Raw genomic sequence first — 72,089 nt, 5'->3', positions numbered from 1 at the left:
AAAGAGTCAAATCACAGTAGTTCTTAAATCACTGCACTGGTTCCTGTTTATCAATGTGAAGATTTTTTTAAATTGTGCTGTTTATCTCGTAAGCACTAAATGATATTGAACTGAAATACAGTGGCGGTTCTAAAGAGCCACATGTTGGTCTACGAAGTTATTAAGGTGAGGCAGCAATTCATCCTCAGCTCTGCAACCAACCTGAAATGTGCAGAAACAGTTGCATTTAAACCAGGACAGAGAACATTTCTTTACCAAAGCTTTTGAACGATTTGAGTAATGAACTGTTTGAAACATTTGTTTCTTTTGTGTTTATAATATCTGCATAGTAACATAATTTTTATGCTATAGTTTTATGCTTATTCCTTTTTATTTTCTGTCTTTTCACTGATATCCTACAAAACACTTAGCTTGTATAATAATGGTGTTAAAAATACATATAATACCATGTACTTGCTCCTTGGGCTAATTCCCCATGAACAGGTTTTGGCAATTTAAATCAGGAAGCCAAATGAACATTTAGCTTCATTGGCAAACATTAAAAAAAAAATCAGTGAAAACAAACCTGACTCTTAACCAACTGGCAAAGCTTGGCAAAAAGAAAAGAGAAACCACATCTCAGTGCTGAGATGTGGAGATGAGCAACAGCAACACCACTGTCAGGGATCAAGAGGCCATGCCCTCAAGGTGCATGGAGGGAAAAAAGACAACGGGGAACAAGCATACAGACATCCAAGGGGAAAAACAAGAGGAAAGACAAATCCCACAACCAGCAGGAGCTGTGACACATTTTTGTTTGAAGGACAAACAGCTTGACCACAGAGTATGTCAGCATTGTCAACCATACAAACACAAGGCTTTTGAAGTGTGAAAAAGCCACAGGCTCCATAAAAAAAACCTATATTTACATAGAACTTTTGCTTCATTTGCTCAACTATCTACAAATTTGAACCTGCCAGGTGTTCACTTTTTTAGATGCAAGTTAGGGACTTTATTTGTAATTTTTTCTCTGGTTTTCTGATAATCCCTGTCTCCACTATTTGACTAATTTGACAGACTACTAAAAATTAGTCACATTGCAAGGGGTTCAATATCAAAAACATACATCATTTGAATGTCTAATTTGACTCCCGGATCTAATAATCTTCACGCTAATTGGTCGGACAACCTTAAAATAGACACTGATGATGAAATGTGGCAAACTATTCTAAAACACATTCATGCTTCCTCAATTTGTGCCTGACAGAGTTACTCAGTGTAAAGTAGTCCTTTGACTGCACTGGTCCAAAAGTAAACTGACTTCATTTGAGCTGTGTGAAGTGTGGTTTGGACCTTTCCCTTCTTATTCCACTTTAGGGACTCAGGTTTTGACTCACTGTCTGTAATCACCCCGACCGCAGCGCAGTTTTCTCCACTCACTGCTTTATTTGTGGTCCTCCCCAAAACCCAACTGCTGACACCCCATCTTGCTGACTTTGTGGCTTTCCTCACCCTGATAGCCAGACATATAATACTGATGCATTTTAAGAGTCTTCTCCCACCCACACATTCTCAGTGGACAAAAGAATTTCTTTTGTTTCAGGAAATTAGAAAAAATCAAGTATTCTCTCAAAGGCTCTGAAACCACATTTTTAAGAACCTGGTCACTGCTTTTGTACTAAACTATGTATTGATACTCAACGTGACCCAATGAGGGGTGTATTTACTAGGACGTTAAAATAATTTAATTTCACTTCATTTTTTGCACAAACAATAAAGGTAAACAGCATATATCTCAGTAAAAACTCATAGTTAATATGATTAGAAAGTGTAATTAGACTCTTTTTGCAAGAAATATCTCCTAGTTATGTATATATGTGAGCAAATATCAACCAGTAAAGCCCAATAACATCAATTTGCAGAGATACACATTGAGATGGAATGTGAAAAATTAGAGAGAAATAATTCATGTTTGATATATCCATCAGCAAGACTTGGTCAAAAAAGGGGAAAAACATCCTGTCCATGAATCTATCATGGATAGATTCATGGACAGGATTTTTTTTCCCATCTTGTTTCTCCTGCTGGTTTTCTCATTGCTCTACTTCTTCGTGGACATTTCACTGACAGCTTAAGTTATCACAGGGCCATAGATCAAACAAGGAAACTCCTTTTCAATAAAGCCAAATCAGTTTTCACTTGGTGATAAATTTGCAGAAGTGGAGCTTATTGAAAGGCATTGCTGCACACAGCAATTTTTCTATGGTTAATGTTAAATCAAATAGGCCACAAAAATAAGCAAATCAGACAGAAAAATGCAAAATCTTATCACTAGTTGTAGATTAAGTTTTGAGAACTTAATGTAGTCAGGCTAAAAGATCCATATGTAAAGATGAAATATTACAAAACCATTCCTTTTGATTTAAATTATTATACAGGACCGAATCTTGTTTTACTAAAAGCACAATAAAGTTATTCAAATTAATCTCATGGAAGATATTACAGCAGAGCCACAAGAATTTTACATTTCTGTTTGATGCATGTAGAAATAAAAATAGATATACATTTTTCTGACAACACCAAGAAATCTTTCTTAAGGAAAATATAGATCCAAAAAGATGCTAACCTAAAATTAGAATGTCATAATAAATGCTTATAGTATTTATTACTCTAAGCCACATATGTCAGAGTCCAGGCCCGCGGGCCACATCCGGCCCGCGAGAAGATTTTCTACGGCCCCTGGGATGATCTTGATTTATTATTAGAACCGGCCCGCAGCAAGCCGGCACCCCGTCTGAAAAAATGCGAGATGCACCCCCCCCCCCGTTCGATCCTCACAACGCAGGAAATTTACGAAGGCTTGGGCCGGTCCGCTGCACTAGACCAAATGCGTCATTTAAAAAAATCTCAATGAACATTCGATCAGTCCGGCCCTCGGCTTGTAGCTAAATTTTTTATTTGGCCCTCCGTCCATTTGACTTTGACACCCCTGCTCTAAGCATTAAAAACAGAGTACTCATGAATCATCTCATAATCTGACAATCGGGAGGAAAACAGATTTAATAAAAGAAAGAAAGAAATGATGCACATCATATTCCACTCATCCAATATTTTCTTCTGTTTCTCATTTCCACTTCAATAACAAATTCTCTGATGACAAACATATATTTAGATAGACTCACTTTCCCTACTCTCCCCTTTTATCATTTTATTTCTTTTGATTCCTTGCTGTCTCAGGCTTTCCGATCTGATAGATATAGCAGAGTTTCTGTTTATTACAGCTGTCAGTCATCACTGTAATTAAGAGCAGCAATGAGGAATTGCCTGCATAGGCAATGATTCACAAGCATACACGTGCGTGCATAATCAGTCATGTGTAATTATAGTGCGGCAAGGAAAATATCTTGCAGTCAGTAACGTGTCTGCATAGTGAGAGTCACAGTATGACAGAATAATGACTGTCATTAGTGTATAAAGACACAGGCTTGTAGTTCTAACAAATTTCGGCTCCTCTACCCATCATTAGCTCACTTGTGCAGGTGTGTATGTAAATGTGTGTGTGTGTCCTTGCATGTGCCCTGTGTTCAGCTGTCTATGAAGTTTTGATGTGAGAGTCTGCAAATAACAGGAACATTTTTCTTCCAACATTTTCAACTAATTTATCTCGAAAACGTAAAGATTTGACTGCTTTAAGGATCTAACATGCTTTAAAGAGTTGCAGTTAATAATCATATGAAAGTATGAGAAAGTACGGCCACATGTTTAAGTTGCTTCTAACCGCATGGTAAAATCCTGTCTTGCTCGCAGATTTTTCACTTTCTTAGTTATTGTTATTGTATTTTAATGCTGTTTGCAATTCCCATTGTAAGTCATTTCCTACAATATCCTCAATTGCAGCGGCCATCGCTGAGAAGCCTGTCTTAGGAGTTATATACTCCGGAGGTCAAATTTATGGGACAATTTGAACAAGTGAAACTAATATTGAAATAATTTGCTAGAAATAATTCATATAATCATCAATTTACCACTAATAAATTAATAATTATTTAATTCAAAATCCCTTTCAACTCTTAAATAAATCTTTTTGGGCAGAAATGTCTGATATACGAGTTAAAATGAGTTGAAACATTTTTCCTGTAAATTTGAAATAATCCAAATAACCAAACCTTCATCTTTGTGGGCATTTGTGCAGGTGCTCCGTACATTTGTTGGTGCGAGTTTTCCTATGCTGGACATGAAGGGTAATTGTGGCTTTGGTTGTCTGTTGAAGGCAGGTTGTGAGCCATCTGGTGACAGCAGGTAAGAGATGGATGGAGAGGCTTTGGGGAAAGCTGAGTGGTGGAAATGGGGAGGGATTCATCCCTCCATCAATCACGCGTGAATGAACAACAGGCATGGAGCAATAATAGGGACTGGGGGATGGAGTGAGGAATGAGAAGGGAAAGAGGAATATATCACAGACGTTTGAGTATGTTTATAGCCATTTGTTTCATGTGAATGTGCAAGAGTGATGAGACAAACAATTAGTACTGTTTAGGTAGAAACGAAAAGTCAGTTAACTGCTCAAATAAAAGGATAGTTTTAAATTGCATCATGTTTTAAAGGAAACCACATTTGTGGCTCCCTGGCAAAAATGTTGAGTAATTATTAAATATAAATTATATATAGTCTTACCAAATGTTGCAAGGTTGTGCCCATTGACACTGTTTGCAGCATTAACATCCCTGAAAAAAACAGAAGATTTCTCAGATTTTTCTGTGGGCTGAAAGATTTAGGTTTTTTCCATCTGCTGCTATTCTATGGTATCAAGGGATGATGAATTATAGAATATTATAGTGACACTACACACTGAAAAAATGTCCAGTGGGTTGTAATATTACTAAATAAGAGTACAAAAGGCTACTTATTGAGGCTTCAATGACTGTTGCTGAATTGAAAGATTGTTTTTACCAACAACTCAGTTAAGGATAGTATAATCAGAGAAGATTATTTAAATGACAATGTCTTACACAGATTTACAAAGCTCCTGTTTTTATGTCAGAATACTGACTGCAAAAAAAACCAAAACACAACTTTTAAAATATTTGTTTTTATTTAATATTGCAAACCATGTCAAAGATTATGCCATAAAATAATAAACTGAACATTTTCTAGAAAAGAACTAAGTTGTTAACTTAACCAGCTGATCTATTAATGCTATTAGTTAGTTATAACTTCACCAATCAAATCCTATCCACCTTGTCTGTGATGGATTATTTTGTTTTATTTATAAAATGTGTCACTGGATGTTGCAGAGGGACTGGGTGGATAGATTCAGAAAAAAGTGTGTTTTAAACACTTTTCTGCTCTTGCATGCAAACGGAAGCACCATTAATCCATCACATTTATGGTGAGGCTCAAAGGGCGCAGCTCTGTTTCCTTTTGTTCATCTGGTTACATAAACTGTCTCTCCCAAAGTTACAGTTTTTGTCCTCTTCTCATTACTGAATCCATTCTCACCAAATTTAGTTCCTCTTATTAACAATGAGACAGTTTACTACATTTATTATGAAAAAGTGCTAATCCTATTAGCAAAATTTAATACTGGTGAGGCAAGTTTCAACTCCCGCAGAACCTCCACTCCATCTGTCTTCAACAGCACAGAACAACGATTAGATTAAAAGACTTAATAATTCCAAAAACTTCAACACTGGAAGACAGTGGGTAAAAAGAAGAAACACCTTTCGTGGAATAAGGCAGGCAGTTATTGGGTTGAGGACTACTTTAAGTCTATGTCAACGATGCTATCGCTAACAATGAACTAACCCATGTTATTTATGAGCTTGGATCTCCTGGTTAATAATTTATTTAGCTTCTGTAAACCCAAATTCATGCTGGAGTTGTACGTTAATATTGAGTCGTTGTAAGATGCTGGATTCAGGTCCAATGTAGGTCAACTATTCGCACCAATCTACAGAAACCACCGTGACTAAATGGCTGCGAAGGTTATATTTAATTTATTTAGCTTTTTTTTAGCATGAAAGTCTCACTGAATAGACATGATATTTTCTGTCCGTGACTCATCACTGAGCTAGCGGCTAATAACATTAGCGGTCAGAGGACAACCATGCTAGGGTTGTCCTCCAGACATATGTCATGTAAGATACCTTCATATGTATCTTACCTTACATATGAATGCTTGTCTTTCTAAGTAACTGTCCAATAAAACATGTGAAAATACAATTTATACGATGCAATCGTTACCAGTTAGAACGTGGTGTTAGTTTCCGCGACTCCTGTTTTTAGCTGTAGATTGTCAATCCACTTTGCTCCATTTTTTTCGTAAGTTTTTTAAAATTAACTCCCTTGTGACCAACTACCTTCAAAACACAAAAGTAACGTTTGTCTTTCTCTCTATTAGAATGGTTGGAACAACCGTACAGGACACAGACTTTAGGCATTTTGAAGCTGGATCAACAGAAACAAATGGGCTGCATTTACTTCCGGCCCTCCACCTGCATTGGGTGAAGTCGGTGCTACGTCATTTGAAACCCAACATTTTATATATATATATATATATACATACATAACCTAAGTAGTGTCAATGTCTTTCAGTCATTTTGAAAAGTTTTTCTACGTCCCTCCAATATCTTTATCCCCTTCCATCTTCAGCTTTCTGTTTTATTTTACCCCTGACAGTTTTTTTCCCTACTGCTCCATCTTTACCTCACTGTTGTCAAGTACACTACATACGACAATTCAAATTTAAAAGAAAGAAAAAAACGAGCCTGAGTGCGTTCATGAAGAAGCGCGTGTGTGGGAGGGCGGGTGAAGCATCGGAGGGCCTCTACTCAGTGCCGTTCCTCTGTTATTGATCATTTCATACATGCACCAACAGCTGTTAAATACAGAAAATGCCAGCTAGAAAAAATAAATAAATTTTGGCGCCCCTATACGTTGCATACAGTGCATGCCCACCTTTTGCGCCACTGGGCTCTTCTGACCACCACCAATGTCTTTCCCAAGGACACAAACAACAAGGGCGGGCGAACTGGGAATCCACCGATTGCAGGGCGAACTCTGACCACCGTCGACACTGTATACTTTAGGAGTACATGTTCAGCCTGTTCAATCTGTTCTGTTCAGAAGCAACGGGCTTCTCAGCATATCTATATGCACATGACGTGGAGTTACTGTTAGTGTCCTTCAAGGATACAGTCAAACCAATTAAAATAAACTAATGGTAGAATGAGATGCTGCAGAAATCTGTGACAGCAAGGAACCGTGAGATCAAACAAAGTCAGAATTTAAATTGAACAATTAGTTCTTGCAGACTGCCTAGTGAGCACAATACAGCTGAACTGCTCTAATGATGTGAAATAGCAATTTTTCATAGACAATATTTCACACATGAATAGAATGGATATAGAAAATTATAAGCAATAATGCAGTTTTTACTGCTTTCAGTGATAGCACCTAGTTTGCATATTGAACATTAACCATGATTAAAAGGTTTCCATACAGAATAAAGTTGTCGCTGCTCAATTTGCAGTTTTTCATTATATAAGAAGTCAAAGTCCTATACAGTTGACCTAAGTTACAATGTATAGCATTTAGAGTGTCACAGTAAACTTCTACATATCCAGTACATGAGGCACATCGATTAAGTTAGTTCACAATACATTCCTAAAAGCCCAGTCTAATAAATAGAATTAAAGAATATGCATCGTTCTTCCTCTAACCTCTAAAGTTCCAGTTAAAATGAAATGTCATTTCCCAAATTAAGTGAGGTGTCAGCAATCAGACATGTTTTGACACCAAGCTTATTTCTAGCTTTATGCTAATGCAGCACTGAGATGTTTGGGTTTTAGTGGTATTTCACTCTTGCTGAACTTTGCATGGCAGGTCTTTGATTGACAGTGTAGTTATGAATAAATATACATAAAGAGAGTGTGTTGGGTATTGGTACTAGTGAGCAGGTGAGGAAGAGAAAGAAATAGTTAGACATGTGAAAAGCAGAAAAAGCTTCCAGGAAAGAGGCTTCAACTTTTAATTTACATTTATTTTATTGATCTATTAAAAATGTTGCAACCTTTGAATGGAAATCTGGATGGATCACTACGTACTGTTTTAGGAAATGTTACTATTTCAGAAATACATTTACGACATTCATGAAGGAAAATGGACTGATGTAGTTACCTAATCAAACCTTTGTAATTGAATCTCATTTGATTGGTCTCTTGGAAATTGTCTCTCTTAAATATGCAGAGAGGAGAAAGCAAATGCTAAGATGTGAAGTCATAAGGATTGCATACACCTATTCATAACAAACAGGGCTGAATTTACTTAAAACAATTCTTCTTTTTAAACAAAGACATACATGTACTGAATTACAAATTTATTTGATAACACTGGACCAGCACAGAACACATAAATACACGAATAGCTTCACAAGCCTCAACGATACAACTGTAATTTGTTCATTCAGTACAATCAAGAGCGTAATGGTCCAATGTAAAATAAAGCATAAAGAATAAATAAGTAATGAAACTGAAAAAATAGTATGATGACTAAACATGTGAAAAATAAACTGCAACAACCTTCTTTTAAATGGATCAGAAAGTGCAATTAGGAATTCAAAATATAATGTAAAATGAATAGTAGCATGATATATGCCCTTAGAGCAAAACATATAGAATTAGACTGAAAAGATCTCCCCTTATGGACTGGGTTTGTTGTCACCAATATCCGATCGAAATTTTTTTTCAATAATATCAGGTCCGCGCATCTTAAATATGTATGTATATTTCCCATTATTTGTAATTTTTTTCTTTCAAATTTGCTCTGTTTGTCTACGTTGTAGAAATTTGTTCTGTTTAGCTGGGCATTCTGTATTAGCAAACTGAATGGACATCTCTCACAACAGTATATTTTACTGCTATTTTATTGGCTGAAGGAAACAACGATGTTGGCTCGACTGGTAATTACTGCAGCACTTATTTATTATTGTCTTAATGGACAAAACAAATAAAAAACAAGCACATTTTCTACCTCAGAAGTTATCATAACACTGGTTTACATTTAACGTGAGATAAAAGTTTTCTTTCTTGCAACCTGTTTGATATATGATGGCATTAATTATTTTCTCAGTTATGTTGCTTCTAAACTGTATCACATTTGCCTTGGGATACTCTCTGCTCTCCTTATTATAAATTTATAAAGAATAATATTACCAAATTATTGGAAAATATGATGAAAGCAACAACATCAAAGGGCCATTATTAAATTATACTTTAAAGCAATCTTATTTATATAATGTGGAATACCGGCTCCTGGAAACCAGCCCTTTTCTTGCATACATAAATTTAAGTAACAGTTACCAACGGTTACAGTGTCACTTCTTTTGGTTGATATATTTTGCAACCAAGATACCCTTGCCTTATGCTTAAATTATTAAATGCACCACTTGGTTTAATAACTTTATGGTTTCATAAACAGCTGAAATTTAAGCACTTTGTGACTGCGAGAGGTTGTGGGGGGCGTGTCTGTACATGCTTACTGCATCAGACTCATCCCCACACTTCATCCAAAGCATTTTAATGAATTGAGTCGGGGTTGATAGTGGCGGTTAGTGTATATGTAGCTGTCACACGGCGTTACTGTTAGCGCGGAGGTCAAGCATAGCCAAAATGAGCTCTGACTTCCCCTGAGTTAACACCAGCTCATTAGTCAAGTAGAGCAGTGCAGTCACACCTCAACACACAAGCTAATTTCTTCTGTCTCATCGTCTGTCCTTCTCTCCATGTATGTCTTCCTATTTGTGCACCTTTATTTTATTACACACGCAGATTGGCACTAACCTATAAAAGTTACCACTCTTTCAACACAGTTTAGGAGGACGAGGACGAAACAATGAATGCAGTATTTGTTCAATGTGAAAAGAAGTAAAAAAAGGCCTGTAATTATACAACCATGTGGAAAAATTCAGTCCATAATAGAGAAATGTTCACTTACTGATAGTTATTTGTATTTTTTTATTGATCTCTGGAAAAGTAGTACCGTATGTTTAATTGCACTTGAGCAATAACAATGAACCTTGATATGCTGCTAAAACAAAAATGTTATTTTTCTTTTGAGCAAAGGAACACTACATAAATGCCATTGTTTCCCCTCTAAGCTGAAGTTTCTTAAGTGAGACGCTGTTTGTAGTCATCAACCACTCTCCAACATCAATCTGAAGAAAGTTGACCCAACTCTTCACTTTCTGCTTTTGAGGGGCTTTCTGTATCTGGTGTTTCCCCACAGTATCTCCAATTGAGCCCTTGTGTAAAGCCCTTTGAATGGAAAGTTATATGTATATATATATATTAATTTGGACATGACCCAACATAAAATATTTGGGGATATTTATGCATGTTAACTAGTGTTGCAGCTATTTCTGAGCTAAATCAAAGCCTTGTCAGTTCAAAATAATAAAAACAATTAAATAAAATAAAAAATAAAAAATTATTTTTTGATCACAAAAGAAAAGAAATCCTATTGTAACTCGTAATATTCAAGATTCTTCACAGAGTTGTTGTAGAGGCAGATGAATGTGGCCATGAGGGTTCTCCTGTAGCGGTCTGTATTACAGTGGCCCAGAAGAAGCCCCTGACACTACTGCTGTAAAGCAGTCTCGTGAAGAGGATGCTCAGGATGGTCCACAGTTTCCTTGAATTTCTGTAAAATTCTCTCCAGAGGTTTCAGAATCTCCCCAGAACAGAACCAGCCTTCTTCGTCAGATTGTTTACAGTTTTTAAGAGCCTGGCTCTGCTGCTACCCCAGTGTATGACGTAAGAAGAGAATGCACTTTCCTTGACAGACTTATAGAATCTTATAGAATCTTGTAGAATCTTATATAAGATACACCGGATCTTGTACTGAAGCTTCCTCAAGTAGAGTCTGCTCTGTCTTTTTTTGGCTTCACTGCTGCATCTCCAGTCCAGTCTCTTATCCAGATGAACACCAAGGCATCTATATTTTTGAGCCACCTCCACTTCTTCACCCAGGTTAGAAATACTGTTTGACCTAAGCCTGTTTCTCTTGAAATCTACAATCCTCTCCTCTGTTTTGTTCACATTCACATTACAAGGTGATTTTTTTTTCACACCATGACACAAAGCAGTCCAACTCTCTGTACTCAGCTTCTTGTCCATCTCTGATACACCTGTCAGCTAAGTATGTCTTCAGATGACAGGACTCTGTCTTGTACTGGAAGCCTGAGGTGTACAAGATTACAGTCACATTTGCTGCTACTGACCACCTGGTCAGAATCATTCAGTCTCTCAAACTATGGTTTGTTTCTCCAGTAGTCAGATCCAGGAGATTGTTGAGACCTCCACCTGTGTCTTTTGGAGTTTTTTGACAAAGCAAATCAGATTCTGATCGACTTCACAGCGCTGCCTGTTTTATCCAGATAACAGTGGGCTTGTAGAAGCAGATACAGTACAGACCAAAAGTTTGGACACACCTTCTAATTGAATTCAATTATTAGGTGTGTCCAAACTTTTGGTCTGCACTGTATATTATGGCATCTTCTATTCCACGGCAATGACCAAACTCCAGGGGTCCTGATATGTGCTTGTTTCCATACTGAAGTGGGTAAACAGGAGTTTGACGATGTCAGGGCAACAGGTTTGTAGTTGTTGTTGACTAATGGATGAGTTTTATGCTGCACTATCTCCTAATCTGGTTGAAGACAAACTTGCAACTGAGGTGGAAGATAAAACATCTGAAGTGTGGAAGGAAAGCTGTGGGGCAAAGAAAGGTGGGATGTCTGTTAGGCTGAATGAAGAAGATGAGGATGACAAAAATGTTCATGAATTAAACCTGTTGAAGAATATGTTCAGAACATTTGCTCTGTCCAGACTCTATCTGATCCTCTATTTGCTTGAAGCCTGTGATCTTCTTCATCCCTGACCAGACTTCTCTGATATTGTTCCTCTGTAGTTTGCTTCTACTTGCTGTCTCTAAATTTGACTGTAATCTGCTTCTGTAGTTAATGTGCATGCACATATAATTATCTTCTTTTTGTGTGTCAGTACGCCTTGTTTTTCGGATAAGAATGGGAGTTTACATCTTTTTCCAGCATATCTATTGCTCTTTGATGAATTAGTTGATAGTCAATGTGAATTTAAGACCAATTTTTATATTCCAGCAGCAGATTCTAGAAATCAGTTTTTATTGTTTTAGCCCAATTAAATCCACCAAGAATATTAAATCTTATCTCTGTTTCTTTTTCATTGCTGCGGCTCCTTTATTTCTTAGTTTTTCTGCCTTCTCTGCTTTCTCACTTTTTCCTTTTAATCCCAACAGATGGATAATTATAGTCTGAAAGTTTAATGGCATCAGGTAATTATGAAACTTCAAATGAGAATTCACCACTTACCCCTTTCTCCCCTTTCAACCTTTTCATCCATTCTTGTTTTCGCCTTATCTCACTTTCTCTGACAATGTCCTTTTATTTCTTTATTAAAATGTTGAACTTCACACTGTTCAGGAAAACAGTACACCCATTTCAGACGAATGGAACCAGAATTACTGGGATTTTTTATTTTATTTTATTTATTTATTTCTTGCACTTTGGCTGAAGTCTGTAAGGTATAATTAATATTTTTAAAAGACTTTAGAATTACGTTCTATAAAATTTGATATTAAGCATTAGTTACAATGTGGCTTTAAATTAAATTGTAGGACCTAAAATATGGAAGTATCATAATAAGTGGTCTAAGTCCGTCTCTGTTTCTGAATCAATTTAGGTCGTGTTAAATTCTCCCAATTACTTTTTTTTTGCCAGTGAGTTCAACCAAATCCCTTCTGCTCTGCTGTCATGTTTGTTGTCCATCATTGCATCAAAATGTTTAAAAATGGTACCTTGGGGATAAGGCTAGCAATAAGTACATGATGGAAAAAGCTTTGACTTTGCTACATCCTATTGGGTTGTAATAAACCACAGAATTAAAACTAAAACATGAAAACAAATGCCATCCTCATAACTGAAATTCAAAGTTACAGAAAATAATGTGCTTCTTGCTTTGCAACTCCAATCTGCTAAAGTGAATTGTGCTAAAGTGCAAACCCAGGACTTTCTAGATATCTTCCTTTTGAATATCCTGCTTTGTGCATTTCTTTTTTTGAAGTTGACAGACTAATTTGTCCACACAAGGACGCAGCCGTTTTCACCTTCACTGGTTAGAAAGAAATTGAGTTTAACTCTAAGTAAACATGCTACTGCAGGCTGTTGTGGAACTGCTGGTGAAAGGAAAATTATTGTCAAAACCCCTATTGAAGAGAACCTAATTAGTCTTAAGAAGTTCAAAGATAATATTCAAACCTACACTCTTCAGCCTCTGACTCATAAGGAAACAAAAGGTAAGTATTCTCCACAACTACCCTGAATCATACTGGTCCTTCTCAGGTAATAACCAGACATAAAGGAGCCGTCCAAAAGTTTATCGAAGAAGCCAAGGCTCAGTGCAATGAGTTCCATCATATGTACACGAGATAAGTTCCTCACCACTTCATTCTTATCATCATTAATCAATACACAACCCAAATGCACTGAGGAGGCAGGCAGGCAGTAGACACCATCACCCTCTTCCATTGCTATGAGATTAAGCTAAACCAACACTGCAGAATAGCCACTTAGTGTTAGAGCTTACACAAAACGGTGAAAGCCTGATTTTTTTGTTAAATTGTAAAAAGAACAAAAAAAGAAAGAAACCTTAAAAAAAAATTTGTACAAATTTACAGCAATTTTTACACAGGTTTGGTGCCGTTTTGCGTAAGCTCTAACATCATGTGGTTCTGACTGTAAGACACAAAACTACATGTTGGAGGATGGAGAAAGAAAGAAGGGAAGGACAGCTACAATAAATGTCACCTTTCCTTAAGACCTGCTGTCAATTAATCAAATCTGGACATTTTACTTTATTGACCTTTACAGTTTGGACCAATTAAAATGATTAACGTATGATATATTTATATCTACACCTTATAAAGCAGTGCTCTTTGCCATCATTTATCTTATTTTGACACTTTCCATTAAAGTAGATGTGAAATTTTAACATCTCATTTTAACAACCATCTTAACTTGTCAGTCAAGCATGCAGTATCTCATTTTGTATCATGTTTAATTTCTAACAAACATAGTCTTCTTGTCTGGAATAATTAGAGAGGAGAAAAAATCCTCCACGAAATTATACTCATTATGTTTTGTGAGGCACACTACATGTTGTGAACCTCCCCCTGTTTCACAAAGCAGTCAATATTTGTTTGGTATCTCTCCACAGGTTCCATTGTGGTTTCATCAGGTTTAGTTAGAAGCATCTGAGTGGCTTAGCTGTCTTTGCGGCAACCCTCCAACAAGCTTTACTGTTCCTCTCCTGGGACATTCATCTTCCAAATACTGAGAGGCTTGTATGCTACTGGCTGCACATTGTCAAGCAACTTGATGTTTTCAATTGAGCCAGAAGTTTACTTTCATGAGTGTCAGATCAGTTCTGACTTGTAAGGATTTATCTGTGTCTTCACCAACGTTCAAGAATCAAACAACAAGAGCTCCATGCAAGCCATGGGGACAAAACTGTTCACAGTCCCAAAAAAGTACAGGAATCCAGATTATTAGTACAGAAAAGAATCCACTCATTTTGCAGATATCAGTTTGATGATTGATTTGGATTGTTGTCTTAAGGAACAATTTGTAAGAATCCAATTTTCATCTAGGTAGCTGTTTGAGGTCTAAGATTAAATAGTAGAAATCACAAGGTAGTCCAACTTGTTCCACTTCCTTTAATACACCAGTACACCACACTTCTCATTCAGTCTTTGTCTTGTGTAACTTTATCCACCCACAGTATTACCACCAAGGAGCTTTTTAACCACCTAGGTGACCTCAGCACCAGAGATTGGAGATCCTGACCAAAGGTCCCCACGCTCTGCTTCCCCAGTGGAAATCATGCTGGTGGGATTGACAAGGTCTTTGAAGTATTCTGCCCACTGACCCACCACTTCTACCATAAACAATGTGTGTTGCACCGCTTCCCCCACTTTTATTATTTTTTTTAATCTAACAAACTAAATTCCATGGATGATTTTCAAATTGGAAGCAAATGTAATTTTTAAAGTAGCCTTTCTATGAAGTGTTACTTTCTTTGTTATTACATTGGGATTTTTAGCCTCAGTATTCTGCTATTGTTCCTGCTACTCTGTTTGAACTGTTTGAGAAGTAGGTGTAAATCTGTATTGTCTAGTGCCGCTGAAAATTATGGTTTCTCACCTTTTCTTGTTAAAGCGTTGCTAAGGCAACATTGGTGGAGTGAGGCGCAAGTGTCATGCAGTTTGTGATGTTGGTTGTTATTGAACACTGACACTCATAATATGAAGAGAAGCAAGGCAGCTGTCAATAACTTTATAACAAACGCTGCCTTATGTACTTCAGAGAGAGCAGTGCATATTTCAGAACTTAGACAATACACCCCTCTGGAGCAAGCATTTGCAAGTTTTTATGTTATAAAAACACCCCTGCAAGGCCGTGTCTTTGAGATATGTAAATGTCAAAATTGTGAGCCAGAAAATTTAAGTAGAGGCTTTTCTTGACTGTTTGAACATTATTTTACAAAATTAAGATCCCAATATGTGGTTCTTCATGCATTTAATAAAATAATTATTGATAAAAAGAAAAACATGCAAGAATTTCATCTTGGTCTTGAGTGTTTGAGTGTGTGCACTTGCGCAGAAATATGGGCATGTTTTTGTAGGTGTGTGTGTGTGAGCTGTGTTTTTGCGTGTGACAAAGATAGATGGAGTTTCTGGTATAAAAACTTAAGTTAAATGTCACACCTGTCTGTCACAACACACCTGCTCAGACAGGCTGACATTTACACACCTCAACAGACCACAACACACACGTGTATCACGATTGATGTAAGCGCATACACAGAAGACTACATGTGAAAATACAATAGCACATGAGAATAACAGGGCCACATTAGCAAGGGATTAGAGTCTATTCAAGTGAGTGACTATGACTTTGTTTTTCCACATAAAATCATCATGTCTGCTGTCTGTCATGTGTAGTTACATGCATTTGATCTTTTTTTTATATTAGACAGTACAATATAAAGTAAATTGAATGCTATTTCTATTAGAGATGTATTGAATGAATTTCTTATTGCCATAACATAATTCCATTTGCCATCCTCATTTGGCAAATGGAAAAATGCAATCCCAACATACTAGTAAAATACTTTTTTTTCCAACCACATCTTCACCCATGTGTACCTGACACTCACTTTTCCAGTCTTGTGTCAACTATGCTGTGCAAAGAATAGGAGTAAAAAAAATGCTGTACATATTTGAGCTGATATGATGTACTGACCTGTCTACAGCTTACCTTGACTTGGTTAACTCTCATTAACCAGTCAAATAAGCTGAAGACTTTCCTACAGCCCTGTACATGATGGCTGCTGAAATAAGTGAAGAAATTGACAGATGTTTGAGAAGAACAAGCAGAACCGATATGGTCCAAAGAAATGGAGAAATTGTAGAGTCTTAAGATTTACGTGACACTTTCAATAACATCACAAATTAGTCTCTTATTTTTGTTACATTCTGTCTCCTTTTTAATGCATCCCAGAACATTTACTGTAGCATTTCCTCATATTCCAAACTCCATCTGGGGACGTAACACCAAAATTGAAACCTGATATTTACACTCAGGCATTTGGGTGCCCCAGGTGAAGATTTGGTTTGACAACCCACTCCATCTTCAAAATAACAGAAGTGCAAAGGACAACTTTTAATAATAGCCACTATTGGAATATATTTTCAAAAGGGCAAATATTTGAGAAAACAGCATTCAAATGAAAATCTAAATCTTTTTGGAAGCTATGAATCTCACTTTTTTAGAGGCTTACAAAAGGATAAAGGCACAGTGAAGTAAAACTTCCAGACCCTCCCTTTGTGTCTGTTCCTCAGTGTGTTTAGTTCAGATTAGATTTATTTCTTGCTCTACAGTACAAGCAGAACATCTGCAGCAGGTGTATTTGTGTTCATAACAAATGTAGTTAAGATATAATTCATAAAAGTCAAATTTATTTGTATTGCACATTTCAGTTGCAAGGCAATTAAAAGTGATTTACACAATGAACATAATATAATACCAATTATGGAACAAAAACAATGCATTTTATAAAACGCCATTAAAATGATCAAGAATGGTGCAGCAGAGGAATAAAGCACGACAAATGTATGGTGGCCTTTGACCTGGACTTACTCCCTGTCCAACAACGTTTACTGCACGTCTTTCCCCCTCTCTCATAACCCACCTTCCTGTCCAAAACCAGCTAAATAAAGGCCAACAGACCCAACAAAAGCTAAGTAAAAGAAATATTCATAACACATCAAATACATTCATCAATGTTCCAGTTATTAAATAGGTGAGGTTTTAGCCTTGTTTTGGAGGTAATGCGGTTCTATGGCAACTTGTTCCAGATTTGTTCTGCATGAAAACAGAATACTGCTTCTTCATGTTTGGTTCTTGTTCTGGGGATGCAGAGTAGATTTGAAACAGACAATTTGCTTGTTCTGGAAGCTTGATACTATCACAATGGATAATTAGTGTATTTTGGTGTGAAGTCAAGACAATATAAAATACAAATAATAGGCTTGATATGGAGTACAAAGTATTTCTAAACTTTCAAAATCAATTATTATTTCTTTACCTACGCTGTAGACTGTCCTTAGGGTATTCCAAGAGCAAAGACTGTACATCCATTCAGCTGCCAACTCGTTAAAAAACAACTGTAACACTTCAGTAGCAAAAATCGAATGACAGACTCTTCATGCATAAAACCAGACGGGACAATGCATTGTAGACCGATGACTTATCAGTTAGTAGGACAAACTGCTCAACTACACAAATCCTAATTCTGCTTTTTGCTTGATTTGTTTTCTTCTCTTACTTCAGTTATTCACATTTCTTCTTGATACAATTACCTTAGGTATTTGTTTAAGGTTTCGTAATGAAAGTGCTGTGCTAGGGTCAGAAAAGTGTCATGGTTAGTCATTTAAAAGCACAATAAAATACGCCGTAGTGAGAAAGGCTTTGCCAGCAATGTTCACATTACCATGGCAATGTGTCTCAAAACTGTTACATAACCACTAAACCTTTGCACTACCACAATGCACATTATCTAAAATACTGTAGTCAAGAGCAGAGGTTGAACTCCAAAAGCAAACACAGAGGGGGGAAGATTATTCTTAGATAATTAAGAAAGTTATCTTATTGTGGGTAAGTGAATACCACTTAATAATTTTGCTTTGCTTGCCTTAACTAATAAATCAGATGTTTTCCTACAGAAGATGACTTGACCAGCGTAATGATTTTCATAATCTCTCTCTGAAGCGAAAGGCAAAAGTGAGCTCTGCGGTCAAAACAGCTGGAAGGAAATTAGTCCGAAGGAGTGGTGTCATATGTACACAGTTAGAGGTATTCACTGAAATTAGTAAATGATAAATTGCAACTTTGCCTCGTCTTACAGTCCAACTCATCTGTGGAACATACAATACAATTTTAAAAGAGTACATTCCTTACAATGCTGTGTGTTTTGTTGTTCAAAGCAGAAGCAGCACACAAAGTATAAAATCCTTTATTTACAAGCATTATAAGATGAATAGACAGTGCCAGCTGTGCTGTTCATTAGATGGTTAGAGTTGGGCAGCTGTTACAGCCTGTTGGCAGCCTCTTGCAGCTCTCAGGTGTATGTCTGGCTGAAACAGCTGGGCCACTGGCACCACAGTGAAGTCAGCAGTGGCTAGTGGCCGGATTTGACTTCAGAGGCTTCATTTGGCAGTAAGCTGCTGGACCGATGTTAAGGGAGGTTCCTTTTATGGACAGAAATGTGGTTTTATGATGCAATAACTGGGCTAGAATTATTATTTGCTCTTCAGGCAAACAACATTAAAATCAGATCAAGAAGTCAAGATTTTACTAACTCAAATATTGAGTTATAAGAAATTTACTTATTTCTTCACGTTACTGTCTAAATTGAACAGTGAAATTTTATGATATATCCATTGTCTATTGTCCTTGTAGGGACATATATATATATAGAAGGACATATGACATTGAATGAGAGGGAGGAAGAGGGGGTACACTGTGGTCAGTTTGCCAGTCTTTCACAGGGCAACCAAAGCCAATCAGGACAAACAACCATGCACACACACTTGTATCTGAGAGCAATTTAGAATAACCAATTGACCTAGCAGTCATTTATTTTAACTGTACAAGACAGGCAGAGTACCAGAGGAAACGTCACACAATTCCCTGCACACGCTAACAGTGTTACTCGAGTGTAAATCCACCTTGTTCCATCAAATACTGCATAAAGTATTTGATGATATGTGTTATATGGCACCCTGTCCAGTGCAAGGTGTCAAACTCCAGTCATAGAAGGCCACCCTTACAAAAAAATCCCACAAAAATCACATGTGATCCACATGTGATTTTCATGTGATCCACATGTGATTTTCATGTGATCACATGTGATCCACATGTGGAAATGTGTGAATCACATGTGATCCACATGTGGAAATGTGTGAATCACATGTGATCCACATGTGGAAATGTGTGAATCACATGTGATCCACATGTGGAAATGTGTGAATCACATGTGAATCACATGTGATTTTACCACAAAACATTCCAAAATCATACATATTCATGTGCTTTCACATGTGATTCACATCATTCACATATAAAATTTGTGTGAACCACATGTGATCACATGTGAAAGTCACATGTGATTTTCATGGGATTTTCTTGTAAGGGCAGTGTCGGGCAAATTTTAAATGCACCTTTGCTTCAGCTCACCTGAATTTAATATTTAAGCTATGAGCAGGACTCTGAAGAACTTGACTGTACACTGAATGCTGAAGAGCAACAAACCATTTAAATCAGGAGTTCAGCGCCGGCCCTCAAGGACTGGAGAGTCACACTCCTGGTCTAAAATGTGGTTTTAAGCACTCAAAATACATACATACATTCCTGGTATGTCACCCCATACAAGGAATTTTAAAGAAGCTGAATGTGTACAACTTAGGTGTGGTTACTGTCCTTATGTCATGAGGACATAAGGAGACAAGTAATCTGGAAAAAGGCTGCGCTCCTCCTACCAGTGCTACTATTGCCTTTGAAGAAATGCTCTGCCATTGTATCAATCAGAAAAACAACTTACTTCTATATAGAAGTTATTCCCGCTTCAGTCTCAATTTATTTTGAGTTGTTTGTTTGTGTTGTTGTTGTTGTTTTGTTTTTTTTTAGTTTAGACCTGTTTTGTTTTTTTCTGTATGTGTTGTGAGTGATAGTAATTTTGAGGTTGATTCTATTTTTTTTATTCTCTACATCTGGCCTTTGCTCTGCTCCTTTTGAGTCTTACTTCCACACTTCTGCTAAGCCCACATCTAAGTTGACTTCTACAAAGCATATCACCCACAATTCATTGAGACGTTTATAAAGGTGGAAATATATGGCTTTTTTTTTTTGTCTTTATTAAAAGCGAACAACACAAAAAGAAATAGCATGACAAGGCACACATTCATAACAAAAAAGTTTGACATAAACTGAGCAGGTGCTAGGTTGAGTGACCAAATCGGAACACCAGGGGTCAGTTTTTTTTTTAACTGGGCTCATTAAAGATTTTTTAAAGCAGGTGGGAATCATGCAGTGTTTTAGAGAGAATTTGTAAATCTCTGTAATAAAAGGCGCTAATTAATCTACTCTGATTTAAAGGACACTTGCACTAATACCATCTGGAGCAGCTGCTTTCCTGGTAGTTACAGTTTTTAATACCCTTGTCTTTATCAACTCCAACACAGGGAACATCCCTTCCCCTCCTGACATACATGGTGCAAAAAGATGTTAAGTTTGTCAGCCATGGAGTCACCAATCCCAGAAAGAATATGTGTTGCTTTATAGTCTGTGATGGTACGTCACACCCATGTCACAGTCCCCTGGAATTAGAACTGGTGCTCTAATCTCTGGCTGTAGCTGTGAAGGATGCGATTTGCATCCTTCACAGCTATGCGTACCGTGCAGGAGGCGGCCTTTATTTCATCCATGTTTCTAGAGATAAGCAAAAAAGTTGCATGAAGCATTGCGGGGCATCGAAGGCAAATTTATCCACCCTGGGTTTCTTGTAGGAAAAAGTCATGAATCTACCACTCAATGTGTTATCATCCACTACCTTTGTAATAAATCCCACTACTGCTTCTGTGAGCCCCTCAATGCCTCCACCCCATGCTGCCACTGAACATATCCCAGTTGGCGATGAAAACCTTTTTCACAGGCCATCAGGACATAAGCAACTAAACCGATTTATGTCATTTTTTTGGCTTTCTTTATTTTTTTTTGCCCCTCCTTTAATTGTGGTGATTAATACTCATTACCTGTCCCATTCTACTTTAGGGCACAATTTGATTTATGGACTAGCTGCTTTGATTTCATTGTATTTGTGGAATATGTGCGTTTTCCATTATTCAGTGGAGATTTTATGTTTACATCCCAATTAGAAATATATTTACAGAAAAAAAAAAAATCAATCCCGCCTCTCGTCCGAAATGCTCGCTGGAGATAGGCACCAGCACTCCTCCCCCCAACCACACTAGGGACAAGGGTGTACAGAAAATGGACGGATGGATGGATGGAAAAAAAAATTATATGTTGAATATTTATTTTCTCAGCTGTAAAATGCACAACAGAAATCAGTTTCTGCTCCCTTTCTGTATGTTATGTGCTTCTGTCCAACTGTCCATCTCTCCACCGTGTGTAGTTGCGTTTTCCTTCTCACTGGTTGGGGGGGAATGGTGTCTCTTCTCCCAACTGAGAGGTTGAGTACACGTTGGATGGGTTAAATATGCTTTCATTTTGACTTTTTGTCCCAGTCTGTAATTTTCTGATGTTGAGCACGGGTGTATGTTTGATTAAGAGGAAGAGTGTCATACTGACTTTCCTACAGCCCATTCACATTCAACTTTGTTCTGGATCAAATATTCCATCTGCTCTCTACATCCTGCCTATCTGTAACAGGTATGGAATATGTAAAAGCTCATAAAATACATCATTTAATTCATAACACAATTTCCTGCAACACACCACAAAATATTATGCTCTCGTAGCTGAAAGCAACAATATTGAAACATACGTAAACAAACATGTCAGTCATCCAGCCCTCTTGATGCAGAATGACAGCTGCAGCTTGAGCTACAGCAAGCCAGAAGGCCAGATTCCAGGCATAAGGTCACATAAAAAAGATGCACACATATAAACACACACACACACACACACACACACACAACCAATATCTAGTCCAGCAGAGCTCCAGCAGTGACTCAGATGCAACTAGCCTATCTCTAGGCTCTAGGGATTAAGAGCCCAAACGCCACAGAGACGGGAGATATGAGCTCCAGGAGTTCTGCTGATCAACAACGTCAAGCCAGTGCTCAAGATATCAGTCTGTGCTCAGTGAGGACAAAAAGATAGGCTGTTCTATTAGCCAAGCAGTGAGAGTGCAGAACAGGGGAAATGGAAATGACGGGCAGCATGTTCTTTTTTAATTCCTCGTGAATTGATTTATAACTAGAGCAGAATTTATAATTTAGTGACTAATTCAAATGATAGAGGTTAATTTCTGATGTTAGATATCCAATATTTATAAATCCAAATTATTATGAACAAATTACTGAATAACTAGCTTGGTAAAAACCAGATCTCTATTCTAAGATTTGCTTCGTACAGAGGGCCAGGACCTTCGGCTATTGAGAAATGATTGCTTGCTGGAGGCGTGGACTCTGTTTAAGTTTTAAACGACTGGATCTGATTTTATGCAGTTGCTAATGTTTTGCGATGATGTCTGTAATGCGGCAGCTCTATTGTGAAGGAGGCGAGGCCAAGAAGCTTAGTGCATGTCTTAAATATTCCTCTTGCTGCGACTTTGATAGCTCAATTATTGGAAGTGAGTTCAACATGGACTGAATGGTTCCAGATTACAATCATAGGCAAACTTCAATTCTTAAACAGTTCACAGCTCCTCTTCCTGTTTTCTTTGATTAATCAGGATGAAATGTATCCAGAGAAATCGAGCTCAATAGAGCAAATCTCAGAAGTGTCCCTAAAGGGAGTAGATAAGCAGAATTGCATAAGGGCTCAAGGGCCAAGCTAGCTAACAAATCTTCCTAAAAATGCAGTGTACAGTAATGTAAACTTTTATGCAGTCTCATAATTTGAAGTCTCTTGCAAGACTTCATAACTCTAGAAGATTTTCACATTTTCATCATGACACAAGCACAAACTTCAGTGCATCTTCTTTGGGATTTTATTGAATAGCTCTACACAAAGCCACTTATTTCTGTTAGTTATGTTGTGCAAGAGGATGGTTTTGGGGCACTGTGCTGGTAACCTGATTTACAGGGTGGGCTGACAGACTTTTGAGCCGGTATTTATTTTTATCTCAACCAAACGCCCCTTTTAGTTCCTCTTCAGTGTTAAATGGATCAGTTCAGGTAACCCTTCATTGTCAGTTTTGTCCTTTATATTTGCAGATTTTTAATAATAGCTAAAAATTTGGCTTGTGGCTAAAATTTTAGGAATACTGTTCTTCTTTAGACTCATCTTCTGTTACTGATTGTTGAATAGAAGCAGATTTTATCTTTCCTGCCGTCTACTGTTTAAAATGACAACTACAGTGTTTTGACTGCACTTCAAATTAAGGTACTGTATAATGTCAAGGGCACCTCTGTGATTCAAAAATATTCTACATTGCTGAATCTAACTGTATTCTTCCTCTGAATCAAAACTATTTAAAAACACATTTCGATGTAATTATAGCTGTCAGTCTTTTGCAGTATTAATCTACCACCTTTGCACAAGAGACTCAAATTTCTGCTCATATTTTTGTTTGGCTTTGCAAATCTGATCAAACTCTGCTGGATGCACAAATGAGTCTGTGAACGATAAATTTTAAGTTTCACCACAAATTCTCAGATGAGTTTGTGTCATTCAACTATGTGCATACGAATTGATCTTGGCCATTTTCTTGCAAGCTAATTCATTTGAAAAGCACAGATACATTTAAAAACGGCAAAATTGAAATGAATTTGATGGCACAAATGTCTTGCAACAATCACCTTACTCCACAAACGCCATTAGTTCTAGAGGCTTCATAAGTACATTGTAAAAAGTACATACCTCTTTTACAAGGTATTTACTTGTAAAACGTAACACTGGCAAAAAGGGGCGTTTTTCTTGTTTAAGATAAACATAATAAAATTTTATTGGTGGTGTCCAAATGTAAGCATATGAAATAATGTTAAGTGAAAAAGGTTTAATTTGTAAAAAATATTCATGTGTCATTAGTGGGCTAAGTAAAAGATAAACAATCAGGAGGTGGTAGAGGAATGTGGTCCCTGATGGGAACCACTGTGGTTTTCCCATCTGCTGTGAATCTCTTAACCTTGCAAGTCCTAAAGTACACTGTAATTTTTGATCATGGATATATAGGTAAAAAAGCAAAATAGACAGCACAGAGTGACAAAAATAGAGTGAATTATGACCTCAATATTCATAAGCAACACATATATGCAGCTGCCCTTACCTCATGGAGAGGTTAAGTAGCATTAGAGCAGACAAACTCATTAGATTATGAGTGATGCTTGGCAGTAACTGCAGTAGTTTGACTTTATGGTACTGTGTGTCATCATGATCTCTGCCACTATTACAGCAGCATCTGTAGCAGTGTTTGTCATTAGAGGTATCACCATTTTCATAAATGTGATCGGGTGACATTTTCCCATGTAAAAACATTCTAGGACTGAAATTATTGCTAGTAAACAGCAATTTATTTTAATTAAGTAGTGAACATTGATACGGGATGCTTAATCTTACTTACAATTTAGATTTTGGAGATGGAATATTTGATTTTCAAAACATATTTAAACTGAACACTGAGATTTCAGCAGTCAGCACCAGTAAGCACATCCGTAACTAGGCTAGCAAATATCATTCAGCAAAAACTCAGATTGAATTATAGCAGTATTTTTGCAGCAAAGAATGAGCTTCAGTTTCAAATTTAATTATATGCAGCAACCATTCTCTTAAAAAACAACCCCCTTCCAAGAAACATTTCCTGTGGTCATGTCTACCATTTTCACTCTGCTTCTCCTACAGTTTCCAGACTGCGCTTTGGTTGCTATGAGAATTAGGCAACATGACGTGACAATTTTCCCAAATACATGAAAAGCCACTAAGTTTCACCAAGAGTGTTATCCCCAATTAAAGATGTAATATTTCATGGGGGGGTGAGCAGAAGGCCTCTGCATAGCTGATCCTCTCCCTGCAGAAAAATGGTAATGTTTTCATGAGTCTGATGAATATTTTAACTTTTCAGGCAATTACATGGATCTAAATGAGTGGAAACGTACTTCAGCTGAAATAAAATATGCAAGAGCTGTGAAAGACATGATGAGTACCGAACAAGCGGCCTGAGCCTGATGTAAATACATCTGATACGCATTATGTTCATTTTTCCTGTGCTGTGTCACTGTTGCCTTGACCAACAATAAATTTTGTTGACTCTAGTGGCCTTTATTTGATAGTGAATTGACAGGAAAGTAGGTAATGAGAGAAGACATGCGGCAAAAGTTCCCAGGCCGGGAATCAAACCTGCGACAGCCGCGTCGAGGACTAAGGCCTCCATATTGTGCTGAACCCCTGCGCTACCACAGCACCCCTCAATAAATGCTTTTTAAGTATAATGTAAGAATAGTGTTTGCATTGTGTTTGAAAAGGAAAACACTAACTCTTGTATGGTTCATTGGTCTTGGCACATTGTTTATAAAGACAATTTAAAAACACATTTTCAATGGTTGTGTTACAAAATCCTATTTGCCATGAACAGCATCCTGAGAGGACCTGTTGTTTATGTGTGTGCATGTATGTTTTAGGGCGCTTGTGTTTTTGTGAAAGTGTAAAAATGAACTTTCTATTTCTGCTCCTGTCCCATTTTCAACCAGGGATCCAAAATTAGTGCAAAATATTAACACCCACATCACCTGCTCTCATATTTTACCTGCTGTCTCACAGGAACCAGTACTTATTTTCTCATTTTCCCTCTCAGCTGGAAATATGGAGTGGGATACAATAAATATAAATTTGCCAGTGTGGTTTGTTATCACAAGAAAGAAAAGGAAGAGAAAAAGCTTTTGAAAATGATGCTGAGGAAGAAATTTGTGAATGAAAATGTAGAATTAAAGAATAGAATAAGTTGAGGATCAGCTTGTTTCAAAACAAAGATAAACCAATAGAATTAGCCAAGTGTAGTTTGAATGGAAATGTTAAATGGGACCTCAAACAAATTATAATTTGTGTAGGACTATGGAAAACACATTAATTACTTTTTTTGCACAAAATCATTCTCAGATAATGAAATGACATCAGACATTGTTTCCTGGACACAATGATTCATTCCCATTCATGTGCACATTCACACACTGAAGGTGACAAGCTACTTCAGTGTAACCTCATCTGCCCTGGGGAGCTCTGACAGAATGGTAAATGGACAGAACCTATAAAGAATTTTTCCAAACATTTTGACCATTGGAGTCACATTCATCCATTCACGCGCACATTTATGCACCGATACGCAGATTGGTAGGCAACTTGGAGTTAGGTGTGAGAGTTCTTCTAGCAGAAGCTAGTATTGATATTGAAGGATACTCGTGTAAAAAAGATCGATACTCAAGCTTTTTTCCTGCGCGTGAAGGCACTGACTGCTGAGCAAGCGGATTCATCGAAGTCAAATAAGTCTAAGAGTAGCACTGCGCTGTCACACAGGACGGAGCACCACATCCTCTCTCTCTCTCTCTCTTTTATTGTTGCACCGCCACATGTCTCAGCAGCCAGGGAAATATTGGCTGAAAAAATTTTTTCCATTTCAAAACTCACACCCCTGGTGGCACTGCTTCAAAAAACACCCTATCTGCATCTGAGCGAGAAGGCAGCTAGCTAGCTGCAGAGCTCTTGGCTCAATGTCACCACTATAGAAACAGTTTATAGTCTTGCCGTCAGCACTTACTTGGACATCAGGTTCCAAAACTCAATGAATGATGAGCCTGTAAAGGCTTGACTTGCATCAGAGAGGCAGTCAATTAATCAGACCTCAGCACCTCCTTCATCTGCCACCAGCTCCTACAACTTCTACATCTGTAGCAAAAGGTGGGATTTGGGCAGAATTTGACTTGGAACTAATTTGGTGGAAAAACAATCCACCAACATTCCCCTGTCTGAGCAAACTTGCAAAGAGGCATCTAGCGGTTGTTGCAACTTCAGTGTCGGCTGAGAGGCTTTATTCAAGGGCAGGACAGCTACTGAGCACCAGGCGATGTGCACTGAATTCCAAAAGTGTGAACATGATATTGTTCTTAAATAAAAACCTCTAATTCTTTGTTCTCAACAGGGGCAGATGGGCCTTCATGTAGCTGTGGGCCCTTAATGCATTCTTTCTTTATTTATGCTTTGTTATGTAATTTTCACTTATTGTTTTTATTTTTAGAGCCAGAAGTGCACTGAAAGGAAGAAATTCCTCATTCTTTGTATTATTTTCTTGCATTGTCCGATTAGAAAAAAGAGCATGTTTGAAAATGCTTACAATATTTGTTGTGCCGTGTTATTTTTTCTTTAATGTGGTTTGTCAACTCTCCGTTCTCAGAAGATTGTTTTAATTTGCTTTAAGTTATATTTTTTACACTCTTTATTTAAGAAAAAAAGATAACTAACTACACTCAAGGTAATTCCTAAAGAATAAATTGTAGATAAAGTCATAAACAATTATATGTAAAAAGTGTGGTGACATTTATTAGTATTCATATTAGTACTTTGTATCAACAAGTATTTAAATATAAGTACCTGTACTCGTACGCAATCATAAAAAAAAAAAAAATGATATCGGTGCTTCCTTAATCATTACTATCCTGGTAGCCATGAATGAAATGGGGTCTGAAATAAAATAGAAAGTCCATAAAAAAGCAAATGTGTTCTCCCACACAAAAACAAAGATACTAACAAATTGCAATCTCACATTTATTAGTTAAAAATCCAACACAATTCTAAATACAGAATAAGATGTACACAAACACAATCTGCAAAAACTAGAGCATTTCACTGTTGCAGAGTCTGTGACCCACAGGATTCTTAGCTAAATCTCCTGTCAGTCATTTCTGTACCAAACAACAGGAAACCTCTTCAAAGTATTGAGTAAGCAGTTTCTTTTGTGCTGACCACAGTGCCCCGGCACTGAGGCCAATCAGACTGGGAAGAGATACTGGATGTCATGGACCCACACAAACATGGCTGTCTGCATGTACACGTCTCTCTTAGTGAGTCTGTGTGTGTGATTTTTTATGTTTTATTTTTTTGTATATGTGTGTACAAATGTGTGCTTGTTAGAGGTGCATACAATCTGGTAAATCTTCCGGATGGACTGAAAAAATCTGTCTCCAACTTTGACAGCATCTAGACAGTGAGAGAAAAATAGGAAGATAAAGTGAATGAATGTTAACTGACTTTACATTCTCTAACCCAATTAAATCCTCAAAACCTTAAATTCCAGATAAAACCGTATCCAGTGAGTCTATGTAAAAAGTTTGTGCTAATTAAGCATCAAGGGAAGCAAAAGCAAAACAACCAAACACGCTCCAGTTCCAGTTTTTGGGGGGGATTATTTTAATTTCTTTTTTAATTCTCTACACAGCTAAATTAATTTTGCTGCTGTAAAAGGACTAGGCTTTTTTCCCCCACTGAACATCAATAAGCATATGTCTTCGATTTAAGAGCAATTTTAAAGAGCTTTCTTCATAGGAATCAGTTTAGGTCAATTAAAAGATTAGATCCTGCCTAATGGACGGGCTGCACAGTGGCACAGTTGGTAGCACTGTTGCCTTGCAGCAAAAAGGTCCTGGGTTCGATTCCTGGCCCGGGGAAAAAGTAAACAGGCACATTCACACAGAAAAAATTCTGACACACTAATTTTTACGTCTTATTTCCTTTTTTTGTTTTGAAACATAGTGAATCTGCATGAATTAGTTATAAAGTTAATTGAGTCACATTCAATCTGTGTTTACTGTTTATGTATCTTTAGTGTATTGTTTTACTGACAGTCTGCAGACAGAATGCTGACATATACTGTTGGATATATAGTTTATCTTGTAAAATGCCTTGAAGTAACTGCTGTAAAATGCTGCTCAGGAGGAAAATTGTTTTGGTTTTTTCCCCTTTGTTTTAATTTTGCAAAGGTTTTAAATGATGCAAAAGGTCATTGCTGACTTAAGCAAATCTCATAATCAAATATGAGTAGCACACTGTTTTTTGTGTGTCCCAAAGAAGGACATTGTTCAAAGAACCCACCGCTGCATTTTTTTTTTTCTTCTGTTGTCATTTCTGAGATTTTCTGATCTCTCAAGAACTCCCAAGATGGGGCAACATGTTCAACAAATTTTTCTGTTTTCTTTATTCTCAAACTCAATTATGAACTAGGGTTATTTTGAGTGATTTTGAATGTATTCTGTTTATTTTCATCTTGACAACACTCAGATGTCTGTCACCGCCTTTTTCTGTTTTATTATTTCTAGACCAAAATCTTACCACTAGATCCATTCACAAAACAAATAGATGACAATAAATCATTTAAACTCGACACCTCTGAAATTTCATACTGTGAAGATTTTAAAGTGTTGCCACTATTTTTTTTTAAACATTTAAATATGAAAAACCTCTACTCTTACTGACATGTTAGATTGCCTGAAGAAAATCATATTCACAGATAGTGCTATGCTACAATTCTTTCATCCTAGATTGTAACAAAGGGAGCCCCAAGTTAAGAATCTCTTTAGACACAAAAGTCAGATATACTGTCTCGAACTTCAACTATCATCCTAAGATTCTTCTAGCATGAAAACCTTTGATACTGTGCAATGCAAATGCAGCAGCTGTTTGACATAAATCTTTTCAACCTTTATCTTGTGACATTTTTATACAATTGAATGAAATTGATTGCAGAGAGCAGCAGATAGACACTCATCTGAAAGTTGAGGATGTTCTGTTTGAACAACTATATATATATATATATATATATATATATATATATATATATATATATATATATATATATATATATATATAAAAGTACTAATTTCATTCCTGCAAATGTGGGTCATTTGTAAGGCTCCTACATGACAAAGCTTTCCAGCCTCCAATAAGCTGAGGGTGGCAGACTAATGGTGTAAGGTAGTCAAATGTTATTTTAGAACCTGCTTTTCTATTATTATGCTGAGGCTTACTGTGGAGCAGAGAATGGCAAAATATGCAAAATTGGTTTTCCCAAAATTACCAAGCCTGGGTGTATGACAAATGTTTCTGGTTCATTTTAAACAGCAAAAAAAAAAGAAAAGTTCCAGTATAGACATTTTCTTTAGCAATTTTGAATCTGAAAATGGTAATGGAACTTATTATCCCTGAAATGAAATGTTCCGCATAATTAAAATATTGCAACAAAGTTAAGAAGTTTCAAGTACCTCCATCACCAGAAACAATATGCAGTCATTTCTCTGATTTAGTGGGTCTAAAAAAAAGGAATCCAATTGAGATTGTAATATATATATATATATATATATATATATATATATATATATATATATATATATATATATATATATATATATATATATATATATATATATATATATATATATAGACACAGAGAGAGACAACGTATAGTGAAACAGATTTGTGTTTCCTTAGGTCCAATGTAGTGTCATCCATTTTAAAGCTACAAGATCAAGCATGCACCTATTGTACTTGATGCACCCAAGTCTCAGAATTTGGGTTTCATGGCAGATACACAACTTTGTTGTCTGGGCAGAATTATGTTAGCCCACTAGAAGGGATGGTGTTTTCTAATGGATTAGCATTAGCAGGAGAAAGCAGTCGTAGTTAGTATTGCCCTGGCCGATCAAATACTCTACTTCCAACCCTATTTGCATTCTGTGTCTACACGTGTCTGCTTGTTTATCCGGCTTCCTCCTCAGCAGGTGGTCATGCGGCTCCTCCTCCATAATAAGTAACCAGGGTCAGGGAGTAACTAGCTACATGGACTGGCATTACGTATTTTAATTGCAAAATACAAGTAACTGTAATTTGCTAAAGCCTGACTGACTTAACACATTGCAGTTTAAACTAATCTTAGGTGAAAAAGCAAAGCAATTTATTTAATTTACTATATTTTAAATTTAAATGCATTATCTGCTGTCTAGATCGGTGCTCACAGGGGTAAATATGAGATTTGCAAGAGCAAATAAATGTATGAGAGAATACTACAAACTCATTGCCACTTTTGTAACTGTGGCGGAGTGCAAGAAGCATCCATGGTGAATTGCTGATGGCAGTATCATTTACCAACAGTGTTACTTGATTAGCATTTCTGAATATAATCACAACCTGGAAGTAACTGTTTTCAGAAATAGCACCTTCCATTTGTCTGCCTCATTTATGATAATATTGTAGCACACATACTGGAATATAACACAAGTTAGTTTCATCTTACTTTTCAACACACTCTGATCCTTCACAGAAGAATGAGACTTTACATTTAAGCCAAAAGATTTAAGGATTTCTGAAGAGAGCTAAATCTTTTTTTTACTTTTATCCACTCAACCTGGAGTAACCCATTAAATACATAATATAATTACTGGGAAAATGTGAACAATCTGTTGACCTGGACATAAATAACATGTGATTCTGGGAAAGCTTCCAGTTTGCTTGTATGCGTTTTTTCAAATAAAAAAAAAAGGTGGCATCAGATGCTGTGGTTTTATTGCTTCAAAGACGTAGTTTAGTCATTAAAGTCTTTTAATTTAAGTAGTATGTATTGTAACTTTGCATCCTGATCATAAAATGAATATGTTCCTAACTTAAATTAATTGTGTGCATTACTTTCTTTAAATGATTGATTCTATTAAGGAACTATTATTTTTTTTAAAGAGTAACTTCTTGTGAAGAACACAGCAACCCACCACTTACATACATCATCAGAGGTTATGCACATTTCCATTAAAAACAGAGAAAACTCTACATAGTGGATAGATAATAATTTTTTTTTTTTACTTTTCCTGGATCTGCAAACTTTCATCAAGCTAATTTTTAATCTTTCCAACTTCCATGTAAAGTGTCAAAAACAGGTTGACATTTGTTTGGTATCCAAAAGGTAACATAGAAAAGTGCGTCACCATGAACAAACGTAGAAAACTCTCAACCTGAGCTTCAAAATATTAATGGTTCTAGTACACTGGAATTTAGACATGGCACGCTTCTCTCCTGAGAAGTCTCTTGTTAAAAAAACACAAAAATCCACATGCAAAACTCTCAGAGAAATGTAATCTTTCATCACTTGTTGTTTATGATTACCTATACATGAGTTTTATTTTATCTTTGATTTTAGTTATCACTAGTCACCCATAATTTAACAGCTAATTGCTGTATATGACACAGGCTTGATATCACACCCAAGTCAATTTGGGTGTCTGTGTGTGCGTGTGGGTGTGCGTGCGTGTGAGTGAGTAAATGGATAAAGAAAAATCTGCTTATTACAGAGAAAGGAAAAAAAAGTCAGCAGCTTTTTTTCCCCCTGCTAACCTGCATTTCTCAGCCTTTTCTGACCAATATTACATTTTTGCCTCCATTAAAAAGAAATAACTCCACCGCCTTTCTAACTCCCATATCTTTTCTGCAAGCTACATTTCAATGTTTTTAATTTTCTTTCACATAAATACCCAATACAAAATTGACCAATATATTCTGTGGGTGTTTAAGTGAGGTATACGATGTGCCTGCAGCATTGTCTTCAGTCTGCTTTTTAAAATGTGTGTGTGTTTTCCTAACTGCTCTTTATGGGGTCCAAAGCCCGGGCTTCATAAAAAAATAAATAAATAAATGGTGCTTTTGGGTTTTGAGTTAGATTTAAAACTAAGGTATGAATTAAATTTTAGTTTAAGAGTCAGAATTAGGATATAGAAATGAATTAAAATTGAATGTAAGTAAATTCAAGTTCAAGATAGAAAGACATACTGTGTGTGTGTTGGGGTAGTGAGGATGGAGAGGCTGGGTCACGGTATGGGGGGGTTGTGTGTGTGTGCGTGGATGGATGGGTGGGTGAAGAGGGAATGGATTGACTGTAAGGGAATTCAAGGTCACAGGTCTGAACATATACATGTAACCCTGAACACAATACAACCTGGGAGATTTACACTAGCTATACAAATATTGTGTGAATGAGTTTTGCTGCTTCATTCCGTGTTTGTTTAACCCTAATGTGCACCATACCGGTTCAGAGGTGGCTTACACAAGGAGTGTGAAAGTTGTTCCCCGTATCCTCTGTAAGTCTGTTTAGTGACTTTTTAAGCCCTGACTACAGCTGCAGTTCATTCACTATTAATCTTCCCCAAATTAATGAATAACATTTATATCACGTCATAAATGTTGCTATACATATTATTTGGAATCTTTCTCTCCTGCACTTTTTCCTTCCATTCAAAGGTCAATTATTGTTCCATGAGAGAGCACTCTGTGAAAAGCTGGCTTCTTGATAATTAACGTTTTATTTCTTACACTCTGCTGGACAACAGTCAGCAGTGGGCTTCCTGATGTTTGTACACCTAACATGACCATTACTTTCTATATTGCAGATTGTTTATTATTGGTCTTTCTGAAAATTATTTTTGGGAGGTTTTCATTTCCATCTGTAAAACATAGAATACAACTTAAACAGGAATAAAAGTTTGAAATGTATCAGCATGAAAACACTGTACATTTTACTTTTTGAACTATTAATTTCCAGTTAAAACTCTAAAATATCAGTTAACAAAGCAGACAATCCTATTGACTACATGAAATTCTTAAATGTGTGATGTATAAAGTCTGCATTATCTAGGTTTTAGATCCAGTGTTGGTCCCAATGCCAAAGATTAAAGTGCAGCAAAACATGCAAGTAACATTCTTAGTTACGTCTAAAGTTATATCTCTAAACTTATATATTTCTGTTTATGCATGAGACTTATGCACAAGTGGAGAATTATTTAAAGTTAGCATGTGACAATTGCGCCCTGCGACAGACTGGCGACCTGTCCATGGTGAAACCCGCCTCTCGCCCGGGACGCAGCTGGATAGGCACCAGCAACCCTCCCGACCCCATTAGGGAAGAAGGGTGTTCAGATAATGGATGGATGGATGTGACAATTGCGTAAGAAAATGTTCTCAGTTCTAATGTACAGCCAGTTGATCGGCTGGATTTTCCAGCTCTACATGTGAAAACTGGAATTACTGTCATTTAACTATAACAAAAATAGAAGCTGACATTTAAGTGAATGGCACAAATTGACTGTAGCCAGAGCAGGAATCTACCAGGAACTGACAAATAATAGAGATTGGATTTCAGGCAATTGCACAAGCTGGACACATGACCCACCATCCATTTCATTTGCCAACAATAATGCTGCGGAATAATACTAATGAAAATCAGGATACCAGTGGGACTGCTATTCATTACGGGTCCAGAGACGACGACGCCATTTCACTCCAACAACCCAAGCATATTTTAGGGAAATATCAGGTATGAGAACAACAACGAGGTTTGCAAGGTTAAACCATTCTGCCAAATGTAATAATGGATGCTGCACTGAACTGTATGTCAGAAGTAAAGCTATATACTGACTCAAGTGTATTTTATTTGGTTGTCTTGATCAGGTGACAGGTATTTAGAGCTAATATTCAAGCACTTTCAAAAATTAATATTCACAGATCTCATTTATATTCATTACAGCCAATGGAAGCTTTTTATTACCATCTGTTCGGATTAATTACGATTGGATTTTTCGATCATAGTTATTGCTTATTAAATTCCATAAAGCTGAGTCCTGAGATGACTTTCTTAACTTTAAATAGAAAGAGGCAATATGCTCTTCAAACAATTAATATCAGTACATAAACTTTGAAATATATTAAAGATATGGGTGAAATTTTTACATTTCATGATGAAATAAACTGCATAGCTGCATTTTAAAACATTTTTAAGCATCTTGCTTAAGTATATTTGTGGTGTCTACTGCTGCATTTTAACCATTGTACAGAGTAGCACATTAACTGTGACCTTTAATGTCTTGTTTTGGTGCCTAGAGAATAAAGTCAGCTAAGCATTCATCAGTGTGGATCAGTTTATTGGCGATAGACGTGAACATGCACAGTGAATGATATTCAGAAACCATGTGTGTTAGGATACATTTTGGAAAATATTCTGGGTCCTATGTGATGTATGTTAAAGCCTTAATCAACAAAAGATCAAATAGTATTCTCAGAAAACAATACACCAACCTGAGTATCAAATTAACACATCCCTGCAACAATACGTTCCTAATATTGTAAAAACAAAGTATACAAAAAGAATGAATTCACAAAATAACACACCCAGAGCTACCAGAGTTTCTTATACAGAAATAAGTTCTTTTTTTAAGAATTGCCTGCAAACACCATGTCTGTAAAAAACATTTGCGATAAAAGTGCAAATGTATGATCATGAGATTATTTTTGAGTTTGCATGCACCAGTGGGTTTCAGTTAAATTCCATCCCTCATACCTGGAGGCCTCAGTCATTGTCACTTCGCTCCATTCCATATTTCTCCTGCCTATGCAACTGGGACGTTTTATTTTATTTGCTTGCTATAGACCAAGGTCTGGATGATTGATGGACCAACATCAGGTACTCCCTGCCCATTTGTCAAGTGCCCCCATTTAGGACAAGCAACTTCCATGTCCACACATACACACAAATAAAAACACACAAGAAAGCAAACAATATTTTTAACCTGCTACCTACGCTGAAAAGAGTCTGTGAAATGGTTAAAACACAAAATATAAATGCAAATTGATTAGAATATTGTAAAAAACTTCAGTTCAAAAGGTAAATCTCATGAGTACTATTATACAGATTCATTCCAAGTGGTATTTTTCCAGCATTTGTGTCTCTTATACTTGATGATACTCTTCTGCAGGTAATGAAAACCACAAATCAAGTTTTTCTGAAAATTTGAATGAAACAAAAGTAGAAACCATCCATATTCAAAGATAAATGGTCAATGCAAAATAGCTCAAGAATGTCTGTGTTTATTTAAATTGTGTTATTTCATAAATAACAATGGCAACCAAAGGAAAAAGAAGCAATTTCACTGAAGCAGAAAGCAATGAGTGAGGCGGAGAGCTTAAAACATTTAATATTTGGTAGCCACAGTGATGTGACATAAAGTTTGCACACCACCACCAGCATTTTAGAAGGCTGATGTCACACACCACAGTTGAGCGCCAGTGGGTGTGGGTATTATTAAATGCACCTGGGGACTTGGAAACAGGGTTAGCAGCCAGCCTGAAGGGGAAGTTATTGTCCCCTGCAGGTTATAGCAGAATAGTGCATCAGTACAAAAGGCCCTAATAATTAGAATTTCACAAATTACAGTCTCATCAACTCATCAAGAAGCCAGCCATCACCTGTAAATAAATGGGAAAAATTCCCAATCTTACCATCTCATAGCTGCAAGACGTTACATTTTGCAATGAACTTTGTGCTTTATAGATTACAACTTTTGCATGAAATGTGACATACGGCAGTACCGGATTTGACAAACAAGCAGCCAAGCAGCAACCTGGAGGTTGCTTTTAACAAATCTGGGCTTCCTTAATATTTGAGCAGTGCACAATGTTGATGGCCTCTTTGCACTTTAAGAAGCTCCAACCAAATACTGAAAACATACATTGTACAACATTGCCCTCTCAATGGGGCAATGTTTCTGTCTTAGAAATCTTCATTTATTGGTCTCTGTGACGGTGGAATTCAGATTCTTTCATCCTCAGGCCCTTTTCAACAGGTTTTGATTATATATCTAGTAGCACTAGGAAACTTTTCATATTTACCAAATGCTGAAACTGAAATTGTTCTAGAAAACCATCTCAGTGAAGATCCGAAGCTGAAAATAACGCAAATGAAAGTGATACCTTATTCAAAGTAGTTTTTCTTTCAATAGTAATGAATTCTCTATTTTTATGTACCCGAGCATTAACAACCAAAGGTCGAAGGAAAACAGCTTAAAAAATGAATGGGGTGATATATAGTGGCTGAACATGCCATCTCTGAAGGTAGAGGTAGCAGAGAGTAAGATAAATAGGTAAGAGAGTTGCAGTGGAACGGAGTGGAAAGAACAGTCAGCTGCGAGACTAGATTTATACTCTGTAAAGTGTTTTTAGAAGATATGTCACTGAAGATGTGTGGACAGATGAGTATCAGGTGACATGACAGACACTAGAAAAATGTCACTGTGTAGAATGAAACATGTGAGCTGAGTAAAGCAAAACAGAAATATTAAAAAGAGGTCCAGTTGTGAGAAGCTAGCGTACTCAGTATCAATAGTATAATCAATAAGCAACACTTAAAATGTAACCTTCAGGAGGGTTGTTTTTATAGGTTTACTATAGTTTTTACCAGAGACAGACATAGGTGTTTTGGTGCCCTTGGCGAGATTTTATGTGGTGAACTCATGTTCCCTCGGAAAAAGGATACTCTGTACACTAAAGTCGTGGTAATAAATTACTTTTTCCATTGTTACAATACCGTTACCATTACTGGCAATAAAATGCAGCACATCACTATAAATCAGCATACACAGTATTCATCAGACCAGGACTTAAGGGAGCAAAAACAATCGTTTATGTGCTGCAGATGGGATGAGGAAGAGTATAGAGGCAAACTTGGCTAGGTGTTCACATAAGCAGAGAAGCACAGTGAATGCACGCAAACAACGCCGACAGATGTGGCATACATAAACAAAAATTAATGGGGGTTTTTATGTGATTATTATTTTAATTTCCTATTTTGCTGATGAATTAATTTATTTGTTTTTATGTACTTTTCTAATATCGAGAGTTGGTTTATATTGCAAGTAAATGTTTTGCAGTAGCAGAAAGCTACCAGTAGGAGGCAGTGTGCGCTGGTAATAGCTCCAGTCTGCATAACTGACAGCCGGCAGATTCCAGTAGGATTAATGAAGCATAGATTTGTTTCTGCCTCATCTCTACCTGTTCTATCCCGTTTAGAGGTGTACAGTGTTCTCAATCTCACAACGTAACCCTCTGAAGAACTTATTTAGTCTAGCTACAGTAGTCTTTATAGTCTTTTGGTGTTTTATTAGTGGTGGAAATTAAGTTTTAAGTACAATTTTTGTGTATCTGTACTTTAGATTTAATCGTGGATACTTTCGACTTTTACCCAACTAAATTTTACAGTAAAAGTAATGATTTGTGCTTCACTACATTTCTATGAAGGACTGAAATAAACTATTACATAAATAAGTATATTGTCTAGAATGACAAAGAAAAGAACATTGACACAATGATTATTTTGAAGAAAGACAAGATATGGTGCTGTTTGTAAATGTTTGATAAATCAGAACCGATTCCAGGAGGATTTGTGAAGCACAGATTTGTTTCTGCCTAATCACTCCTACCTGCTTTATCCTGTTTACAGGAAAATCAGCATCTGTTATACTGACACCAGTCCTGATGTGTGTAACAGATTCTTGGGGGCTCATTCGGGGTCGGCGCTACCCTCTGTTTGGGAGCTGATCCAGGGATAGATGACACCTGGGACCAGAAACGAGAGGATGCTGCCACAACCTTGAGGTGCTGCAAGGAGATACCTGAAGCCGAAGTTGATTCATAGCTGGAGGACGCCTGGGACCAGGAGCAAGTGGTTTCTGTTACAATCCCGCTTGTAGGCCTGTCACGATAACAAATTTTGCTGAGCGAATAATTGTCTCAAAAATTATTGCGATAAACGATAATATTGTTTGAAGACCTTTTTACACTGATTTAATGGAAATGACGTAATAATGCATGCGATTTCCTGCCAGAGATAGATACACTTTATTTTCAAAAGAACATTTAACAGTGGAAGTGATAAAATAAACAAGATAACAAAAACCAAAAATAAAATGGGTTCTCAACCTCCATTAGCAAAAAATGTATTTGAATAAAAACTAAACTACAAAAAGCCAAAGTATCAATAAATACTGCATTCAACCAAAAGAGTGCAGATTATAAAGTCTGTTTACCATATTGCCCTTCAGTAATCATTAGATTTAAATAGAGAAGATGGGCACATCGACTACCTGATGCAATAGTTCACACTACATGATTTTTTGCCCCGATTTTCCTCTTGACAATCCTAGAACGTTGGTCGTTCTAAGATTGTCGCTTGCGTTTTTATACACTTGTAGTGTGTGGTGTGTTACGGCGACTTTGATCTAAATCAGGGGTTTTCTCCGACCTGTTGAATGTGACAGGTAGCAATCAGAAAGCATGGATTCCCCTCCTGCTTTCTGAGGGGAATTTAAAAAGGGGAATCCCAAACAGCCGGCACGACGCAACCCGAAGTCCAGCGGAGTTTGGAGATGATATGTGGAACGTCATACTAACCATTTCGTTTATAAAACGAAATGTTTTATAAACATTAATGTTTATAAAACATTTTGTGCAAAGAATGTAGAAATGACAAGGGGAGGAGCTGGAGTGAAATTGTTACTGCAGTTGATGAACTCTGTAACTTTTCAGCTGTTCTTCCTTAACGTGACATAAATAAGTTCTAAAGATTTTCATTCAGTCAGGATCGACACTAGAGCCACATGGGTTGCAGGTAGATTGTAGTAAAGCATTGATTAATGCCTGGTTTTAAAATTAGTTAATCGACTTGTAGCCATTATTTTGTGCCTATTGTTGGACACCATTGGCATGATCGATCCGTTATACCTAGGATTTCTGTCGGCTAGTTTGTGGTCTCTCAGGTTTTGAAAATGGGCCGACAGCTCTAAGACCGTGTAGTGTGCGCTGGGCATTAAACTAAGAAAATGAGGAAAGGAGGGTCCGTGGAGAGCACTGGAGTTGAGCCTTTTTTCATTCTGTGTCATCAACAGAAAGAGAAAAGGGCCGGACGAAACGATAAAGCCAATAATTAAAATGAGGTTGATAGTTTTAATTTATTGTGCGATTAATTGATTTATTGTTTATCCCGTCAGGCATACCCGCTGGTGTACCTCCTGCAGCAGGCGGACAGAGTCAGCCCCTTTGCCGCAGTCGGAGAGGTTGTTGGGACACTATACTGGTCAGCAGTCGCCTACAGAACCGTGACTGTCATGCAGGTGGTGGGGCATAAGAAGGGTCTGTTTGTGACGGAACGGGCTGACCCTCTGCGCCTGCCGACCATCCCGGTACTGCTGGGCCTCGGGAAGATGAATTGCTGGGAGGATTACTTAGTCAGGCTGTGGGATAGGTACTCGTATAAACACAGGAGTATCTACACAGCCTTCATCGGGTAGTGGTGGTTTCTGCCTCGTCTGTGTACTCGGGCTCGGCGCTGGAGACCAGGTGTCTGTGTCCAGGACTCTGTGTGGGACACTTATCTTTCCCTCCATAGCCAGTCTGATGGCATGGCTGCTGTTCCGATGGGTTACTCCCAGCCTGTAGTGCACTATACTGGGGGGTATTGCACTTGTGCTGATCAAAGGCGTACTGAAAGTGTATTTTAAACAGCAGCAGTACATCATGCAGGCTAACTATCCGGAGAGACACGGGAATGGAATATATAGATATTATAGATAATACTTCATGCTACACCAGTTTGCCAGTATCAAACTCCTAATAATTTTGCTTTTATGTTTATAGTTAAACCACACATAGAGAAACGTCATCTTAAGAACCTTCATTTTGGTTTGGCAAAACAGGTTTTTATATCAGACATATCTTTGGACAAAGTATTGTTTTATTTTTTATCATTCAAATTTAAACTTATGTCACTAATTTGTATTCATGTATGATCTAAATTTATCTTAAGATTAAATTGTTTTGGCATTCTTTTCTGTCAAAACGTTTTTTTTCGGATAATTGTATTTTGCAGAAAGTTCCAATTTCTAGGAGATGGTTGTACTTTTTTTGCTTGCATGTACCCTTGAAACCCCGTGTGGCTGCATAGGATTCACAAGTAATCAATAAGCAGAGTTGTAGGCCTGAGATTATTCTCTGTATAATGATGGCAATGAAAGAATTGAAAGGAATAAAGACAGCGGCATGAGAGTAAGAGAAATGAGATAATAACACAGAAGGCAGGATGTGGTGCTGACTTCCTTAAACATTAGCAGTCTACAGTCAAAGTCACCTTCATTACAACACAGCATTCATAATGTCTGTTGAATTAGTGAACTCTACTTCATGCATTTAAAGAGCTAAAGAGGACATTTTAGAGCAAATAGTGGTGCTAGACTTCTTTATTTTGAATGACTCAATCAAGGCTTTTTTTTTTCTTGTCTTCTCCCAATCACAGTTATTTATGATCTGACATTTGCCGGTGCTGGGTTCTGATCTAATGTTAAATGAAAGTTAACAAAGAACTTACATGGATATATGCTTAAATGTTAAGTAGTTTTCCTTTGCAATATAAATAAAACAGCTTTTTATCTGTGTCATTATCCACAAATGTGTCCTGTTTAAGTGTAGGCACGCCAGTCAATTTCTGTCCTTATTTTTCTTCATAGCTATAGATCTTTAATTTCCATTACACTGTTCCTCCATGAGTTTACACAGATTAAGAAAGCTACTACAGTGCCCTAACAATGTGCTGTCTGAAATGAGGTTTATTGTTTGTGTCTCATGACACGTTTGAGTTGACATATTGTCTTCAGAAATGCATGTTTTGCATTTCTGAATGCAAAAAATGTTAGCTCTATTCAGCTAACATTTTTAATGTAGCTGAATAGAGCTGGTTTTCTCAAAGCAAAGTTTGTGCTTTGCTTTGAGAAATCTCTATATGCTATGCAGCTCAACCTTCTTAACAGTTTAGACATTTGTTTTCACAGCACAGAACAAGGAGAATAAAGACGTCTGTTTCACAGTGAATGCCACTGTAAAGGATGAAAAATATCTAGCAATTTCCAGAAAATAGATCTGTGGAACAAAGAACTATTACCCCGGTTCTACAGTATATCACAGTTTTGTATGGCATGCAAAAAAAAAAAAAAACAGTATAAGACACAGGGAGGTTGTGGATGAACTGCTATTAAATTTTAAAATTTAATTTATTCTAGCACAACAGGTATCTATCTTAGTTTTGACTCTGAAAGATCTAAGTAAATTGTAGAAAACTATAACTATTTCTTCAGAACATTTCAGAAGAAATTTAAGCACGGCCTGGAAAAGTGCCCATCGATTGGAACCCAGTATTTTTTAATTTTTTTTCCTCCCCTCCAGGGCGTCTTTTTGTGGGCTCCTGTGTCCCTTATATGACAGTAGGCTGACAGGAAAGGTGGAGAGCGAGGGGGGAAGACATGCAGCAAATGTCGCTGGGTCCGGGAATCAAACCCGCAACGGCCACGTCGAGGACTCAAGGCCTCCAAATGTGGGTTGCACTATCCCCTACGCCACCACAGCACGCTCCAGGAACCCAGAATTCTGATACTAAAAATTAGCATCAATGCTAAAGTAAGCTACAATGTACTCAATAGCATGTGGAGAGTCACAAGCATGTTTAGTAACATGGACCTACTCCATTCAGTATGCTAAAATTTGTGCATGAGTTAAAATGAACCAAAATGCTAATGTTAGCCTAAACGCTGCCAGTGGCATGTGGGGTATCATTAGCATGTCATCTTACATTCAGTGTGCCAAACATGGCTAATAAATACAAAAAATAGCTAAAAAGCTTATTTCAGGGAAAAAGCTACTGCTAATGTGGGCAGTGCATTGCCCCCACTTGTGCTAATGTTAATGTACTGCCTTCTGATTGTTACTTTTGCAAAAGTAAAATTCAGATCTTTACTTCATAGCACTTCATTACCAGAAAACATGCTCTTTCTTCTCTTAGCAACAGATTAACAAATATCGTTACTGCTCAAAAAACGTAAGTTTTCTTTTGCTCTTTTAAAATACTACTTACTACTTAACAAGAATTGTACAGTTGGTGAATTTTGCAGAAAAGTGAAAATGTTTTTTTGTTTTTTTTTTTGTCACTGGTTGTAAATATGAAACAGACAAATATAACACAAAAGTGAAATTCTGATATATACTTCGTGGCAGTTCGTTACCAGAAAAACCAAAGTTAATTTCTTAGCAACAAGTTAACAACAAATATTGTTATTGTTCAAATAACATAAGATTTCTTCTGTTCTTTTGAAATACTGCTTACTACTTACCATGAATTGTGCATATGGTGAATTTGGTAGAAAAGTGAACTTTTTTTTTCATTGGTGGTAAATGTATTACAAGACAAACATTAAACACAAAAGTAAAAATATTTTAACTTTATGGCAGTTTCGTACCAGAGAAAGAGAAAGCGCTCACCTCTTCACACCAAATTAATTATTGTTTATAAAAACAAAAATTACAGTTGGTAAATTTTGCAAAATAAAATTGGGATGTTTTCTTTGTGGCCCTTGGTTACCAGAAAACACACTCATCTCTTAGCAACAGATTAACAACAAATATTGTTATTGTTCAAAAAGCACAACATTTCTTCTGCTCTTGAAATACGACTTGTCTCACACTACTTACTACTTAAGAATTGTGCAGTTGGTGAATTTTGCAGAAAGGTTTTTTTTTTTTGTCATCGGTGGTAAATATATTATAAAACAGACATCCAGCACAAAAGTAAAAATCAGTTTTATACTTCGTGGCAGTTTATTACCAGAAAATAACTCATATGTTAACACCAAATTAATAACAACTATTATTATTGTTATTTATAAAACATAAACTCATTTGAAATACTGCGTATCTGCTTAGACACAAGAAATGTACTGTTGGTAAATTTTGCAAAAGTAAAAAATCATTGTGTTTGATTTTTTTCATTCTTTCACATTGTGTGTGAAGCAGTTTGGGGTCCTTTGGATTTGATTAAGTGCTGCGCGTCATTTAAAATTTTTAATTTCTTCAGGACCTCAGAAGTGAAGGTGTCAAATTCAAGCAATAGTTTTAAGAGCAACTCCAAGATGATTAGCTGCTCTGCGTCTACTCAAAATACTGACTTCGACTTCACTTAGCAAATGTGAAATTCATCACTCTAACTACTAGTATGAGTAGTTAGAGTGATGAATTACACAAAGGAACCTAAGCTTCTTAGAAAATTCCCCACACTGATAAAAAAAAGTAAGGGCATTAACCAACATGACCATAACAAAAAGTCAGTCAAAAAGACATAAAGTCATATAAAATGTACCAATAAATCTGATCAGTTATGGGAAAGAGCAAGTCTCCCAACTTGCTCCGTGCTGGATTTTTTTTTCCAACTTCTCCTTTCAGTGGCACTGCACTGGGACCAATCAGTGTGTTTCTGCTGAGGTGCAGGAATGTGTATATGACGTGCGCATGTGTGTGTGTTTGCGCGCATATAGACAACAGTCCAATAATCTGTAGAGTTGTTCCAAGTGTTAAAAGTAAGTCTGTTGCAAATCAAAACCTGTTTAGTAAAATGAGTTATGCACACATGGATAGTACCCATGGATTTGAGTATTACACATATTTATGTAGGTATTACATACTGTGTTTTTATATATCCATCCATCAACATGGTTATTATCCCTGTAGGGTCCTGAGGGGGGCTGGTCCCTATCTCCAGTGGTTAATGGACGAGAGGCGAGGAACAAATCTGCCTCAAATAAATAACTTTATTAGGTTGTTAATTAACCATTTACAAGTCAACATTACCTAATTTGACAGGAATTTAAACAAAAGTGAACTTGTTAAACTCCAGTATTAAATAATATGGTCAAAAATGGGGGTGCACCTAATTTCTATGGTACTGTACCTGAGAAAAACATCAGGAAAACTAGTGCAAGAAGTCATTCCAGAGTCCCTTAGATGGGGAAAACCTTGCAGCTTGAGCCTGAAATCCAATACCAAGCCTTACAGAAAAGGGACTTCAGGTCACAGGTTATGAATATGCTTTTCTACGCCATTTAATATTTGCCATGTGTTGTCAGTGGTGATTACAAATCAAATGTAAAAGAGACGTGCAGTGTTGAACAAAAACATTGACAGCAGTTTCTATTGGACAGATCAGAGTCATTGCATTATCTCATTTCTATTATTCACAACTCAACACTATACATACATTAAGAATGAAGGATATTCGCTTACTATGTTACTTAAATAAAATATCTTTACTCCCGGTGGTTGGTTCCCTTCACTTATACTTACTTACAATCTTGTGCGGGCATAAGCATGATATTTAACAATAAATACCACCACTCTTCTTGGGCATTCAGAGCAGAACAATGCAGTAAATGATGGCTAACAATATTCTGTAGGTGATACAGTAATTTACTCAGCCTTGACGCTGAATGTAAAATATCCATCAAAGTTAACGAACTAAGAGTTGCCATCTGGGCTTATTGTCTCCTGTCAAAGCCATACACGCTTCAACTACCAATGGCAGGCTGTTGCTCACGCCCCTTATGTCTTCTTTTCTTCTCGCTATCTCTCCATTTATTGCTTTAGTGACACAGTCTCTCTCTTTTACTCTCCCTTTTGTTGCTTTGTCTCATCCTTTTTTTTCTTGCCTCTACCAGGCATTGAAGAGGAATGATTACTAAATGATTGCTGGCTGGAAGACTGAATAGCACAGTTGACATTTTCCTGTCAGTAATATACAGTGGAAGGAGAAATCTGCATTGGCCTTCCCCCAAAGCATACTGCTCTATTGTTTCCAGCTTTTGTGAGGGCCATAGTGTAGATTCCTGATTGTTGACTCCAGGATTTTCTGGATGCACAAGTGTGAGCTGAATGTATTTTTTATGCGTATGAAATACTTTGAAATGCTTTCTTTTAATTCAAGAAGAGGTTGTGGTCAGTGTTGAGTCTAACTACTTTATACTTGACCTAAGTTTTACCTTTGCTGTCCGGGCAAATTTTAGAAAAGAACAGCAGCAGGGTGGATTCAGGAGTTGAATCTCTAAAGATCTAGTGCAAACACCAGACATGTCTTCCAGTATCAGCAGTATCCAAAAGGCAACAGAAAAGTTTTGCAGTATAAGCTTCATCGGAAATTCTAATGAGCTAATTAAAATCCTCAAAGTCTCTGTGATTAGGTCTATAATCCACAGCATTTTTTTTTTTTTTTTTTTTTTTTACAGTTTCACAGAAATACCCACTTTGAATTCTAACATTTCCTGCTCTGTAGCCAACCAGGATAACTGGAAAATATAAATAAAGTGCAATTTAAAATAAGCTACAGTCTTTATGACCATCTCTATTATTATAACGAAAAGAAAAAAAAAATCCAAATTATTTATACAAAGTAAATAAAGAAAACTTGCTAATCAAACCATCACACATCTTTGCTAATTCATCAGTATTTCTGATATAAAACACTGCATTTAGTTCAGTGCAGTTTAATTTGTCTTATATTAATTTCTATTTACTTTGAGAGTATGTCTATGATACCTTCCTTCCATGTTCCTTGAATTTTTGTTTTACACTCTCTTTACTTAGTTTTTCAGGCACATGTGCAAACCTTTATTGTTTCAGGTGCTCGCAATTTTTAAAAAATGCAAATAGCTGAAACCCGTTGCATCAATATAATATACATGGTGACCTGCTTAATTAAAGCAACACACAAGGAAACCAGAGATGGAATGGCCACCTGTCCTAATTGTGTGATGATGCCTCTCTTGCTGCCAAAAAAGCCCTGGAGGCTCCAGTAGAGATCCCTAGAGGTGTGCAGTGGTATCTGGTACCAAGAGTTTAGTTGCAGATCTTTTAATTCCTGAAACATAATGTCTCCATGAATCAAAATTTTTTGTCCATTATCTACCACTGTTATTGGACTGGGTGGTGCCAAAAGAGAACCTCAAACCATTTCTTAAGCAACACTACCCTGCTGAAGGAGGCTGCAACCATCAGGTAACAGAGCTTCCATTGTCCAAAGCATCAATCTACCTGCACTGGTCTGCCTTCTTACTCCACAAGGAAACCAGAGATGGAATGGCCACCTGTCCTAATTGTGTGATGATGCCTCTCTTGCTGCCAAAAGAGCCCTGGAGGCTCCTGTAGAGATCCCTAGAGGTGTGCAGTGGTATCTGGTACCAAGAGTTTAGTTGCAGATCTTTTAATTCCTGATGCTGAAACATAATTTTGCTCCTAAACCTAACCAATTTTTGTCCATTATCTACGGCACTGTTATTGGACTGGTGGTGCCAAATAATCCATGTAAAACATGCGACCTTCAAAATCGTCAAAATTTTACGGTGAAGGAGGCTGCAACCATCAGGTAACAGAGCTTCCATTGTCCAAAGCATCAATCTACCTGCACTGGTCTGCCTTCTTACTCCACAGTTTATCCTGATGCTAGATGTTTGCCAGGTAAAGGACACACATGTCCTAACATATTAAAGGAACGTAATGAAATAAAGCCACCTTCTTCCGTGATTGTCCGGTTCTGGAACAGCAGTCTACTTCTGATCTTTACATCCATTCTCAGTCATTTCACCTGTGAACAGGGGTCACTTGTGGCACCTTTATTGGTTTGCAGCTATGTAGCAGATAATGTATGAGATTAAGATGCCCTTTGTTTTCTAACACATTTTTGCCAGAACTATTTTCTCTAGAAATTTGACAAAACTGTTTAAAGTACAATTTTGTAGTTTTTTACAGTACAGTAAATCTACACCTGGTGTAAATCTATACAATTTCTTGTTGTGTATGTTTGGCATTGCTTTAAGTCAATGTTAATCCATCCATCCATCCAACCATTTTCTGTACACCCTTCTTCCCTAATGGGGTCGGGAGGGTCACTGGTGTCTATCTCCAGCTGCGTCCCGGGCGAGAGGCGGGGTTCACCCTGGACAGGTCGCCAGTCTGTCGCAGAAGTCAATGTTAATGTTCATGCTTATTTTTAATGTGCAACTGTGTGCTTTATTTTCCAGCCACATTTTAGTCTAAAAAATGATTTGTAAACATCTTTGACTGGAAGAAGGTGTTCATAGCCTTATATTAAACTGCACCACATCAATGTCTCTCAGTCAGTGAAAACATAATAGGACTAAGAATTGCTCTTGTGTGTAACATGAATATTTTCTTTTGGATGTTGCTCAGTCTTTTCTTCTTTCCCTCTCTGTTGTCTCATTTTTGGGGGTGACAAAGTGTTCGCAGTGTTTGCATATTTTTGAAAATGGAAGCACCCAAGTCTTTGTAGTTAACCACAATTGCAGTATGCAACATGTTTGCCATCTGCTCACAGAAAAGGAGAAAAAGAAATTTCCATGTATTGTGTTTCTTCAGAGTCTGTGTGAGGTAAAAACTCATACCACTTGTCTGCGTAATAGCAGAATCCCACCTAGGATGGTGCAGTTGCTCCACATGAAAAACGTTTTTACTTTGCTCTTGGCAACGAACACATTTTGATGTTTGCATCGAAATGTGTTTGTGTCTCTCTTGCATGAATTAAATAATTGAACTCTGTTTCCCTTTATTTGATTTCTCACATTGGTCAATGATAAATGAAAATCTAGAACAAAATAAATTGTTTAATTAGTTAAATAAAATACAAAATCTGGCAAAAGTTCACCAGCATTGATACGTGTTATCAAAAGAACCAATGACTGCTCAGCACAATGAATTAGAGCTTTACTGTGACAGCCTTTAGACCCACTATCGAAGGTAAATAATGTGTTCTTAAAAGGGAATACACATATTAAATTAGTTTAGAACAAAATCAAGACATGCAGAACTTAAAAAAACCTTCCTGAATCTTGAAAATAAACAAAAACCTACAATTAAAAAACCCATCGAATAATGCTGCCATTTTATGCTTAAGCCAGATTTTTTTGCTGTACCAGCATCCAGAGTTGCAAGCAGCTGAATTCACATAACTATGTGATGCAGGACCCTTGTTGCTGAAGACCTTTGTGAGATTTAATTAAATCACAAGAACTCACTAACAGCAGTCAGGTTGATTTTTTGTGTATTCTCATGTTATTCCTACCAAATGTCAAGATTAAGTGGAACATACTGTAAAAGTAAGAATTGGAAATCTGCCAAATGTTCAAAGTGACACTTTGGGACAACCCTGTCAGTATGACAACTGCAGTAGATTCTGCTTGCAGTTTATCACATAGCATGTTCGGGACAAAGCCAACATGGGAATAAAGAGGTAGTTATCTCTGTACAGTTGAATTTTTGTGATATGCTACGTGGGAATAGCATGTTATTATATAGATCTACCAAATCTATATTTGGTAGATTTTGTTTTCAATTCTTACTTTTATGGTCTTTTCCACTAAATGTCCAGAGTGACATTTTCGACATCCAGTAGGTAAAAGGGTTGATGTTCCACCACTTGTAACAAGGGAAAAAAAAAATTTCCAACCGGTATCTTTAGGACGTTGTGCAGTGAGAGCGCTTTGCGAGCTAACAAAACCACTCTATTACCATGTTTGCTCTGTCCTGTACTATGTGATGAAATGCAAGCAGAACCTAGATGTGATATTGACATAGTTGTCCCACCTGATTTTTTAAAACTCTCCAGCTCCCCTTCAGAAATGTAAGTTAGGTAGGCAGAGAGGTTGGTTGGTTTAACCCTCCACTTTATTAAGTTTTTCCTGTTACTCTTTCCTTAAAAACCGTGAATGCTTGGCATTGAGCTCATTTATTTCATTCTCGGTATTTGTCAAACAATCCACTTATTAGTGTTTTAGCACCAATCCAGCATTGTCCTGAAGAGCAAAGATCTGCTTTATATAAAAAGTCTTGCAAGATGATAGTCTTCCCTCCACTAAAAAAACAATAGAAAAAAGGCAAAATGACAGGACCAGAGAACACTGAATGGTGGGATTACTACAGCACACCCTGTTAGTGCAATGTTTGATTTGGTTTGGTTCTGGCCACTTAAGCCTCATGTTAGTCCTTTTGTTTCCCTAAAGCAACGCTGTAATCCTCCCTAATGCCGTGGCGAGGGGTGAAAAACTAGAGAAACACCCCAAAGAGGATATACATATAGGAAGTGGAGTGGTTGTAGTTCATCGGAGAGAAGGATAAAATGCAATGATTAGAGAGAAAAAATGGGTTTTCCCAGTTAAGGAAAGAAAGCAGGTTGCTACAGTCACACTTTGATAAAGCTTCTACTCCAATTGTCAGGGTTTTTCTCTTAAAACCTCTTTCACAGTCTCTGTCATTTTGTCGTCTTCTATTGCTGCCTTTCATGTTTGTTCCTCCTATTTCTCCTTGTCTACAAACTACAAAAGCTGTTTGAAACAATCTTGTCTGTCCTTCCACACTTGTTCACCTCCTATAGTTTCTCATCTCAAAGGAGTTATTTAGCTAAATTCAGACTTATATCCTGGCTGGAAAAAATTAGTGGTTCTTTTAACTCTGTGGGGCCTCAAAACACAAATTTCCCCACTCCAGCAGATATATTTGAATGCTTCTTCTTATAACAAATCAGTAACATTACAATGTCTAAAATTGTGTCAACCCTTGTCTTTTCCAGAACTCAAATAATAGCATGCAGCATGAGCCACTCTTGTCAAATAGAGTTAGACCACAGTGAGAAGAAACAAAGTCAAAGACAAAAAGAGATGAAGGTGCAGAACTGGATACCACATGAAAATTAATCTGTATTAAATCATAATCCGGTTAGCGATGGCTGGCTGTAATCTCACTAATAACATATTCAACTCCTAATCTACAAATCATCTAAATTTTCCATGTTGGAGTTTCAGAGGGTTGTAGAAAGCATATAAGGATGATGGCTTACTTTGTAAAATGGACTGGCAATCTACAAAAAAACTAACTGTTGGATTCACTCCTCCCATTCCGCTAGGGGGCGCTGTAGTTGCTTTGCATTTGGGACGGGAGGGAAGATGAAACCAGTGAAGAAACTTACGGCAGGCCAGTAATGTACTGAGACTGTCGTTGGCTGAAGCTAAAACGCTAAATATATCATAAATTCACATCTTATGAGTGTTGCCCAACGTGGTAAGTTTATTAATGATGTTAGTTGTGAGAAAATATGATTTTTTGTTATCTGTTCGAAGCGTGAGCTCGGTAAATTTGCTAGAGCTAATTAGCATGCTAGCTGTGTTTTACTGCTCTGTGATGTTTAAATGCTGATGTTTATTACATTAAGAAGTGTTATAAGAGTAAAATTTGTCTTATAACCAGTTAGTTAAGCCAATCCTAGCTCTTAAAACTATGTTTAAGTTTGTTTATTGAATATTGCAATACTAAGTATTGATGTTTTGTTTTTACTTTATTTACAGTTTAACCGGACAGCATGTCTGTGTAAAAGCACTGGGCAATAAAAATAACAACAGCTACAACAACAACGACTATCTTATGTTCTTTGTAACACTAACAACAACAAAAAAACACACACACACATTGGAATACTTATTCCCAGCAATTGTGGGGAATAAACAAACTGTGTTGTGATAAACAATGTAATGACTGAAGTCAAGGTTTTCTTTGTGAAGAACTTGGGGAAAATGGGAACCCTGATTTTTAGAGGAAAATCATTTCTTTAAATGACTGATGCAACATTAAATGCTTTTGGGTAATTTATACAACAACAAAAACATGTATGTATTTTATTTAGAACATATATTTTGTATTGTTTAGTGGGGGTCTTTTTTGCTTGATTAAAATGACTTCCACTCTTCACATCTTTGTCAGCTTTAAGGACCTCCTATTTTTTTTTCTTTCCATCTCTTTGCCTGACTGTTTCTCCCAATCTAATATATGCAGGATAAATAGCCAGAAGAGGACAAATAGCCATTTAACTTTCTCACATTTCATCATTATCGTCTCAAACTCCAGTGAATTTTATTGAGATATAATAATAATAAATTTTATTTATAACACCCTTTATGTATCAAACTGATATCTCCAGGGGCATATTTACACACTGATGATGGCAAGCTGCTAGATTGTACCCACAGCTGCCTTGGTGCAGTCTCACAGAAGTGAGGCTGCCATTTTAAACCATTGGCCTTTCTGACCAACACATTCAGGCAGGGACACTTACGACGATGGTAGACGAGCCGAGAATTGAACCTGCGACTCACCGATTGTAGGGCAAACTCTGTCGTGCCCAACCCATCATGTGATCAACCAAAAAAGTAGTGCATATATTTGGAAAATGGCAAACACATATAATAAACCCACTTTATTCTGGCATCCCTAAAAATAATCCATTTGTTTCCCCCATTTATTCCTTGTGTTTTGCAAGTTCCTGTTTATCGACTTCATCACAGGCAAATACCAGAGCTGATGGCACGACACAGGGCAGTTTTTCAAGGAAACCTAAAGACTTCTGCTAAAGACTTCAAACTGTTAGATTTAGATCAAATCATACTTGTGTGTTAGAAAGATTCAGTCAAACTGCAGACCTAAATCCAACTGACAAGCTGTTGCAAGATTTTAAAAATATCTGCTTTTAAACAGACTCTCTGACTGTACTCTATCTATTTTGTGAATAATGGGCAAGACTATTGGAGGCAAACTAATACTGCTGTGATTGCGGAAAAGAGTGGTTACACTAAGTATTGACCATGGGGGGCTAAAAGCGAAGGCACACCAATTTTATACCACAATTTATTTATAAAAATATGTTCTAAAAAGTTAGCATTTTGCAGTTATGTGTTAGTTTGTGGTTGTTCCATAAAAAATTTTTACAAAGTTCAAAATATTTTCCTGAACCACTGTAAAAAGTACAAAGAAATAGCTATATAGTATATCAGTCTTCTGACACAAACATACTCTGTCCATGTTACACAAAAGCAATGATACACCTTGGCATGCACACGCCATCCCACTTCTCCTACATTGGCAGATGTGCAGGCATATACACACATAATTGGCCTTTTTGGAACAAAAGTGGTCCAAATGTGAGTCGCACACATCACTTGGTTGGCTGTGGGTATCAGGAAATCCAATATGGATTTGCTAAATGAATGTGAGCAGAGATGGAGAGAGCGGCCGAGTGTGGTGTAGAGGGGAGGGGGGCAAGCGAAGGATGCGGGCAGGGAAGCAGGCAGGTTGTTGATTACTCTAGTGTTTAACATTACGGAATGCCACACTGAAAATGGTGCTCATATCTCCCTGTCAATTGCCTTGTTAGCCATGGCTAGATAGAATGAAAGCAAGTGAATGGGGAAAAAAAACAAAAACAAAAAAAATGAATTTTTTGAAGGGTTGGTTTAGATTACCACTTGTCAAAGCAGAGCTCTGAAAATATATCACATAAAAAAATCCCTTTTAAGTTCACAGAATTTCTCACGTGCCAGCAAAACACTTGCATTTTATTATACAATATTTTGGAAAAATATTTATATTTGAAATGTAGCTTTTCGTTATGTCACAGCTACAACTCCAAATGTGCTATTTTGAACTTTACAAGTAAAGTCAGTTATGTATAATTGTGAACCAAAGGAAAAGCAATACATGCTTTTTTTAATGTTAAAAAAAAATCTGAAACGTGTGCTAATTTGTTTTCCCTTACAAAGTCTTTTTAGGAGCCAGTCAGATTGGATGGAGCAGATCTGTGAACATCACTTTGAAAACCTTGGTACAGGTTCTTCATTAGATTTAGGTTAAAATTTTATTTGGCAGTTCTAACACATGTACTGTGTGGTGTATCTGAATACAGTGCATTAAGGGTTAATGCTTTACGCAGGTTACGTTAGAGAAAGTATAGTAGACCAATAGGATTGTGGGGATGTGTGACGTGGGACGTGTTACATTGTAGCAATAAAGTGAGGTTATCGTCAAGACACAGTTGGTCCGCGCTGATTTATTTTCTCCCTAAAATAGGAGATACGACATGGTGTCAGAAGTGCTGTGTTTATGACGGGAAAGTAAAGTTGAAACGGAACTTGGTCCACGGCGACAGAGACGGAGGGAGAGACAGTGGTGGATGTTATGACCGAACAACGTGAGGAAAACGTTAACGGCAGCAAACGGAAGTGAGCATGGCGGTTAGCGCACCAACTGCTACATTTAACATCCAGCCACCGGAGCCCTTTGATTTCGGCAAACCGCTCGAATGGACAAAATGGATCCGGAGGTTCGAGAGATTTCGGCAAGCGAGCAACTTGGCCTCGAACTCCGAGGAGAACCAGATTAACACTCTGATATATTGTATGGGGGATGAAGCCGACGATGTATTGAGAGGGCTAAAGCTGAGTGATGCTGACATGAAAGAATATGACAAAGTAAAAAACGGATTCGGGGATTTCTTTGTTGTGAAAAAGAACATTGTGTTTGAACGCGCATGCTTCAATATGCGAAAACAAGAGCCTAATGAGACTGTCGATGCATTTGTCACTGCCCTGCATGCTCTAGCAGAGCACTGTAAATACGGGGACTTGCATGATGAGCTCATACGAGATAGGATTGTAGTGGGACTTGCAGACACCAGACTTTCCGAACGACTGCAGATGGAGGGAAATTTGACTTTGCAAAAAGCCATAGATATGGCAAGACAGTCGGAAGAAGTGAAAAAGCAACAGAGCACACTTAGGAGTGACGCTAGCAGTGTGATGCAGATGGAGAGTAGCTCCGTAGACAGACTGATTAAAAAGGGACAGAAATATTCAAACCTGAAAAACAGTGGTGCACGCCAACACACGCAAGGCAGAGACATGCAGCGCAGCGCCCAGTGTTTTAAATGTGGAGGTCCTTCTCACGCCAGAGCTGAATGTCCGGCCAATGACGCAAAATGCCGGGGTTGCGGAAAAAAAGGCCACTACCAGCGTGTATGTAGAAACAAGGCTGTAGTAGCGTGCATTGAGGAAGAAGAGAGGAAAAGTTTCTTCCTGGGTTCCGTGACATGCAAAACCAATAAGTGGGAGGTGGATGTGCAGATAAAAGGAAACTGCTGAAGTTCAAACTTGACACTGGGGCAGATGTAACTGCCATTTCTGAAAGTGACCTGAAAGACTTGTACCCGGGGGCACAAAGGCCTGTTCTCCATGAGCCAGAGAAACCCTTGCTGGGTCCAGGAAAGATACAGCTGGGGGTAGTAGGCTATGCAAAAATGCAGCTGACTTACAAAGCCAAGCAGACGGAGGAGAAGGTTTATGTGGTCAGAAACCTGGACACACCTTTACTCGGGTTACCAGCCATTATTGCCTTGGGCATACTTATTCGAGTTGACAGTGTCACTATGGACTCTTTAAAGACAACCTACCCAAAACTTTGTAAGGGCCTAGGCGACATCCAACGACCTTACCATATCAAGCTCAAGCCTAATGCTGTACCATTCTCTTTAAAGACACCACGGAGAATCCCTCTGCCTCTGATGGAAAAGGTGAAGGAGGAGCTCCAGCGGATGGAAGAGATGGGGGTCATCAGGCGTTGAAGAGCCTACAGATTGGTGCGCTGGCATCGTCGTCGTCCCAAAGAAGAACAGCCAGCGACTACGCCTGTGTGTGGACTTCACAGGCTTGAACCAGTATGTGTGCCGCGAGAAGTACGTCCTGCCAGCAGTCGATCAGAGCCTAGGGATGCTAGCTGGAGCCAGAGTCTTCAGTAAACTAGACGCAAACATGGGTTTCTGGCAGATTCCCTTAGCAGAGGAGTCAGCGAAACTCACAACATTTATAACACCTTTCGGACGGTACCATTTCCAGCGTCTTCCGTTTGGAATCAACTCTGCGCCAGAACACTTCCAGCGTGTAATGGCAGAGGTCATAGACGGACTGGACGGGGTAGTCTGCCACATCGATGACCTGCTGGTGTGTGGAAAAGACCAAGAGCAGCACGACGTTCGTCTACATGCCCTGCTGAAAAAGCTCGAGCAAGCAGGGGTAACTCTGAACACAGACAAGTGCGAGCTCTCCAGGAGTGAAGTGGTCTTCCTCGGGCATGTCATCACCGCATCAGGTATCAGGCCCGATCCGGAGAAGATAAAGGCTATCAGGGACATGAAAGAGCCTATGAACGTGAGCGAGTTGAGGAGCTTCCTGGGGATGGTAAACCAGATGGGAAAATTCATACCCCAGCTGGCAGAGAAAGACAAAGCTCTCCGTGACCTCCTCTCAAAGAAAAACTGCTGGCTGTGGGGTGTGGACCAGGCAGAGGCTTTTAAGGTGCTGAAAGAGGCACTAACCTCTCCACCGGTCCTGGCCATGTATGACACGAACAGGGACACCAAAGTATCAGCAGACGCTTCATCGTATGGACTGGGGGGCGTGCTCCTCCAGAAATGGGACAGTGAGTGGAGGCCGGTAGCTTACGCATCTCGCTCACTTTCACCCACCGAGCAACGCTACGCGCAAGTCGAAAAGGAGGCCCTGGGCCTAACCTGGGCATGTGAGCGCTTCCGGGACTTTTTGTTAGGAAAGCACTTCTGCCTAGAGACTGACCATAAACCTCTCCTTTGCTTACTAGGTGCACAAGCACTCGACCTGTTGCCACCAAGGATACAGCGTTTCCGAATGAGGCTCATGCGCTACTCCTATGACATTGTGCATGTTCCGGGGAAGTCACTCTGGACTGCCGACACGTTGTCACGGTCACCAGTACAGAAACAAATGACCGCAAATGACACTGAACTAATGGAGAGCACAAACATTTATGTGGACTGCATTGTCAACAATTTACCTGTCAGTCCCACATTTATGGACACACTCAAGGCACAGCTGGAGGCTGACAGCGTATGCTCGTGTCATGAAAATGTGTGCAGACGGATGGCCAGAGCACGCAAAGCAGGAACCGCTTCTGAAACATTTTTGGCCTGAGCAGGCCACACTCACAGTTCAAGATGGACTGTTGCTGAAGGATACACGCCTGGTCATTCCAGCAGCAATGCGGAACGATGTGCTAAACAGGCTGCACGTGGGTCATCATGGGGTCGTGAAGTGCAAAGCACGTGCCCGTCAGACCGTGTGGTGGCCTGGGCTCGGACAACAAATCACAGAGATGGTGCTCAGATGTAGAACGTGCCTGCAAGAGCGCCGCAATCACAGTGAGCCACTCATGCCATCAGAATGCCCTGGGCGTCCGTGGCAAAAGCTGGGGGCCGACCTTTTTGAGCTGGGGGGGAAAACCTATCTCCTTGTGGTTGATTACTTCTCCAGATATGTCGAGCTTGCCCTGTTGTCACACACAAAATGCAAGGATGTGATTACCCATCTAAAATCAATGTTTGCTAGGCATGGCATCCCAGAGAGTTTCATGTCTGACAATGGACCTCAATTTTCCGGTCAAGCATTCGCTTCTTTTGCCGCAGCATATGGGTTCAAACACCTTACCAGTAGTCCCAAATTCCCACGTAGCAATGGCGAGGCTGAGCGAGCTGTGCAGACAATGAAAAGTCTTCTGAAGAAGGCAACCGACCCATACATGGCTCTTCTTGCATACAGAGCCACTCCTCTTCAGAACGGATACAGCCCAGCACAGTTGCTCATGGGTCGACGTCTCCGCACCACAGTGCCGACACATCCCTCTGAGCTACAACCTGCGCTGCCTGACCGCAGCTCGCTGTTTCAGAAAGAAAGGGAGAAGAGGATGACAGATGCTGCAAACTTCAACAGGCGTCATCGTGCGAAGCCACTCAGGAGCCTGTCATCAGGTCAGGATGTGTGGATAACTGACACACAAACACCAGGGACAGTGATCCAGAGTCACACCTCTCCGAGATCTTACCTTGTGGATGCGCCACATGGAGTGGTAAGACGAAACCGCATGCATCTTATACCACTCCAGTCTCCAGCACAAGATGAGGGTGGACAGCAGCAACAGGAGCCACTGCCAGTCCTAGAGCAGGATCATGCACCACCTGCTGTGGGGTCTCCTGTGCACTCTCCGGGGGTTTCTATTCCCAGAACAACCAGGTCTGGGAGAGTGATTAAACAGCCCACTAGACTGAACTTATAAGTTAAATCAAAAAAAAAAAAAAAGATTTTGTTAATGTTCAGGATGTGCTAAAATGTTGTTTTACAATGTACCAGTTACAGGGGACATATATACTACAGAAAATAAGTTTGTAAATGTTGTATTTGGAAGAGAAGCAGAAGTATTTGTTTAACAGGCTTCGTTTAACCTTGTTCTCTTCCACAGGTTATGATGGACTTTTAAAAAAAAAAAAGAGAAAAAAAAAAGGGAGATGTGGTGTATCTGAATACAGTGCATTAAGGGTTAATGCTTTACGCAGGTTACGTTAGAGAAAGTATAGTAGACCAATAGGATTGTGGGGATGTGTGACGTAGGACGTGTTACATTGTAGCAATAAAGTGAGGTTATCGTCAAGACACAGTTGGTCCGCGCTGATTTATTTTCTCCCTAAAATAGGAGATACGACATACTGTATATGCTTGAATCTAAGCTGCTAAATTATATTTTTGGCTTTTTATAGTCATTGTCTTCCTGGAAAGTTGCCACAACAATCCGTTACTTGCAAACTTTTTTCCTAACATGTAATTCCTCCCCCCATATTTATTATGAATGAGGAACTATTTCAATGTCAATGCTGAAGAAAATTATTCTTCACAAATATATTCAAAAACAAGTATTGCCCTACAACCTCATAGTTATACACTACTTTCTGATAGTCTTTTACAAGAAACCCCTATTAAATACATTGACGTTTTCCACTTTAATATGACAAAATGCAGAGATATTTCCTTTGCAAGGTGCTACAAATAAAACTAAATGCACAGAACCTTACACACACACACACACAAATACTTTAGCCCCTTCTGGGCATCCATTATTCTGTCACTGTCCCTCCATTGCATTCCCGCAAATATCTGAACAGGATTTCCCACACTTCTTCTGATGTGACACCTGTTGGTGAGAAGAGGTGAATTGAGTCTCAGAGGATTGCACAATGAGGACAGAAAAAAGAGATGCCCACTGATTGCAAGCAGAAAGGGAAACGTCTGAACATCTGTGGTCATGATGAGGTCACCAAGTGCCTGCCAAAGCAAATCTAGCACAGTCAAAGGACCAGAGGTAGTGCAGCACTTCAGCTTTAATGGGTGTGTAAAAAGTAGCTTAAGGTAGCTTGGAAAAGCAAATTTACCATGAAAGAAAGAGGGGCAAAATCTGACAGTGTGATTTCACTTGATGAAAATTTGCCCGATAGGCATGGCTGTGGAGACAAAATTTAACATATCAGTGGATCAACTTAATTATGAAAACAGAATGAGTTCTAACAAAAGTGTACCTGAAACCGCAGGTCATGTTTCACAACACATTTGAGTTTTGTTTTTGTTTTTTTCTGAAATGAAATTATAGTAATCAACTACAGTGTCGTGTTATATTCTCTCAAATATGCACCACATTAAACCAACAACACCCACTCAGTGAAAATTTAGATAAAACCGATTGACGTTTCCCAATTTACCATGTGTGGGACACAAGGGACAGTTAACAGCTGCTTCTGGTTTACATTTACTTCTGATTTACAGACATACCTTGCTTTTTTAACACCGTTACGCTTCATTAAAGGCCTCTTGAGACACATATTCATAAAAACCTAAGCAGAACGGACTATAACAATGATAACACAGCAGACACAGTCTGCCCTAAGGACCATCCTTTTGTGACAAGCCTTAGCTCCTAATTACCCTCTGGAGATAAAGTCAGAGTCTGGAGCAGCACTAATAAATAAGGCCCTGGTATTAGTGGCTATAAGACGCTTTTGCCCCAATAAGTAATGATGTTACTATCAGGACAGGACCTCTGAACCTCCTGGCGACCAGTAATCAGTTGCCTCATCTAGTTTCAGGATAAGTAGGACATTGCCACTTTATCTCTCCACCAAAAGTGATACAAATGATTACAGCAAGATGGTTTTTCCTTTGAATTTTCTTTTTATCAACTCTGATGATTATACTGGGAATAGAGAATTCTGTCTGGCATTCAGTTTCTATTCAAGCGCAAAATGACTCTGTATATTACCCAAGAGAGCTGTATGTCCCTTTGATGGTTATCTGGCTTATGCAACATGACATTATCAATATTAGGCATTTCTTCAGAATTCCCAGTTCGACATCTAATAAAAAATGTAAATTATATTGAAAACACCAGATTTATAAATATGTATTTTTTTTTTTAATCAGTAGAATCTTTATGTGCTGCATCATTTTTCCATTCATCTACTCATTCTCCAGTTCGATCATTACAGTCATCCAGTGGTCAGTGGATGGGTTACACCTGGGACATGTTACACCTGGGACAGGTCTTCAGTCCATCATAAAGTTACCATTTACACACACACAAACTCCAAAAGGCAATTCAGAGAGACCAGTTTCCCTACAGTACATTTGAAACTAAATGTACCACGTTTACATGTACCAAATAAAAAGACATGCATGTTTTTGTTTTTTACTGTTTGAAGTTAAATCAGACTAAACTTCTCTTGTTTTAGGTCACTTAGAATGACCACAATTATATATTTTTATTAAATGCCAGAAAACTTACAGAGCACATCTTTAAGAGATTGTTTGTAACTTTCTTTGAATTCAGAATTGTATGTACATTTGATCCGTATTAGGAATAATTGTCTTTTAGCTATATGGCATGGGTCAAACCTTTTCTGTTTCCTTCCACTAGTTTCACAAAATATTTTTTTCTGAGTTCTGGCCAAATGCCTTAATTCCTGTATTACTCTGATGCTGTCAGTGCCTTTACCACCCCTAGAAGGTCATTAAGCTTAAATCTAAGGAATCTGAGATCATTCTGAACTGCAGGGTCCTGGCTCTAAGATATTTGGCACAAACTAGATGTAGTAGATATCACAGCCAGGAGCAGCAGCATAGATCTGTCTTATAGAGTGAACACATACAGGTTACGGAGATTACATTTGCGTGAATCTACATCCTTCAATTGTCACTTTGCTGCCATTTGAATTTCCCCACTGAGGGACAATGAAGGTTATATCCTTTCTATTCTATTCCATTCTTTTTTTATATATTTATGCTTTGCAGAAACCTGATTACTGCAAGAAATAGTTTCTTTTTGTTTTTTCCATACCATGCCCATGTATTTGAAACAAATAAATATTTGTTTTCTTCATGTCGTATTACAAGTTGTGAATTTTATCATTTCTTCCAATAAAAGATGAAAAGTCATTCAACATCAGAAGTCATTTAACTTAAATTATTACTTAGTAATTAATTCACTTTGGACCCAGTTTAAAACTACTCCTCTGATGGCATAAGATTCCTATTTAAAAAAAATATATATATTGTGGCTGACACATCATTATCTATTATAATAAATACAGATATAGTTAAATATGTTTAAGCTGCAGCAGAATATTGACTCTGTCCACACTTAGGCAGGTGAGGGTACAATGACCTGACCAAATTTTACTTGCTTGCAGTTGTTCTCTCTTGTTTCTATGGAAACGGAAATGCAAATGAATTCATGAGCACAAACTCCAATATTGCCAGATAATCAGGCGATACAGCCACTTCCAATGAAGTAAACACAGTCCAGTAATTATGAATGTGGTTTGCTGTTGATGTGACACCTGTGTCCCATCCCATGTGTCTCTTTGAATTGGACAGCTGTGCTAACAGTGAAAATCATGGCAAAGTTCACACACACACACGCCCTCGGTCTGACAATAATCGCATGCACAAACAGAATGTACTAAACATCAGTAAATTTATCCACAAAATTCTAAGTTTTATAGTTAGCTAAAGCTGTTTGGTTATTGTTGTCTTGTTTTATTACATTTATCAAATTTATCAATTTGTCTATGCAAATTATTAAATTAATTCAGAACTACTTGACCGTACTGACAAAACTTTTCAATGCAAACCTTGCTCTTCAAGTACACATATCCATGCTGAAGTGTGATCATTCACACTCCAGATCATTCATAGATCATAGAACATTCTATGTTGTTATTTCAAGTTTTATTTCTTACATATTTCTGGCATTGCTGTGTGAACAATTCACACCATGACCTGGAAAAAAAACCAAAAAACTAATCTTTGCTACTTAAGTCTAAGTAACACACTCCAAATTCCATATGGAAGAAATCTGGTTTGGCAATGTCCACAACTTTATTGTGAATATTCCATCATTTTATTGATGGAATATGTTATTATATTTCACTGATTTACCTTTAATTGTTTAGGTTTTGCTATCATTTCATACTTTTCAGCTCTTGTGCTATAGCTCAGTGAGTTTGTTGATTAAACAGTAAAGATGAATTTCTTTTGTTAATAAGCTCCTGTGTATTTGACAGTGCTTAATTCATAGACATGTGTAGTATACTGCTTTTCAGATAATGCCAATATTTGACTTACACCTTCATTCTAAAATCTATGCCTCATCAGTCAGGTGTCTATAAATAATATTTGTGACTGAACATTTAGGTTATTTCTTCAATAATCAAGTGGTGCCCCAACTTGATCATTTTCATTGAAATAGCTAATTTTAATAATAAGTATGGACTTATAATTATCCACAGCCAAAACCAAACTCCTGTCTCACAGAAAAGAGATATACATTTTTCAAGAGATTTACATTTTTCTGTGCAAATTTGTACAAAAACCACAAAACAAAATTTAAAAAAAGACGTTAAAAAATGGATAATCAGGAAAGAACATTATGTAAAAACAATATCTCCAGGAGAAAGAGCACTGGGGCTAATTAAAAGCTTCTATTTTAAGGCAATAGCTTTGGCTAAATTGATAAACAAAGTAATGGTTATATTACTTTATGCATGTTGAAACAAATATTTAAAACATGATTGACTTTTTTTTTTTTTTTGTCACAGCTATAGAATGAAAATCCTGTATAAAATGTCCGGTTCAGTTAGTGAATACAGCATCATTGGAGCATGAAATGATTCAATATGTGCATTGCCTTCCTTTTGTTTCTTGTCTCCTCCATTTTTCATGCTTATGTGACTCTCAATATAGAAAATTTGCATAACTTGAAACCTGCTGCCACAGGCACCCATCATGAAATTCCCTAATATTTATGATGTGAGCCAACATGCCCAGCTGATGGGAACACTGCACAGTTTAGTTATTAAGAATATGGGACAAGATAAGTGCATAACAACGGGGCAAGTGACTCAGTATATTAATAAGCAATCATTTAACAGAAATAAAAGACTAAGATTAAGTATTCTAAATATAGTGATTGACTGGCTTCCATCAAACAGTAATGCCGTGACATTTTTTGCGTATAGTTTTGTAGAGTCCAGCTCTGTAACTTCACCGCTGTCCTGAGTTTTTAATGAGAATCGTCTGAGCTCGTGTTTTAAGATTGGATGGTTTCTGTTATTATTTAAGAAGAAAAGCATTTCCATAGAGTTTCCACAAAATGTTTATGCAATAAAAGCTATACAAATTAGATACAATGGTTTCAGTGGAAGTTTTAAAAATAAATGTTTATTTTGTAATGGCATAAACAAAACAACCAAAGTCAATCTTTTTCTGTACAATTTTCAATAATGTATTGAATAAAGAGCTTCATTTTCACCAGTGGGAGATTATGGCTTTTGCTATTATGCTCCACTATATATGAAATAAAAATGAAAGGGAAAGATGAAAGTAAGAATAGCAGAGAGGAAGAAGGATAAAGAAAATACAAGAAAACACCCAAGGAGTCTGCTTCTATACTTGCAGAGAGAGTGAAAAAAAAACAACAGCCAAGAAACCAGTCATATGTAAAACATCTATGTTTTAATACAAGCTGCATATACTAGCACAAATATAGCTCACACGCAGCCAAACATACGTGTGAGCGAGCCTGTGTATGTAAGGTTTCATCATATGATGGTTCAACAGCAGATGTGAGGGGTCACAGAGTTGCCCCTCTTGACCTGAGGCAGACATCAAGCAACTCCAGAACATGTGACCTCAAGAGGAGCCCAGGACGACCCAGAGACCCAAACACAAAGAACCCAATCCAGAGAAAAACGGAGGTGAGGCCCTGGGAAACCAGCAGCCACCGTGCAGAACCCCCAGAGGGCTGCAGTGGTAGGCAAGACGACAAGTTATTTCCATAATTAAGAGCTACACTTCAATAACTAAACAAACTGGAAAAAATTCAAACCATCTTTGTAACAAAATGTTAATGAATGGGCCCAAAGTGTAGTGACTAGAGAGTGGTAGTGAATGTTTGGTTTTAAACATTACATAGAGAGAGAGCATGTATGTACTGAACTAACTGCAATACCTTTGTAATCACATTTATGGAAAACGGACAAAAAAGCTTTTCTGAAGAAGGAACGGCATTTAAACAGCATTTGTATGTCAGTATATGGACATGGGCATAAAAAACTACACATTCCTCAGAAGATTAACCAAAAACAATAAATACATTAAATTTATTTTAGAATAGACTTAGAAAATACACCATATTGCATATGAATATGTTGGTGACTTCTTGGAAGGCTTTCTACAAGTTTAAAAGTATATTTGTGGGAATTTAAGCCATTCCAACCGTAGCATTTATGAGGTCAGGCACTTGTGTAATAGGTTCGGTTTGGCTATGAATAACTATTAATAAGTGCCGAGGGCAATTATTAACAAAATTGAGGTCAGGAAACTATGCAGACCATGTTTCACAATACCGCATGCTGCAATTTACATTAGTGATGTAAGGCTTTTTCACAGCTGCTCAACCATAACATTTCATTTTATGAAATTCAGTTTTTGAGATAATCTGAAGGATACGTAAAGTTTGAAGGTCTTTAGCTTTTGATTCTCCAGACTGTCTGTGCAGTATACATTCAGTATTGGCTGTCCTTGCTCTGTAATTATATGAGGCCTACCACTTTGTGGCCTAATTGCAGTCGTTCCAATTAGCCCCTAATTTGTTATAATACCACTAACAGTTGACTGTGGAAATTTCCAGACTAGATGAATTTCACGAGTGGCATCCTATGACCCCACACTGGATTTCACAGAACTCGTTTGTCTAACTCACTCTTTCAGAAATGTTTGTTGAAACAGCTTCCATGCTGTGGTATAGGAAGTAATTGGACAAACTGAATGATTAGCGACCACATACTGTTGGAATATATGGTATATATTAAATTAAAGTTGTGGATCAGCATCAATGTATACTTCATACTAATGATTAATATTATATAAACCCATTCCCCCACTGCCTGTGCCCAATGTTCCAATTGCAGTCAGGAGATGGCAAGGTACACTCTGGACATGTCACCAGTCCATCACAGGGTAACACAGAGACGTACAATATAATCATCCACTCACACACTCAGTTCAAAGAACATTTAGAGAGATTAATTAACCCAACATGTACTTTTTCAGACCAGCAGTCTTCAGCTCCAGTCCTCAAGAGCCGGTATTCTGAGCCTTTTGAGTCACTGGAATCAAAAGGCTGAAATATCTCCTCAGTATGCAGTAAATTTCTCCAGAGTCCTGCTAACGACCTGATCATTTGACTCAGGTTTGTTGAAGCAAAGACACATCTAATAGTTGCAGGACACCAGCCCTTGAGGATTAGAGTGGCAGACCCCTATAAGTAAAAGCGGGAGCACCCAGAAAGAGTCAATATGTATAAAGAGATACGGGCAAACTCCATGAAGAATTCAAACCCAGGACCTTCCTGCTACAAGGCAACAATGCTACGACTGTGCCACCATGCAGCTCTTTGCAAAATCCATCTTTCACACACAATGCAGCTATGACTAAAGTTTTAAAGATTAAAAAACAAGAGAAAAACATATGCTAACACTTAAAAGTTGCTTTCTTTGACACCAGTCATACTATACTTCATATTATTTTAATACAAACCTTGATCAATGAAGATAAGTACTTGTCCAGTATCCACACCACTCCATCTTACACTGAAAAGGATTTACTAAGTACAGAAATACAAGTCTCCAAATGTAAGTATTTGTCTTGGTCTCTTTTTTTAAGAGATTCTGTCCTTCCGTGGTTTTTATTTTAAATGTTTTAAATTTGAACACTGAAACAAACCGAGGTCTTAATGTAGAGCTCTAACTCTTATTAGTCATTCCTCAATGATAGCGAGAGCTTCTAATTAGGAGAATCACACCACTAGTAAAGGCTGCTTTTATGCCCTAGTATGCAAATTATCAGATATGTTGTGACTGTTTTACACTACAAACCATCCTAGGAAAAGGCCTGTACTTTAAAAAACGGGGTATATATGCCTACCAATTACAACTTTATTGAAAGGAAAGAAAATAATAAATTACACAAACATTACATAAAATGTTTAAGTTGCTGCCAATTTATGATTTGTAATGCAATCTAAGAACCAAACTAAAATACTCCTTTAATTCCCAAAGTTAGAATTTTGCCATGGAACATCATTATTAATTAGTTAATAGTGATGTTCCATCCCTTTGCTTAAAAAAAGTTAACTTTTTTCAAGCAAAGGGAGACTCAAATCTCTGAATTTGTCACAAAACTGTGTACATGTTCAAATTAACTTTAACCAAGAGGAACATTACAAAGCAATGCAACTGGTTCCATATTTTGAAGCTGCTTCATTTTTGCATCAGTCACAAATCAGATAACACTCAATACATGTTATAGCAATCTTGCCCATCAAGTCAAGCAATTTTTATCCATTTTGAATCAGGTTGCTGTTGTCATTTTTACAGCTACACATGCAACTGGTATAAAAGCAGAAAAAACTGTTGTTTTTCTAGTATTTGATTAACAGAGAACTCAAATTCCAAGTATTTCCTTATATTGTGTGGACTATTTAAACACTATTTCTCTGACTAGACAAATAATGTAGGAATGGAATTTCTAAATCAGTAAGAGATGCAAACAATGGACTTCATAAATAATGAAAAGCAGAAGTATTTCTATCTCCATTAGAACCCATTTGATATGAGTTATTACAACATTTAATTTCCCTCCGGTGAATAAAGTACTTTTGAATTGGATTGAATCAATAACAGCACCAATCTCCACTGTGTGACGTAGAGTGGAGATTTAAGACAAATGAACTATCATTTCATCTGATTACTTTTAAAGCTTACACCTGTGTTCACTCACTTAATCACTGTTGAATAAAGAAAATATGCTGTAAATAAATATTTACTCACATCTTCACTATTTTCAACAAAGAACAGACATGTTGGACAGATTGCAGCATCAAAATACTGAAAACACTTTTTTTTTTCAGAAATACAGCATGAATCATGAAAGGTTTTAATACTTAAGTTTTCCTTTAGCATGTTTGACAATGAGATTCACTTTGTGTGTAATGAGTTTTGATCAGCCTCTTTGTTTCCGGTGTATTTTCAGTGACGTCACATCACACTCAAAATGAAAGTCTCTGAAATCTATTTCTTGAGAAGAGGGACAAAACAGGCCTGTTCATAAAGCACAAAATTTGAATAAAATATACACAAAACAAAATTTTTTTCAAATATCTGGCTAAACTAACCTGGGCCGTGTGAGCACAACAATGTATGTTTTTCTGGTGTTTGCTGAATATTTTTTATTTTAAACATTGTAGTAGGTGGATGGTGTCTTTAAAATCCCTTATCCTGGACCAAAACTCAATACATTATAATGGTTTCAAACAATAAAAGGAATAATAAGATAATATATTTTGACAATTAAGTATAAGTAATCAAATAAAAAATTATAAAAAGTATCAATAAATTGAAATTTACTTGACAAAGTTGTCCTGAGATTCAGGTGAATGATAAAAAACACAAACACAGATTTCTCAGACCTGGAACAGATAACCAGATGGTTTTGATGCATTTATTTGTTTGCAGCCTATTTCCTCAAAAGCCAAACTACTTGCAAAGAAAGCAGAAACAATTTCCCTTTGAGTGTTGTTCCATGGATTTACGAGAGGCACAGCGCAATTTATGGTGCTGCATAGTAAAAGAAGAAATGGGAATGTACAAGCACAATGCTTTACATGTTTTATGGTGTTGAATAGAGTTTTTTTGTATATATTCTCATGGACCCAGAAAATAATTTGTTCATTAGCAACTTTTTATAATCATAAGTGGCACTCCATTTTTTTATTTGTTTAATGTTCTATTGTCGTTCTGATCCAGAATTGTCCCTGGGTGATAGTGTCTGTAATCTGACCCAGATCATAGGAATGAGTTTTCTCACTACAACCATTCGGGAGTCAATTCCCCCCTGTTGCAGAATGGAAAGAAACCATGGGGTGAAACATCAGATAACAGAAAAACAATCAGTCTTTGTATGACCGTACACAACAGTTTTTGTGTGTGTTTGTGTGTGGATGTGGGCCCATGCAGGCCTACATGCAAGCAGCAATATGTGTTTTTGTCACTGTGTGATGGAGGACCACAGATCGTATCAGACTAATACCTCTGTTGGGTCTGTGACTTGGCTGAGAGTAACTAGATGATAATTCTGCCCTGGGTGTGTTTGTCCTACCAAAAACAGAGGGGCAAAAAAATAACAGAAGAGTAAATGTAAGAAAAATAGATGCACATACCTTTAGTGGTAGTGGGAAGGGTGCTGATCGCTAGTTGGTATGCTAAGCACAAATTAATGTTATCAGGTGTTTGGGAGTGCTGGTGATTGTGCCCTCAGGAATCAACGAGACCCAAGCAGACAAGACTCTATGTGTGCTTATGTTGCATCAGTGCTGGTCGGGGATTACGTAATCTCAGTTTATATGACCAGTGCAAACAGCCAAGGGACATGCAAAAACATGCACATTTTTGTGCAAACACACACATTTATGCTTACAAGACCTTTAAACTGAATCATAGTGCACAGGCTAATCAAAATCCTACCCCTAACCATGAAAGTTCACATCTAAACCCTGTACCTAGTTGGAAAAGGTTCCCCAACAACAGAGAATTTGGGAAACATTTGGTATTCAAAGAACCAACCCTCAAGACAGGCAGATAGATGTTTACATGTGCATTATCATGTCATTCTGAATGAAGTTGTGTGGTTCTCAGATCATATCTGGCTGAGATATGACTATATTACCTAAACAGGAACCTGGTGAAATGATTACTAAGTATCATGCAAGCAAGTACATTTTACCCAGGACTGTACATTGACTGTCAGAGCGTTGCCAGTCTTGGTAAGTTCCATGGATGACTAAAAAAACAGAGCCTATCCCTGTCTGGTGACTACTGAGATGTTGTACTTTGCACCTAGATATTTTTCTATTCCATAGGCGGTTGCATGATGTCAGATGGATGGGTTCATGGAAGAATGACAGGCAGCTGGATGGGTGGATTGACTGACAGAAGGATTAATGGTTTATTGAATGGATTGATGAATGACAGATAAGTGGATGGATGGATGGAACTTTAAAGTGGAAATGCTATGACAATAGAACTGTATACTATACACTCCTTTTCCTTTATCTATGCTTTTGCAGACTGCCTAATTGTGATCAGGTGATTAGTCAAAATTGTCACCAATTACGGTCTTTGCATTAAATATAAATACCTTCTAGAGTGATACATGAAAAACTGCTTCTGTAATAAAAAGAACAAAAAGCACGAGTAAAAGTCAAGTAAGTAGTAATAATTTTAAAGATGAATATTTTTAGCTAATTGCAGAGATCCATAGACATTCATGTTAAACTGCAACTTGGCTAATAAAGATGTGTGTAGACTATAATTCAGACATCAAACTGATAGCTTGGCAGGATGAGGTGCTCAACGAGCCATGCAGCTGTCACAGGTTCAGGTCTGGCGGCTCCACGTAGCATACACAAACCACCTAGAAAAAAAAAAAAGAAAGAAACAAAGCTGGCGTCTCTGAACACATCTGATGTACTTCCAGATATGTTTCCTAGATGTGCAAGTTCAATTACTGGAATGTAAGCAAGTGTGAAAGACACCTCAAGATGTTTCATGTTGTGGATATAATTATTCATGTGTTACATTTGCATGTGTGGTGTGTGTGGTGTTGTAGCAGTTGTCAGGAGTGAGGTGTCAGAAGTTCTTAGAATACATTTGCCAATAAAACCATCAGACATTCAGAAGACAAGTCTGAATATCTTGTTTTTAGAGTGTTCAGATTGCAACACTAACCAACAAGTTATATGTCTTCATCAGCAGTGATGGTCTATCAGAACTATATCTATTTTCTGCTCTTTTAAAGGTTTATGGAAATTTTTGTCTACAGATAATACTACAATAGACACTACTATTTAATACTAGATTAATCTCTATTATGAATTTTATATAAGCTGAATAAGGAGCAATTTATTTCTGGAGTGTGTTGCGTTCTGCACATACATTGATAGCTGATCATGTAAATTTTAAAAAGATCCTAAAAAAATCCATAATAGAGAACAAATTAATATTGAATTGATGGAATGGTAAAACTTATATTCAAAGTCTGTTATTCTTTGTTTTTATTTTTGATTCTAATTTATTTTTGATATTGCTGAAATAGTTTGTATGGTATTGTATCGTGTAATGTCTTTTAGTAATGTTTCTAAGACATTACACTATGCTGTGATTTAATCCCCTTAACCATCACCCTCAAAAATCTAACTTGTACATTAGTGAATGGAACAATGAGGACACTGGTATCTGCATCATAGTTAAATGGTTAAATAAAGTATAAAAAGTTGTTTTATGCCTCTGAGAAAGTTTAAAGTTGTAAGAAGTTGCATAATATGTCTTCCTTAAGGCCTAATGGGAAAATGTACTGATCTAATATCGATTAAAGTATGAGGCTATCAGGCATGTAGGAAAATAAACTCTTTCATGTACAAAAGGTTGTTTGACTAATATTTCACAATGTTGACCAAACAATACTGTCATTCAGTAAGAGCTTGTCCCCGATTTCCTAATGGAGCAGAATAAAGCTAAATGAATAACCTTTTATCAGGCATCCTGTCATGCAAAGCAAAGGTTATGTCTGCAATGCATCCAAAAAGACACAAACTAGACTTAATGCTACTTTAGCGTTTTTACATTGTTAGACTCTTAACATAGCCTTATATTTTTATGAAATATACATCAATGTTATAATAAGACAGGAACGTTGGTAGTGCTCCTGTGTTGGTTTTTCTAGGAAAAACTAGAACAAGCAGCCAAACTTAAAAGGTAGAATGGTATCCACAGTTCTACATGTATTTACATAGGTTGTATGTATGACATGTATACGTATAAACATGCATAGCCCCTTCACTATGAGCATGACTTTGACCATTTATTCCTCAATCGACCCTGGCCATATTCGTCTGATTTTTATAATTTAAAACAGCATAAATCAGAAACCAGACCTTTGGCAGAATGTATATTATCATATTTTGCTCTGTAATTTCACACCAATCACATACATTTTAAAATGCTCTGTTAAGTCTGTTCATGTGTCTGTATCTTTATCACGCTTTAATTTCCTTATCCTATAAACATACACACAAGTGGACATGCATGCATGCATACATCCCACTAACTTTGGGTGTGTGATGCATCCAGTCAGGCCTGATAAATGGAAGTGTCTAGAAAGAGGAATGAGTTGGTGGCTTGACCTCCCTCCTGGCATGTGCATCCTTCTCCAGACTGCCTTATCACCAGACAAATGGTCATAGTGGCCCACATATCACTCCCTGAAAAACGGGCACTCCTTAAGTAGTCTACGAAGTGTTTGAAGCATCTACCTAAAAATGTCTAAGATCATGCGTCCACAGGGTGCATAAGTGTTCTCAGTAATCCACAAAATGACTGCTTTTTACGTTTCAATTTAGTTTGTTTAAATTTAAAGTCAACACAACATGGTTATATCTGATTTTAAAGTGATAAGGCAACTGTGCAAGTAGACTTGAAAGGGATTTTGTCTTCATCGTTCCATGCAATGTCTACAGGTTGTGATTTCTTGGCTGTACTTAAAACTAACTTGATAGTGTAATATTAAAAAGTAAAACCTATGAAGAAATCATATGCAAAACAGTCTTATAAATCTAACATATATAATAGAAATGTTTTTTTCCCATTTTCACTGGG

General features: G+C 37.5%; 1 pseudogene; it reads left to right on the top strand.

Moving 5' to 3' along the window:
* The first annotated feature begins 37,261 nt into the window (after positions 1-37,261).
* On the top strand, positions 37,262-40,793 carry LOC122833066 (annotated as a pseudogene).
* The last annotated feature ends 31,296 nt before the right edge of the window (positions 40,794-72,089 follow it).

This window comes from Gambusia affinis, linkage group LG06 (genome assembly GCF_019740435.1).
Source record: "Gambusia affinis linkage group LG06, SWU_Gaff_1.0, whole genome shotgun sequence".
NCBI lineage: Eukaryota > Metazoa > Chordata > Actinopteri > Cyprinodontiformes > Poeciliidae > Gambusia > Gambusia affinis.
Note: the sequence above shows the minus strand (reverse complement) of the source record. Positions and strands in the feature narration are given on the sequence as shown.